Source organism: Monodon monoceros, unplaced genomic scaffold (assembly GCF_005190385.1).
Source record: "Monodon monoceros isolate NGI ecotype Baffin Bay Population unplaced genomic scaffold, NGI_Narwhal_1 Super_Scaffold_18, whole genome shotgun sequence".
NCBI classification, from domain to species: domain Eukaryota; kingdom Metazoa; phylum Chordata; class Mammalia; order Artiodactyla; family Monodontidae; genus Monodon; species Monodon monoceros.
This window is the reverse complement of record NW_021703774.1, coordinates 18,321,206-18,393,294: the sequence shown is the minus strand read 5'-3', so window position 1 is coordinate 18,393,294 and position 72,089 is coordinate 18,321,206.

Here is a 72,089-nt window from a genome sequence, read left to right as displayed (position 1 = left end):
GTTTTGGAAAATTCCTGTCAGTCCTATAAAAATTAAGCCCCCATTACTCACTTTAATGTGTACTCCATTTTTCCTATGTAGCTCTTACAATAATGACAAGTAGGGAGGCACTGTGAGTATTCTTTCCAGTACTGTATCTCCAGTGCCTAGAACAGTGCCTAGAATATGGGGGTTACATGGCTCTCAATTAACATTGACTGAAGGAATGAATCATAGGTTTGAAAATCTCTCTGAATTTGAACATATGTTTTCAGATCCTAGATTTCTTTCAGACAGCCTTAGCATACTGCCATCCATAACTGAAAGACCCAGTTTAGGTCTCCCTTAATCTTTCCAAACTGTCTCTTCGTAGTCACCCCTTGGGGCCTTGCCATCCATTGCTTAATAGCTCAATTGCCAAGGCTCCCAGAGTAACTTTTCTACTATTTGCCAGTATCTTCTTTTTCTAGTTCTAAAACAAGTATCCAAGTTCCTAAAGTTAGAAATGCCTCTTTTTAAAAGCACTGGAATCATGGAGTATGCATCTTAGAAGACTACCATGGCTAGAATCCAAATTTACTTATACGTGGAAAAAAATGTATTTCCTTTGAAATATTTTTAGCCATTCTTTTTGCTGTCTACTTATCTCATATTAAACCTTAATTCCACCTTACCACTAAGCCACAAGTCAATTCCATACCATTGAGCACCTACTATGTACTATATGCATATGTATGCTACACTATGCTATGTATGTTAAGAAGAGCTATGCCCAAGGTCTGACGCTGACATGCTGCAATTAATTTTTACATAAGTACAGCAAGACTTACATAGCACAAGTTGAGCTGAACCTTCCAAATGGTCACTCTGAGGAAGTATGTAATGATGTGATGTCACACCTTAGGACCTCCTCTTTTGTAATTGCCTCTGGAGCCTGTGACATAGACTATTGTGTATTCTCAGTGGTGGTAAGTCATCGTCTTTTGAGGATTTACTTTAATGAAGAGTCATTCAGAACAAACTCTGCTGCGTAGTATGGATGATTAAATTGGATAATCTCACATTTGATCAAACATTAGAAATGTAGTAGTTGCAAAATATTTTCTTGTATTCTTCAAGCTGAATCATGTTTTAAAGAAGCATTTAAAACATTGAAAGATGACAGCCTCTTTGGAAGAAGCATAGAACCTTAAAAAGACTATTTTAAAGATGTTCTCACTGTTTTATAATTGTTTTAGAATCACTTCTACGTGTGGTTACATGGCTCACACAGTTAAGGAACATGAAATCTTGATAGAATGATGTGAGAAGTTAAATAACAAAATACAGTGTTAATTGCTAAGTGTCCAAAGGGTAGAAGAGGCAATGTTTACAGATGGCCAACAGGTATATGAAAAGGTACTCAACACCACTAATCATCAGGGAACTGCAAATCAAAACCATAATGAGACACCACCTCACACCTGTTAGGATGACTATTGTCAAAAGATAAGAAATAACAAGTGTTGGTAAGGATATGGAGAAGAGGAAACCCTTGTGCACTGTTGGTGAGAATGTAAATTCGTACAGCCACTATGGAGAACAGTATGGAGAGTCCCCCCAAAATTAAAAATAGAACTACCACACGATACAACGATTCCACTTCTGGATATATATCAGAAGAAAATGAAAACACTAATTCAAAAAGATATATGCACTCCCATGTTCACTGCAGGGGTATTTACAATAGCCAAGACATGAAAACAACCTTTATATACAAAGTGGAATATTATTCAGCCACTAAAAAGAATGGAAACTTGCCATTTGCAATAACATGGATGGACCTTGAGGGCATTATGCTAAGTGAAATAAGTCAGACAGAGAAAGACAAATACCGTATGATCTTACTTATATGTGGAATCTTAAAAAAATAAAAAGCGTTCATAGATATGGAGAACAGATTGATTGTTGCCAGAGGCGGGAGGTGACAGAGGGCAAAGTAGATAAAGGGGGTCAAAAGTTACAAACTTCCAGTTAAAAAATGAGTCATGGGGAAGTAATGTACAGCATGGTGACTTTAGTTAATAATACTATGTTAATAATATGATATTCACATATTTAAAAGTTGCTGAAATAGTATATCTTAAAAAACATTTGTAACTCTGTATGGTGACAGATGTTAACTAGATTTATTGTGATGATCATTTCTCAATGTATACAAATATCATATCATTATGGTATATACCTGAAACTAATATTATATGTCAATTATACCTCAATAAAAATAAAATAAAATAAGCCAATGTCTTTATGTATTTTCTAAACTCATTTGTTTGCATTATATCTTGTAATCCACACTAAAAGTCTGATAAGCAGACAAAAATTCTTAGTTCATTCCCCAAAGAAGAAACCAAGTCTACAAAGGTGAAATGACTGCCCAGAAGCATACATTTCACAGCAAACTGATCTGGAAATGTGGGTCCTCCAGCCCCAAACCCAGGCTCCCTTTCATTCATTTCTAGGTCTCTTGCATGTACACCTGAGCATCTATCTAAGGATCGCTGACTTCCACATCTGTCTCCCTCATTTCTCTTCCATTCTACTCACCCTAAAAACCATTGTCAGCTTTCTGAATAGGAGAACATCAGTGCAACTGAGACTTGGAGGTGAGTGTTAGGAACAGAAATATATATGAATAGCTGAACTTACCTTCTTAAATGTAAAGAAAAATCAAGACTAGCCCTAGAGGCAGGATCCAGGCCAAACTGTATTTTGTAGCTTGTTCTTATATGGATGGAATCAGATTAGAATTAAAACCAAGAGCAAACTAGAATTAGGAAAGAAATAATGAAAAGATGTAACTTACAGCCTGGAGAGTATGTGTTTTTGTGTGAGGGGGTGGGAAAGGTGCAGAGGACACCTATGTGTAGAAATAGAGAGAGGAGTTGCCTGGGTGGTGGTTGGGAGAGAGCTTGTGGATGAATTATATTGTTAAAGAGTATTAAATCTGTTTTCTTTAAATTTGTGTTTTGTATTGGAGTATAGCTGATTTACAAGGTTGTGTGAGTTTCAGGTATACAGCGAAGTGACTCAGTTATACATATACATATATCCATTCTTTTTCAGATTCTTTTCCCATATAGGTTATTACAGGATATTAAGCAGAGTTCCCTGTGCTATACAGTAGGTCCTTGTTGATTATCTTGTTGATTTATCTATTTTATATACAGTAATGTGTAGATGTTAATCCCAAACTTGTAATTTATCCCTCCCCCACCTTTCCCCTGTGGTAACCATAAGTTTGTTTTTTGTTTGTTTGTTTTTTTCATAAGTTTGTTTTTGAAGTCTGTGAGATCTTTACTTTTAGTGGGAGGAGGTCAAATTGCTTAAGCAACTATCATACTAGAAATGACTCTAAGTGTATTCAGTTGGTGCACGCTTAAGAATAGACAGGCTCCCACACGGTAAAGGTATTGGATATGAAATCCCACCGAGATGCGCTCAGCAGTTAAAGGGGGTGGATGTTTGAGAAAATGTCTGAAGCTGGTGCCCTGAGGAAAAGATGGGCAGGATGAGCCAACCCTCAGAAGATTTAGGAACCATCCAGTCCTATCTGTCAATCGGACAAAAAGACATAAACTGCCCGAAATGGGAATAACAATAGCTTTCCTACAGGCAGGGCTGGCTTCGTGGGCATACAACCCGTGCAATCACACGGGACCCTACTCATAAGGACCTGGGCTTGAGTTAATGTTTTGCTTCCACTGCCTTGAAATTCTGAATAAATTGTAAATGAGGGGACCTGCCCTGGGGCCGCGATTTATGCAGCCAGTCCTTCTTGCAAAGTTGTTCTGAGGATTAAGTGAATTAATGTACATAAGGTGCATAAAATAGTTGTAAACTCCATAATTACCTCTCAGTAATGTTATTTACTGTTTCTTCTTCTTCTATTTTAATTGAATGAAAGATTCTTTAAATTTTACAGTGCTTTACATTACTATTATTATTATTATTATTATTAGCTATGGTCCCAGAATACTGGGAAAGGAGACAATGACCTCAGTCCAGCAAGCTTCACTAAACTTATAACCACCTGCCCAAGAGGCTAAGCAGTTAGTGAAAGACTAGGTGTGTCCTAAATGCCAGTGTCAGACTTAACGACCATCTATCTAGCTCAGGAGAGTAAATGTGGGCCACTTCTATTAAGCAACTACAACAGCTGCAAAAATAACCAGCCACCGGGAAGTGAGAGCTCCCATAGTGTGCCTTGTACTAGAATCACAAAAAAATAGATGGCTTCTATTATTTAACAGCCTACTGAGCATCCTACAGTTCCCATTTATCATTTTGTTTTAATCTCCACAGCAGCCCTATGGGACTTGCCCAGAGTCGCACACACAGTTATGGAATATGTCAGATCCACTGTATCTTGATGCCACCAGGGGGAATTGTCCCTACTCTCAAGGAACTCACAGTCGAGTCAGTTAGACCAGGGCCCCTACTCACCACATCTCCACTCACCCTGATCTGCCACCAGGATCTAAACACACACACACACACACACACACACACACACACACACACACACACACCACAAAATCAAAAGCATCTATAAAGGAAAATAACTGCCTAGAAAGATAGTATAAAAGGCATCTATTAGGGCCATGAGGGAAAAACTAAGTGGGTCAGAGTTACATGGGGTTAATTAGAAAAGTCTTTCTGGGGAGCAGAGCTTTAAGCAGCATTTAAAGAACAAAAAGTTCCAATGTACGTGAAGAGGAGTGAATCAGGCATTCTCTGAAGAGAAGGTAATGGGCAAAAGCATGGAGGCAAGAATGAGCACGCTGTGGACAGGAGATGACACACAGATTTGTTTGACTGCCACAGACTTTCCAGCAGTCCAGAAAAATCATTCATGTGCAAAAACATTTAAAGACTCTACTCTGGGTGCTTATATGTGAAAGTCGATCTTTCCCTGAATAGAGCCGTGAGCTTCTACCAAGATGGCTTTAAAATAATGCTGGGAAACATCACTTGCTCTTTTTAATTCCTTAACAGTTTTCTCCCAGTGGGACCGTTCAATTCTCTTTGTCTTTGGGCTGCTCTGAATTCTAACGGCACTCACTCCCTTAGGTCTATTAGACCCAAAAAAAGAAAAATCACAAAACTCTTTCCTTCCCTGAGTGTGGAATACAATTTCCATTTAAAGTTGAAATGTATTGTTGTGGGTTTTCTGACATTCTTTCCCCAAATAAGACCACAACTATTTGTACTAAAAGAATATTTTGCAGTTCGACATGTGGAAACTCATTTTGCTAAGATGCTTTAATGCATTACTGAAGAAATGTTTGCTTTGCTCTGCCGCCTGTTATTTTTATAGACCATTTCTTTGCGATAGCAAGAGCTTTAAACAATAAACAATACATGAACACAATCCTGACCCCCCAGAATCTCCTCTGGGGAGAAAATGGGGTCTGGATGTTAAACTGTACCAGATGGATGGAACAATTGGAACTTCAGGTCCGATTCCTGATTTCAGCATGCCTCACTTATGTTTGTTCTCTGGGCCTCAGTTTCTCTACCTATTAAGTGGAGATAGCCATTTTCACTTCACAATGCATGCTTATAAAATATGTTCAAAGCCCTAGTGAGGTACAAATATAAATAATTACATATATATATATAAACATAGGCTTGAAAGTACTCACTCCCTCCTATTTATGGTAAAAATACAAAATCTCCATGACGTCATGTTCCCAGAATAGAGCACTGATTATCCACTTCAGCCATCTCAGATGGCGACCAAAGTGCCACTGAAAATCATATTCACGTAGATGTGGCCCAGTTCTGAGGGAGGCATTCATAGCTCTGGTCTTTGCGTCACTCGCCTAGGTTTCTGAACACGTGTCTATTGCTCTAGAACAGTGCTTATCAAACTAACTATGCTGAAGGGCCAGGTTCCCCCATCCCCAATTTCAAATCTGTCCCCAACTGACACTTTTGTAAAAATACAACATTTCATTCACAGAAATACTAAAATTTTAAAATTAGACACACAAAATCAAAGCTTAAATTTATTATTAGATTCCACAGACATAAAGTTACTCCGTCAAATTCTACATGTTTCTAAACACACTCAACGTGTATTTAACCTGCTGCTGAGAGTCGATGAACAATTCTGGGTGTGGCATTGGTGTAGGGAACAGCCCTGCTTTGAGTAGTGTTGCTCTGAAGCACCCATCTGAGAACTAAAATACTGCCTGCCATGTCAGGAAACAAAGGATGTTGCAGCCATCAAGCCATCACATTACAGCTGCCCAGACAGTGAGCCCTGAGGGAACTCAGGATGAGAAAACACAGGATCCTGGTCCCAGATAGCTGAGGTGCATATCAAAGGAATGAATTTAGTGAGCCCAGACTCTTGCATCTTCCCATGCATAGAAAAGCACTAAATTCCTTCATCTGAAACATCTGATTTTCTTTTATTAACAATAATCCTTTGATGCTCCGACTACCTGTCTTTTGCTGCCAAAACTTCTGTATATCCTGGCATCCCCCCCCCCTTGCCTCTTCAGAACAGTTTTCTCAGCGTTATCTGAGATGCTGTGTCCTGGGTTTGAAGTCCTCAGAGAGTCTACCAAATGAAACATAACTCTCAACTTTTAGGCTGTTCATTTTTTTCAGATGACACTCCCCAAAGTCTCCTTCCATCAATCCTTCCTGTGCCGTCCCAGAAACTTCTTAACACTGAAGCATGACTATGCATGGAGGAGTTTGCAGTTAGTGCTGGAGGTATAGCATCTTCTCAGCATTTTTCTCCATTTCAAGTCCAGAGATGCATCTGAGTCGTTTCTTAACCCCTGGGAAAAGGCATCACCTTCTTGGAAAGAAAGTGAAGTAGTCCAAGCTTGCCCAAACAACTCCAAAGTTGTACACCACTCCTGAGCTCTCTCGGGGATTCCTGAGACGTGCTGTGACGGAACTACATCCTCCATATCCCAGTTCCCCACCCAGAGCCAGTGGGGCCCAAGTGAGTCAGGCACTACAGGAGTCCTTCTCCTTCCCACCCTTTGTTTTAGCGACTTCTGCCACCTTTGTTAATAACCTCTGTCTCCTCAGGAAAAAAAAAAAAGTTTCCAGTCAGCCATCCTTATTCTTTGGCAACATTTTTCTCTAATGACTGCATTCCTATGATATCAGATAACTAGAAAAGAAAGAACAGCCAATGGGTATCAGTCGTTATGACTGTAAGACAAAAAGGAAGTAAATTCCTGGACTTTCAAGTCCTCCCTGCCATGACATCACGGTGGGAGGTTGCCCACTCTTTACTATTGCTTCTGAGAGAGCTGCAATTAAATTAAGGATTGTTTATCTGGAGTCTGAGAAAGAGGGAGCTCCAAAAACTCCCTGAAAAGATACGAGAAAGTATGTACGTGAATTTTTCTGTAAAATGGGGTCTTCGCGGTAATCCGATTTTCAAGAGTTGCATTTAAAACGTTAAAAGCTGTAACGTAAGATCCTAAATGGTTTTCTACAGTATTAGACTCGAGCCTTATGTACTCTTTCTTCTTCATCTAGGCGCTGTATTTTTCGAATTACAAGCTGTGATCTGTACCATGAATCATTGTGGGCATTAAAAAAAAGAATTAGAATAGAATGAAATAATCACCCATAGTAATCATCACCAGACTCACACGTAGTCCGGGTCTGCACTATTTCATGACACTTTTATCATGTGCGCGTACAGGGTCTTGTAAAATATATTTCTTACACGCTGGGGCCAAAAAGGGTTGAAAGCCACTGATGTAGAGATTTAGTTCTCAGACTTGAGTGTATACGAGGATCACCTGGGCAGTGAATTAAAATGCGTATTCCCAGGGCCTTTCCACACAGAACCTTCTTATTAAAAATCTGTCGGTGGGCAAGCACCTCAGGTGACTTTGACGGAGGTAGGTTATGAGCTTATGGTAACTATTACAATGCTGATATGAGTTGATTGGGACTTCTTAATTAGGATGCTTCCTTAATTAGGATGCTTTGTTCTTCTGTTTGAAAGAAGAACCATTCTGCATATAGAACCTCTGGATCATTTCAGGCCTATCCTAGACGTCCACCTCCATCAGTGCCCTCCAGCGGGGGTCACAGTTAGACAAGCCTCCGCCTCCTTTCTGTTGCTGCACCTGGGGGTGTGAGGGGAAAGCAACCCCTTCCCGCCTCCCCTGTATCAAAGCTTCCCAGGAACTTCTCAGCAGCAAGATGAAAGCCCACTCCCTTGATCAGTCAGTACAAGTTAAGTAAAGCACTTTCAAGATCTAAGAATAATCCTCAGAACTTCACATGAAGTGGAAATCAAGTATGGTTAACACGAGTTTAGAGATGAAAAAGCAACATGTAGGAAAACTCACTCACAACCTCAGGGTGACTTATCTATCAATACACACTTCAGTCATTACCTCTATGCTCCCGACTCCCCAAATGACATTCCCACCAAGGCCACTCATTTCTGATCTACCTCCAAGGAAATTTAAGTACATTTCTACTTACGTGTCTTAATTTCAAATGGGCTCAAAACCAAATTTTGCATCTTTGTTCCTCAGAATGGCTTCTCTTTCTGACTTTCCATTTTGTTTCAGTATCCCACACCAAGACCTCGGATTGCTCTGTAGCTTATCCCTACACACACGTCACACATAATACACACCGTTTGTATTATAATTATGCATGTGCGCCTCTACTGCCCATACTGAATTCAGAGGGCAGGAACTGTGATTCATTTTTTTACAAATGTCCCATCAGCATAAAATAAGTCCATCTTCCATTTCCTTAGAGATAGAGGGTGGAGGCCACTTGCAGTAAACCCCGACTCCACTTGAGCATTTCCACCTCCTTGCGCATGCCGCTTGTCGGGGTTGCCAGGTAAAGCCCCAGTTCCCTGGTGACTGCAATGTTAAATGCTCCGTAGTACGTGAGACTTATTTCAAATGTCACAATTTGCAATTCTTTTGTTCATGCTAAGAAATATTTGCCTGGGGGCGATAAATTAGGAGTTTGGGATTAACATATACACATTACTATGCATAAAATAGATAAACAATAAGGACCTACCGTATAGCACGGGGGAACGATACTCAATATCTTGTGATAACCTATACTGGAAAAGAATCTGAAAAAGAATAGATATATATGTATAACTGAATCACTTTGCTGTACACTTGAAACTAGCACAACGTCATAAATTAACTACACTTCAATTAAAAAAAAAAAAGAATGGGCTGAACGACATAGAAAAAGAAAAAAGAAATATTTGCCTGGGATGGAGTTGAGGTATGTAGGACTTCTACATATGTCATTGGGTAACAAGGTAACACAATTTGAAAGTACTTAAGTTTAAGTACCTTAAATCTTTCGGACATGACTTTTTTGGATGTCTTAATACCTGAGATTACTTCTCTGGTATATCAATCAGTCAACGGGCTGGAGAATAGTATGTCCATCAATCACATGCTAGGTCGGTTCTAGTACACTATTTCAAGGCATAATTTTTTTTTTTTTTTCGGTACGCGGGCCTCTCACTGTTGTGGCCTCTCCCGTTGTGGAGCACAGGCTCCGGACGCGCAGGCTCAGCGGCCATGGCTCACGGGCCCAGCCGCTCCGCGGCATGTGGGATCTTCCGGGACCGGGGCACGAACCCGCGTCCCCTGCATCGGCAGGCGGACTCTCAACCACTGCTCCACCAGGGAAGCCCTCAAGGCATAATTCTTGACTTCAAGTATCTTAAAATCAAGTTGAAAGAATTGTCTATGAAATTAGAAACAAATTAGAGGGTACTAATATTGTATAACTGGCTATAAATTTGTAAGATTAATATGTACATCAATGGCTGAAAGACAGTTGTATGAAGGTGGGCCTGGGCTTGAGCTTTGAAGAATGAAAAGGGTTTAGAAAGATAGAAAGGAGACAAGAGGGGACAGTTGCGGGAAACCACAAGGAGTAAACAAGGTAAGCCTGATTTCAGCATGCATGGAAGATGAATAAGAAAATCAGACTGTCTGGAGATAGGAGTTTATATCTGGGAACAGAAGGTACCCTAGTTTGTATATATTATGTCAGCCTGGAATATTGAAGTCTTGGAATGATGAAAGGACTTTGAACTTAATCGAATAGGCAATAGAGAACACACTCTTTTCAAGGAAGTGATCAGAAGAATATGGGCATAAGTATCTGTCATTGTGCATGTGATGATTGGGAAGGATGAGAATTATGGAATGGTGAGGGGATGGAAGATTTGCCATAATCTATAGGTGAGATGGTGAGAGGCTGGACCACAGCAGAGGCAGATGAGTGGAGGAAAAAATAAGGCAGGAATCTGAGTTGTTGAAAAGACTTCATTCAATCCACAGGTATCCACTGAATGCCTGCTGAATGCAAGAGCTTCTGCTAGCCCTGAGAAATTAACGGCAAACAAGACACGCACGGCCCTGCCCTCCCAGATTCTGCCTCTTACGGAGGGCGGCAAACAATTCAAGAAGCAGGCAATCACAGTACAGCATCGTAGGGATTCTCATGGGAAAAGCGGGGGATAATCTCCACGGGCATAAACAGAATGACTCCCAACTCTAATGGGCTAAGGGCAGGGGCAGAAAGTCAGGGGAGACATCTAAATAAAATAACATCTGATATAGGAGAATAGAGTTAAAGAAACAAAAGTATTCCAGGCGCAGGAAATCATATGCAATAAAGTGGAAAATAATGTCACACACAATACACACAGGAAACAAACACACATTAGAGACCCCTCTCAATCATCAAATCATTTCTCCTTGATAAATGACAGAATCCTGGATTTAAGTCTTCTTTTTGGACTTGAAGATAATGGGGATCGACAAGGTTTGTACCCCTATCTTTTTCTCCAGAAATATATCTTCTCGAAATATAGCAGAAAAGAGTCAAGATCCTTGTTCTAGGCAGCTGTTGACTGAAACAAGAGTAGGATATGCTTCAAAATATGTTTAGAGGCAAACAAGGCTTTGGAGAGCAATCATGCCTAGATTTTATACCTACAGCGATACTGCATTATACGCTAAAGGCTAGATACCAAAATCATTTGTTACAAAGACCCACTTGCAAAAGCAAAGAGGAACATGGAGACACCAGCCTATGCATCCATGATGTGAATGGTGGGGCAGGTAAAGCATATGAAAGAAGCTTAGGGACCACTCGAATTGATGATTGCCTCATTCTTTAATAAAGGGAATATACAGGAAGAGAAGCAGATTGTAGAGGGAAGGTAACAAGTTCGGCTGTTAACACAATAAGTCGGAGGTGTTATGGGACATCCAGTTGGAGATAGCCAATTTTCAGGTGAACCCAGAGCTCAGAGGATAGGTCAAGACACCCTATATAATGAATACTTTCTTTAAAAAGAAAAAACTGAAGTGAATATTGGAAAATGTTGACCTCTGTTAAGTTTTATTAGCAGAGATATAGGAATTTGAATCACCCACAGATCTATTTTCTTGTGCTAATATTTTTACAGAATTATCTTTTTATTAAGTAAAATATTCCAAATATAAAGAAACGTTAGGGAATCATTTAGCAAACACACCTGGCAATCCTCTACCACCCTGAGCCTTTAAATCTATTTATCCAGAAACCACAAAGGCCAGCAGACAAAAAAGCCACTCATCCTCTTCTCTCCCATCTCTCGTCCCATCTTCTCTTCCTCACGCCCTTTCTTCGTCTTCCCATTCCTGTTTTGTCATGCCCTTCTCTCTATCTTACCTTTCCTTTTCTCTTGGTCACTATTCATCATCTCTGTCTGACAGACCTTGCAAGATGCTCCCTTCCCCTTCAACAGGATTAAGTTCACCACAGCTTCCTCTGTATCACCCCTGCTTTCTACAGCCCAGGATGAGACCTGGGAAAAGGATGGTGACTGATCTCTGCAGAACTCCAGATGCATCCTCCTTTCCACCCTAAAGAGGCTCCAGCCTCTAAAAACAACTTGTGAATACCAGCCATCCTCCCAAAAGAAAACATTGTACTCAGGCCAACCAAGTATCATCCTGTAGCTCTCCTGCGTGTTCTTCACACTGAGCTTGCTCCTACACCTCTGCTCACCTCCTAATTTCCTTAGCTTCAAACCCATGTCAAAGTCATTCACTGTGGTCATAAGAGATCAAACATTATTGTCAATGTCAAATCCCTCAACATGCAAAACTCTGGGATATATGTTTTAGCCCCCTTTGGCCAGGAACAGTGTGACCTAGCAACTCAATTTAGATGTCTACATTTTTTTAAAAATCATTTTTTTTAGCTGAAGTATAGTTAATTTACAGTGTTGTGCTAGTTTTAGGTGTATAGCAAGGTGATTCAGTTATGCATATAAATGTATATATATTCTTTTTCAAATTCTTTTTTCCATTATAGGTTATTACCTATATATATTATAGGTAATAACCTATATCTTATATATAGGTTATTATCTATATATAAGATATTGCATATAGTTCCCTGTACTATACAGTAGGTCCTTGTTGATTATCTTGTTGATTATCTATTTTATATATAGCAGTGTGTATATGTTAATCCCAAGCTTCTAATTTATCTCCCCCCCCCCACCCCACTGCATCCCCTTTGGTAACCGTAAGTTTGTTTTCTATGTCTGTGAGTCTTTTTCTGTTTTGTAAATAAGTTCATTTATTTCATTTTTTTAGATTCCACATATAAGTGATATCATATGATATTTGTCATTCTCTGACTTACTTCACTTAATATGATAATCTCTAGGTCCATCCATGTCGCTGCAAATGGCATTATTGTATTCTTTTTTTTTACAGCTGAGTAATATTCCATTGTGTGTGTGTGCGCATATATGTATATCACAGGCCCTCATCCACGTCCATTTGATGCATGCTTTTGTCATAGGATTGATTACACTGTCCTGTAATTGTGGATTTTCTTATTAGTCTCTCCTTCTGAACTGCATGTGTCTTAGGGGTTGTGACTGTGTCATCTTTGTATAGAAGTTTCTAGCCTAGTGCATGGCACAAAGAAGACACTTAGTGCATATGAATAATAAATTAATAAATAAGCCGTAACAAGATAGAGCCCAGAAGTCTGAGAAAACGACCCTGATTTTGCTGTAGAGAGGTACTGGCTGAAGCAAGCTCACATGTGTCCAAAGTGTGAACGGCAGTGGCCCATGCAAGAGCCCAGTGCAATCAGAGAAATCCCCAGTTTGCAAACCCTTATGGTTTTCCGGGTGGAAGAGCTCAGAGAGCAATTGTTCTCACTTGTCACTTCAAACACACACACAAAGTGTCACCAGATTCCCAGGGCCCACTGCTGTTGACAAGCACCATGAGGAACACCTGCACTCTGAGTCATCTCACCTACCTAAGAGGTCCAAAGACAGAAAGGTTCAAGAAAGGAACCTGGCCTTGCTTTTCTCTGTGCTCTTACATTAGGGTTTCTAGCCACTTGTATTTTCTATCACGAGATTTCAGTCAAAGGTCACAGGAGGGACATTGCTGGAGGCAGAGCTCAGGTTTCCTACCCCGGACAGCTCTCCTCCCACCAGCTGATTCTAACATCCTTCAAAATGAGCTCCAGCTTTACTTCCTGCAAGAAGCAGCTGATGGCCTGCTGCACAATCACATTAAAATGCCCTCTTCTGTGCTGTCAGTGCAAAGTGCAGGCTTCTATAGTAGCACTTATTACCCTGAGCAGAGGAGGGACTGATTGGTCTGTTTTCCTCTCCCAGGCTGGGAGCTGTGAAAGGTCAGAACCCTGTCTCATATCTGATGCTAAGCACCGTGCAGCACAAACAGATCTTGCATCACTTCTCTCCCTGTTACTTCCCGGGGGGGCATGGAGGGAGTAAATATCCTTTGAGGTTCCTCCTTGTTCCAATGGTGTGTGCTTTTGGTGAGGTCCATGTTTGCCTGTTCCACTGCTGCAGGCAGGAGGAAGACTTTCGTATTATGTTCCCATGTTAAGATAAAAACTAATGAGGAGGGGCTTCCCTGGTGGCGCAGTGGTTGAGAATCTGCCTGCCAATGCAGGGAACACGGGTTCGAGCCCTGGTCTGGGAAGATCCCACATGCCGCGGAGCAACTGGGCCCGTGAGCCACAACTACTGAGCCTGCGCTTCTGGAGCCTGTGCTCTGCAACAAGAGAGGCCGCGATAGTGAGAGGCCCGCGCACCGCGATGAAGAGTGGCCCCCGCTCGCCGCAACTAGAGAAAGCCCTCGCACAGAAACAAAGACCCAACACAGCCAAAAATAAATAAATAGATAAATAAATTTTTTAAAAAAAGAATCCTTCCTTTAAAAAAAAAAAAAAAGACTAATGAGGAAGATAGCCTAAATAAACTCCAACAGCCCTTCCAGTTCCAAAAATCTAAAATGTCATTTGATGCCACCTTCCTTTCTCTCTCCTGCGCCAAGACCTTGTTCCTCGCCCAACCCACACGGGAGAACGCAGTACTGCCCTCAGCTGCGTGTACATTGGAAGGCTGATGTTATAAACGCTCTCTGGGACTTCCTAACAGCTGGGAGGGCTGCACTGCTGTCGATTCAAAGACGGGGACAGCTGCTAACCTGGGATGAAGGATCACAGGCCGAAGATGCTGAAACAACTGTTATAGATTTTACCGGCAGTGGCTTTCGACAGACTGGAATCGAGATGATAATTGGTGAAGGCGTCTTAGAGGTCGCCATCGAATAGGAGAAAGCTCTCTGGCTTTCTATAATAGCAGTCTCTGCCCGAGCCGGATAATAACCTTGAGGACGGTGGCTTGAAAGATGAATTCATGTGGGGAGAAAGTCTGGGAACACCTCTAAATAGCAGCTTATAGCTTTTCAGAAACAGTGCTGTAATGAGAGTGAAGTATTTCTCTTTAAAAGGCTCTTTGCTACCCATTAAGGTAGCCAAGTAGCAGCACCCCTGTTTTATCAGAAATAAACCTCCTAAATTAATAAATAAGCCCAAGTCATTAGCGGGTATTTTCAGCAATGAACATATGTTTCTTAGCGGAGTAGAGAGGCTAGAGAAGGTAGTTTCTCCTTCCTGGCTGCAAGTGAACTTAAAGGCACTGTTAAATAATAAAGGTCCATTAACTAGTCTTAAAATAATTGCATTTAAACCAATTTTATGATCCTCTACAACCACATTTTACATCACAGTGCAGCAAGATAAAAGTGCTCTATATTGCAGATATTAGCCAATAACAGAGGCAGTATTGTGAGAAGGATTAAACTTCAGGGCATCGCAAGACCCCCAAGTGTCCCCCAGATATGGTGTCACCAGCCTGTGGCATCAATCTCCTCTTTTCCCATCAAGAGGACTAGAAACCAGATCATAAACATGAGAAAGTTGTTCAAAATGTCACACTTAAAAGGCAGTTATGTGACTCGACAGAGACTTTATCTAGCCTCCACCACAAATGTTTTTTCCAATTAGCTATTTATCCCCTTAGAAGGTGGAGGAAATCTGCTAATATTTATTGACACCCTAGAGTATTGAGGAAGTGAGCTGTAGAAATACGGGATATCATTTTATCATTGGTAGGTCTGTTAGCAATTTCTCTTTACACATTACTTATGTTTATCATCATTATGACCCGAGTTTTTATGTACATACCCAAGTGTTCTAATGCAGTTGATGGTGCTTGGGGAAAAAACTAGATGGAGAAGCAGCCCACTTTTCTCCTTCATGTCTAGACTCCAAGTCAAGACTGACAGAGAAAGAGAGAGAGGGAGAGAGAGAGAGAGATTTTCCTCAAAATAAAAATTTCTAATTTACATCCTTGGTATTCACTAAGAGAGTTTTTATGCTTCTTAGGAAAAACAGGGAAAAAAATCTTTAGGGAGAAGCCTAGTATGCCATGACACTACAGATAGTCCTGCAAAGAGTTCAAAGTGAAGAACCTATTGCAAGTATAACCAAACAAGAACACAACTGTAAATACATCAGTTGCCTTGGTGATAGCCTAGATGGGTATGGAGTATGTGATGCTAGGTGATGTTCTACCTTAATGGATTAGCAGTAGGGCAAATGTGTCCTGTGTGCTCCTGTTATGCCATGTGAGATAAAGGTACACTATATGCAAAGAGTACCTGTGCTTTGAAAGAAACTCTGCTCCTTGCTTTCATGAAGACGGCCTTCCCACTTTGGTCAGTAACTCTGAATATTCTGATACAGTTAGGGAAGGTGGGATGACCAGCCAGGGGTCAAACCAAGAAAAGCTGTCAGTAGCTTTTCCTTTCATATTTTCAACCTTCCTCCACCCCAGCCCTACACCCTTACAGGAGTCCAGAACACATTGTGGACCTGTATTTCTTAATATTGACTCTACTTTCAAGACAGGGGCTCCCAAGAATGACAGTGAAACACTGATAAATGAATAGTTTGCCCAGCGTTACTTGAAGGCAGCATGAATGAGTGGGATTTAGACTGTGTCAGAGCCTGAGTTGATGAAGGAAAAGAATGTGAATGTCCCCCTCATCCAATCCCCAGGGATGTGCCTCTACCATCTCCCCACTGTGCTGAATGTAAAGGGAAAGGAGGGAGCAGGGTGCACCTGTCCAGAAGCACTGCTCCTCCCAAATGGGTGGAAGTTCCCCGTGATGGTGTTAGCCTATGTTGGAAGTAGCTTAAACGACTGTGGGCACTCAACAGATCAGCAGGCTCTTTTTATACAGTAGCATTATTTGAGAGGTCTGCGAGGTACCCTCACTTTTCTTCCTACGAATTACAGCTGATGGTTTGGTTGAAATCCACATGGTCGTGGTCGCCAGGCATGGAGACAGCCTCAGGCTACTATCTCCTAGTCTATTTCCCACATCTATGGGACAGCAAGCTCTAAGGATGATTATTCAATTTAACTGGGGAGATTTTTCACAATACCTTTTTCACTGCATAGTTTCTGATTCAGTGTAGTTTGAAAATCTAGGGGACTGTGATTTCCACCCCAAGTTAGATATCATCTATCACCCAGGAAAACATCCTCAGTCTCGAGTAAGAAGTGACCCAGGACAGAGCCAACCAGGACAGGAAAGAAGACTAGCAGTTACTTAACTTCATATATCCAGTCTTCGTATCTGTAGAATAGAGATGGTTATGGTATCTGTCTCAGGGTGTGGCTATGAATATTAAATGAATAAATCAAGGTAAGGCATATAATACAGTGCCTGGCACCAGTATATTCTTGATAAATATTAGTTAGTGTTGCCTTTGTTTGGCTTTGAAGCTGCCTAATTAGAAATTGGAGAATGCAGCAAGGCTGTTTGAATGGGATCTGCCTGAAAAGGGGCTGGGGAAAGTACAAAAAAAAAAAAATTCCAGCCCCTTTAAAAGTCCAGAGAAGAGGGCTTCCCTGGTGGCGCAGTCGTTGAGAGTCCGCCTGCCGATGCAGGGGACACGGGTTCGTGCCCCGGTCAGGGAAGATCCCACGTGCCGCAGAGCGGCTGGGCCTGTGAGCCATGGCCGCTGAGCCTGCGCGTCCGGAGCCTGTGCTCTGCAGCGGGAGAGGCCACAACAGTGAGAGGCCTGCGTACCGCAAAAAAAAAAAAAAAAAAGTCCAGAGAAGAGCTGAATATTCTCCTATGGTCAATCTTTGAGGATTAGTATTTTATTAATTCACTTAAAAGGGTCAACTTAAAGCAGGATCATTTAATATCCATAATTTACCAGTTTATGTCATCCAAAAAATTCAGCATTTGCTCAAAGAGAAAAAGCAAAAAGGAAAGTATCTTCCCTGTTAATTCAGATTTTACTTGGAAGCCCCTGGCTTCACAAACATTCTTAATAAAAAGTGAAAACTTCTCAGCCCTAATATTTAAATTCTAACTTAGATCTCAGGTCAGGGCAGTGTATTTGTTATCTATTACTGTATAACAAGTAATCACAACCCTAGAGGCTTAAAACAACACACATCTTTTATCTCATGGTTGAATTCTCATGGGCTGTCAATTCAGGCACAGCTTGTCCGGGTCCTCTGCTTCTGAATCTCGCACTCTGAGATTGATTGATATGCCTGCCAGAGTGGAGGCTTATTTGAAGGCTCTACTGGGAAAAGATCTGCTTCCAAGATCATGGGGTTGTTGATAGGATTCAGTTCCTTGTGAGCTCAGGCCAAGGCCACTCTCCCCATAACTTGCTTATTTGGGTCTCTTTAATATGGCAGCTTTCTTCATTAAAGCCAGGAAGGGAGAGATTCTGCCAGAAAGACAGAAGTCATTGCTATAGGTAACCTAGTCACTGAAGTAATATCCTTTCACCTTTGCTGTGCTCTGCTGGTTAAAAGTAAGTCACAAGTCTCACCCACACTCAAGGGGAGGGGATTACACAAGAATATGAATACCAGGAAGCAGGGGTCCTTGAGGTCTCTCTTATAGAGTTGACCTGCCGTGGAAGCATTCCCCAAACTAAATTCCCCAAAACATTATTGTGTCTGAAGACATTAGCTAATGTTCTAGAAAACAAAGTAAATTGAACCAATGCTAATGATTGTTTTTCATCTAGATGTTCTTAGGAAGAGAAATGCAAAATATACTTTTATATAATGACCCCACATATTATCTGCTGTACTCAAGAAGACTTTCCTTGAAATATTAATACGTGATGTAAGAATGTAAATTGTTCACCCTCTATGTTGATGCAGAGCTGAAACCCCACTGACTTCAGGTTGATCCATGTAATTTATTCAATGCTCTTATATGTTATGTATCTTGTTTTACACTTTCAACATTAATTAATATTTAATGTTTCTTATATATTAAATATTTATATTACACAAACTCATTCTCCACAGATCCATGCTGAATGGAAGGTTGCTTTCAAACAAAAAGCAGAGTCTTGAGATTCTCAAACTGTGCCACAAATAATCAAAAGTTAGAATACATCAAAATGAGGGTTACGCCTTTGCTTTCTAAAAATACCTGGAAGCAAGCTGTCTAAAGTAAAACAATGAATTATTCTGGAATAATCTAAGTCAAGAATACCAAGATTTTGTAAAACATGCAAATACTTTCTTTCTCTGTAACACATGTGAACAATATGGAATTTTTGCAATAAAAGGAAAATATCGATGTAATGCTGCACTTCATAGTTGGATTTTGATTCAACAATATCATTCTTACAATTAAGGCGGTCTATGAAAAAAACATTAAAGACACAAAAACACTATTTTCATTGGAAAAGTTTGTAGTTTTAATGTCACATTTTATATTGGCATGTAAAATAAGATTTTATGTTTCCTCTTAATGTATTCCATTTTTCTAATTTTGTTGTGACAATGTTATGAAAGTGACAAAAATATTTAAACCTTAAATATTCTCTCCCTTGCCATACCTTCTAAAGAGTATTCTATGTTTTATGTTTAGTTCCTTGTACCTTTGTTGTATTGATGGCATAAAAAGGTGGGAGAAACTATGAGAAGGTCAATGAATTCACAGAGAAAGATCACCAAAAAAAATATGACACAGAAATTTAGAGACAGAGAGAGGTCATCAGAACTTTCGAAAGACAGGGAAGAGAGCTGGAGGCAGCATCTGTAAATAATGTAGCTTTTGTATCGAAAAGGATGAGCAGAAACTTCTTAGTTTTTCTCTGTGCTCTGCAGTATAATGCCCTATTTTGCTATCCCCTCAAGAAAACCTTCAATAGTAATAATTATTAGTCTTTAAGACTTTTGAAGCCAGGTGTGTGTTCCTTTTAGCTGTGTCACTGGGCTGCGGTGGCCTTCCAGTGGGCACACAGAAAGTGGCCCGTCTTCACAGCATCCTCTGTGTTTGTCCTGTGCCATTATGGACAATTCTTCTCCCAATTTCCATGATTGAAAATCCACTCAACTGTGCATTACTGTGCAAGGTAGACTTTACCGAAGATTTCGTGGTGGAGACCAAGGAGATGCTTCCTTCCCATCACGGATGACTTCATTACAAGTTGTCCCCTGGGACATCTCTCCCTAAGGCTGTCATCTTGTCTCTGTTTCTCCATCTGCTTTTTCCTCCTTCCCCAGCTGATATACCCCTTTAGTTCTTTAGCTCCTACAGACCTGCCTAACTATACCCTACGTGGCAAACAAAATACCCTCCTTAGAAGTCCATGTAGGATGTTTTTCATAGCCACATAAAGTTAAAAAAATAAACACTGATCAAATTTTAATCATTTATTATAGCAACTGTTTTAACAGTCATTTTTATGATATGAATATAAACCAAGTCCCCATTACATCTCTTGACCTATCGATACATTCTAATTTAAAAGAGGTTTTGATGTCTCAATGGCATCCTGAAATCCAAGTTAGACAGGTGAATCTGAGCAAAACCTGGGCAAGATTGTGTGTTCAAAAGGATAAGTCACCTGTAGAGGGAGAGGCTGAAAGTTCATTCATTCACCAAGCATTAGGTGTGCACTGACCATGAGTCAAATATGGAGCTGGGGCTACCACAGGAACCAAGGTGGACGTGGTCCCTGCCTTCGAGAAGTCTGTGGTCTAGTGAGAGAGATGAGTAATTAAACAAGTGACTCGAATATAATGTGCTAAGTGGCAGGGAAAGTACAGCATGAAATGGGACAGTATGTCAAAATCCCCTAGCCATTTATCCACGACAAATAGGAAAGGAGTGGGACAGAGCGAGGGGAGGTCTGTTGAGCAGAGGCAACAGCAAGTGCAGAGGTGAAGAAGTAGAGGAAGATTGGGCAGCTTGAGGAGTGTCAAGGTAAGGCCTCATTTTGGCTGTGACATGGGCTATGAATGTGGCAGGATAGGTAGAGTCCAAAAGAGGCCTGAGATGAAAGTTCCCTGTTTGTCTCCTGTATCCTGAGGTTTCTAACCCTCTGCAGTGAATTCCATTTCCTTCCTTTTCCCTGTGCTCAGCTGAAACCTAAGCTGTGAGCTATGCTTGTACTTTGACTGCATCCCTTTCTCCCTGGAGGAACCCAGTGTTTCGGCGTCAGAGGTATGCATCTTAAAGGCACCCCTCACATCTGACACCAATTCTCTAAAGCCGGGCCAGGCAATCAAGCTATGGTTTAACCTTATGTTCCTCACCTTAATCACCTGCCTGTCAGAAAAAAAAGGAGAGTTTAACAAAATACATGTATTTTCTTGATACAAAAGAAATTAAATTCACTTTAAGAATTTTTTCTGAGAATGTCTTCACCAAACTTCAGAATGATAGCAAAATTTTGGTATATTACAAATTGGGGTTGAAATTCTTTTTCTTAATCTGAATAGTATGCATTTTGGAGATGAAAACGATTAAACACAGAATTGGTTGAATAACCAGTAATAGCCATATCCTGGGTTACATAGGAAAATCTCTCTCCAGAGTGCCCACTATCTAGGAAATGTACAAAAAAACCCACTATAGATTCCTGTGATAAGGGAAGATGTAAAAGGCATTATTATAACCTAGACCCGAGGCATCGGGTTAAATGGTAAGCGGCTGGGCAAGGCTCACTGAGGAGGTTATGGTTCACATCAGGGAGTTGCTTCTCTTTGCCCTTGCTCCCTTTTCCCCTATTGCCTGATTATTACCATTCGCCCAGGATGTCTGGGACCATGTGCTCAATTACCACACCAATGTAGTAATTAGGTAAAAAGACTCTGAAATAAAAGCATTCTGGACATAAGAGCCTGAAGTTCAAAGGAAAGGAGCTTGTTCTTTTTGTCTTTGTAAGTTTTTTAAAAAATTATTTTATTGAAATTTAGTTGATTTACAGCATTGTATTAGTTTCAGAGGTACAGTAAAGTGACTCAGTTATATATATATATATATATATATATTTTAAATATTCTTTTCCATTATGGTTTATCACAGGATATTGAATATAGTTCCCTGTGCTATACAGTAGGACCTTGTTGTTTATCCATTCTATACATAATAGTTTGTATCTGCTAATCCCAAACTTCCGATTCATCCCTCCTCACCCCCGCCTCCCCCTTGGCAAGCATAAGTCTGTTCTCTATGTCTGTGAGTCTGTTTCTGTTTCGTAGATAAGTTCATTTGTGTCATATTTTAGATTGCACATATAAGTGATATCATATGGTATTTGTCTTTCTCTTTCTGACTTACCTCACTTAGTGTGATCATCTCTAGTTGCATCCATGTTGCTGCAAATGGCATTATTTCATTCCTTTTTTATGGCTGAGTAATATTCCATTGTGTGTGTGCGTGTATGACATCTTTATATATATATATATATATATATATATATATATATGAGAGACATCTTTATCCATTCCTCTGTCAATGGACATGTAGGTTGCTTCCATGTCTCAGCTATTGAAACAGTGCTGCTGTGAACACAGGGGTGCATGTATCTTTTCAAATCATAGTTTTAAAGGAGCTTGTTCTTGGTCACTCTAGTCTTCTCTGTCTCAAGCCCCTTCTCATTATCATGTCTTCCCCCCTCACTTATTGGCCCATTTGGCCAGGGAGGTCTCCCCCAATGAACAGGCAGCTAGATGGTAACCTAGATGCTTCCTAAATACTCCAGCATTCCCCACCCCAACCCAGGAATTAATGTCCAGAGCAGGCAAAGAGAAGCTAATCAGAAAGACAGGGAGGGGCTTTCCTGGTGGCGCAGTGGTTGAGAGTCCGCCTGCCGATGCAGGGGACATGGGTTCGTGCCCTGGTGTGGGAAGATCCCACATGCTGCAGAGCGGCTGGGCCCGTGAGCCATGGCCGCTGAGCCTGCACGTCCAGAGCCTGTGCTCCGCAATGGGAGAGGCCACAACAGTGAGAGGTCCACGTAATGCAAAAAAGAAAAAAAAAAAAGAAAGACAGGGAGGCAGAGACCAAAAGATACAAACTTAGCGGACATGAACAGTATGCCCACATGAATATATGAGGGTAAATGTACTGTCTTGGACAGAATTTGTCCTAAATTTCTCTACAGATTTTTTAACACTTAGTTTCTAAGTGGAGAATGACAATAAACATTTGGGGTAGTGAAGTCAAATCAAATGATACTTTTTTTCTTCTCATGCATCTTGCAGTCACACTGAGAACAGATGACCCTTTGAGTATTGAATAGGAAAATTTGGATATTGTAGGTAGGCTTAGTTATCTGCAGTAGTTATCTTTTTCATCCATTTGTTCATTTGTACAACAAAAATATATAGAACCCCTACTACATGCTATACACTTTGGAACCAAAATATAAATAAGATGAGGTCAGCCTAATGAGAGAGTCAGCAAGTACAGTACAATGATTTGAGCACAATATAAGCTTCACAAAGGGCGGGGCCATATTTGTCATTCAGAATTCCATCCCTAATACTTAGTGCAATACCTGACATATAATAGGTGTGTGTTGAATGATGTGTATATGTGTCAAATGCACAGCGTAGCATGGAAGCAGGACACATAATCAGACAGGGTTGGGGGGTGAGGAATGTCTAGCTGAGCTTGGAGACCATATCTAGAGTGGCACTATTCTGCTTGATGGTGTGAGTTTCTGCAGCAGTGCTCAGCTGCTTGATTATGAATGGAATCCTTCGATAATTCAGATGATAAAAAATAAGTTCCAGCAGGCAAAATATACCGGAGCAGAAAGGCAAAGGGCCCTCCTGGAGGGCAGTTGAAGCAACGAAGCATAAAGTCTAGAACGGATAGGGAAGGAATGAAGGTCAAAGAGAATGAAGATAGAGTGGTCAAAGACCCAGAAGCCTCATGAGGTTTAAAGATTGGAGAATGGGGTTTAAAGTGAGGAAACAGGACAAAGAGGGGGATAGGTATGTATCGTATAAGGGTGGGAAATGGAGCTGTGAAGGATAATGTCAGTTTCCGGTGGGGATGCTGAAGTAGACTGGTGGCCATTTAAGTAGAGAAGATCAAAGCAATATGTAACCCTTGGGCGGTAGTTGGGTCCCCTTTGTTGTGAAGGACAACGGCAGTGGTGACAGTGGAGGGGAAGAGCCTGAGGCCAAAGACGTCATGGGAGCACTGACAGGAAAGTCAGTAAGTGACAGGCATCAGAGAGGAAGAGCCCAGATGGAATGAGCCTTGGGGTGAATCTTAGTCACGGTTTTCCCAGAAAGCAGAGCCTGAGTTGAGCTTGCAGGTAGTTAGTTGATTTTGGAAGCAAGTCTAGGAAACAAGAGTGGAAGTATGAGGAGGGTGAAAAACAGAGGAAGGGAACCCAATGCCAGGGTACAGATTTGAGTGAGCACCTCTGTGGGTGAAGGGGGCTCAATCCTGCCTTCTGAGAAGCCATATAGAATGAACCTCAGAATTTATCCATTGGTGTCTTCTCCCCTTTGTCAAGGGTTACCATGTGGGGCTTAAATTTCCCATGGGTGAGGCGGCACTAGTGTGAGTGTCAAGCAGGTTTTTGCAGGTGTCCCACACGCTAAAGCCTCTGAGAAACCCCAGGTAGAAATCAAAAGATAACTAAGTGCAGCTGAGACAATATGCGGACAGGTTTACACCTGCCTGAAGCCAATTGGCACCGCTGTGCTGGAGTAAAAGGTGGGCAGAGAGAATGTGAGGTGGAGAACAAGAGGTGCCTATTACAATGGGTAAAAGAGGCACTGTCTGTGAGCAGTAGGTGGGAACAAGTAGAAAGCCAGTGCAGGCCTAGGCACCAGGGGTGCCACAGATGGATGGCATTAGTGGCCATAGTTTGGTAGCTCTGGCTCTGGATGCCAAAGGAATGTGAATGAAAAGTCATCTTTTGCCTGAGAAAGACTCAGCCCTGAGGAAGGGACCCAGATGGGAAGAACCATGCTCATCTGGGCTTCCAGATGTACCCTAGGACCAAGCTGGTTTAACCAGGTCTAGAAATCTAACCAAGGCATGGCTGACTGTGAAAGCAAGCTGTAACCTAATCAGTGGTATCATGATTGGTATCAGAAGTCTGCTCTGAAGGTAGAAATGTGTGAGATTGTCTATCTATCTAATTCTATCTAGCTAGCTAGCTAGCTAGCTATGCATATATATGTATATATGTGTGTGTGTTTGCAGTTTTTCTGGGGAGAGACTAGAATGGGAAAAGAAGGAGGCATTAAACTGAGCCTTGAAAAGTTCGAATTTATAATGATACAATTTATCTGATCCACTTGGCAGTTTTCTTCCTCCAAGGTAAATTAACAAATTAGCGTTCTGATTTAGATAGAACTCTCTTGGGAATTTGTTTGGTCAGTTAAGCTCTCCTGAGCCTGAACATCTCTGGACTTACTAATAAAGCAAGTCTATAGACGTCCAAAGCAGAGGGTCACACCTGAGAACTTAGTGACCTGAGCTGATGCCCTGTGAGTGTCTAGCTCACCTCCTTCTCTGGTATTTTATTTATTTATTTATTTATTTATTTTTTATTATTTTTTTTTTTTTGCGGTACACGGGCCTCTCACAGTTGTGGCCTCTCCCGTTGCGGAGCACAGGCTCCGGACGCGCAGGCTCAGCGGCCATGGCTCACGGGCCCAGCCGCTCCGCGGCATGTGGGGTCCTCCCAGACCGGGCCACAAACCCGTGTCCCCTGCATCGGCAGGCGGACTCTCAACCACTGCGCCACCAGGGAAGCCCCTTCTCTGGTATTTTAAAATTAATATTCTGGTGTCAACACATGATCTCTGTGACATATTGTACGGAAGTAAAATTATGTCTGTGTGGCATTAGTTTACTATTACTGCATAACAAATTGACACAAAACTTAATACACACTATCTCAGAGTCCCTGTGGGCATGGCTCACCTAGTTCCGATACTGCAGACTCTTTCACAGACTATAATCAAGGTGTCATCTGGGAGCTAGTTGTCTTAGGCTGTTAAGGATCTGTTTTTCAGCTACCAGCGTTGTTGGCAGAATCAAGGCCATTGTGGGCTGTTGGACTGAGGGTCTCAGTTTCTTGCTGGCTGTTCTTTCAGTTCCATGCCACACGGGCCTCTTCAATATGGCAGCTTGCGTCATCATAACCAGCAAAGAATCTGCTAGGGAAGTTACCCTCTTTTGAAACTTAATCATGGAAGTGACATCCTTCATCTTTGCCATATTCTGTTGGTTAGAAGAGAGTCACTAGGCAAGCCCACATTCAGCGAAGGGGACTTGCACAAACATGTGTATACCAGGAGGCAGGGATCATTGGGGACCATCTTAGCAGCTACCTAGCATGCCATGTATTATCATAATGGGGACTGTGGCTCATTAGGGTACAAGGTAGGCTGCGTGTAACAAAGAGGTTCATATACAATGGCTTAAAGGATAGAAATTTAGCTCTTTCTCTCTCATAAAAGACCAGAGGTCAGCAACCAGTCCAAGGTTGAGAGGTGGCTGTGCCTCTCCAGGGACCAAGGACCCAGGTTCCTTTTATCCTGTTGCTCAGCCCTCCCTTAGGATGCTGTTATAGGCCAACGGTCAAAACTGGGTTACACTTCATCTTCATTCTAATTCCTGGGAATGAAGAAGAGGGGATAAGCACTGAATCAAATTTATTTTAAGGATGGGATGCAGCAGAGAAGTTGCATAGATCACTCCCACTCACGTCTCATTGGTGGGAACTGGGGTACTTGGTCCTATATAGCTACGAGGAGGCTGAGAGATGTAGTTTTCCATTGGTCAGCCATGCGTCTGTCAAAACTGGAGAAGGAAGCTCTTGTTAAAGAAAGAGAAGGGAAGGAATAAGCAGTCTCCACCAAAGTGGCCAAGAATGAACAGAGGGCTGAACCTTTATTTTGTTACTTTCAGGTCATGCACCAGATGTTCATGTGTCCCAACTCTGACATTCTCTTTCAAGCTGTGATGGTTACCTAGAAAATTCTGTACGTGGGCAGGCATAGCTACCAAGCTCAGATGAGCAATTTCCTGCTTCACTAAAATACTAATTCCAGTCCAAACGAGGGTCAGTTCAAACGTGGTGTTTTCCCAAAGTAGAAAGAAAAATTAAGTGCATTACAGATTACCTCAATGTTCTACGGCTGTATTTTGTTATTAAAATATCTAAATGCTAAAATACAAACATATAAAATATTCAAATTATTGTGCAATTATTGACAAAGACAAGGATTCTTAACTGTTTTTTATACATTTCATCATCATAGTTCTTTAGATCAAGAGGGCTCCTAGTACATTTCATTTATTGTAAAAGATTAATTGATTTGAAAAGAAAAACTCTGTATTCCCCTGTTGACATAAAAAAACTGGTGCCCGGTAAGTTCTGTTAGAAATACAAGCACTGATTCGTTTTGATTGCCATGTTGTCTGTGTCATTTCCAGACACTGGTAGTGGAAGATTTCCAGCTGACAGGAGGAGACCCGGAATCATGCCTAGTGTTTCTGAATTTTCATTAATTTTAAAACTTACATAAAACTTTAAAACTTTACATAAAATATATCATTTCATCCTCACAACAACCCTGTGAAGGATGGCATAATATCCCCATTTAATAGAAAGAGAGAGAAAGCCTGGGAAGTTTTGGTAGCATCACATGAATAAGGAGTTGGACTGCACAGTTGGATGGGAGAGGAGTAAGATTATAATGCTGTGCTTAAGTTAGTAGAAAACGGAAGCTCATGTAGCTTGACCGTCCCATGGCTCATAAATGGGAGAAGCCAGATTTGAACTCAAGGTGGTCCCACTCCAAAGCCTGTGCCTCCAATTTCCATGTCTTATCCTCCTGTTGTGATAACAGGTCCTGGCAGAACCTGCCTTATGCTGATGTATGATATCTACACCAAGAGGACAGTTTAAAGACAGGACAAAGGTTTGGCTTTATTTGTTTAGGTTTAGGGTTGGGGGTCTATTTGTCACTTGTTTATCCATCCATTGACTCATCTATATCTTGGATATTTACTGAGAACCTCATGGGTGCTAATCACAGTACTAAATGCTAGGACCTCGAGATCAAAAGTCATGTCCCTCTTCTCAAGGGGGCTTACAAGTTAGTGGGGCTATGGGCTTGCTAACCTTCCATAACAGTAGAATGTGAAGGAGCTCAAATGAATTCACGAACAAGCTACAATAAGAACATAGGAGAAGAGATACTTAAATCTCCCTGGAGAAGCCAGAGATGATTTAAAAGGTGAGAAACCCTTGAAATGAACATTGAAAAGAGAGTCGTTTTTAGGAAGATAAGCAGAGGAAAGTGCAAATGAGAGAGAAGGAGGGGGAAAAAGAGAAAATATGACATGTTTGGGGAGCTTTGCATGGTTTGACATTACAAAAGCATGACGGGTAAGGAGGAGGCAGAGGTGGGTTGAGGCACAATTATAAGGCTGACAATAAGGTCTGACTATGAAGACCCTTGGATGCCAGGCTACATAGAGGATGAGGTACCACGGACATCATTTGGGCAGCAGAGTGACATGGCTCCATCTTTGTGTTAGAAGGTTCACTCCAACAGCATAGGGGAGGAAGGAGGCAGGGTTGAGACCAGAGCCTGTATACCTTCTAGGAAGCTATGGAACCATACAGGTAACCAGATGATGTCATCCGAAACCAGAACAGCGGCAGTGGGGATGGACTCAAGAGACAACTGGAGTGTCGATTCAGTAGGTCTTGGTGGTTGATGGGATATGGAGGGCGAGGGTGAGGGAAAAGACTAAGATGACTCCCAGGGGTGTGACTTATACAACTGGTAGGTGATGGTGGTGACAGTCACAGATTGGGAACACAGCAAGAGGAATGGATTTGGTAAGAGTTCACTTTGGGACTTATCGAGCGTGAGGGACGTCCAAAAGGCAGTTCCCTCCTGTGCCACAGAAAGCCTGAACCTCAGGCTGCCTCACCTTCACAGTGGTGTGTGGTGGACTCAGGGAGAAAGGGTGCCCGCTGTATTCTGTGTCCTTCTTTGCCAGCTAGGCCACCAGAGCAAGGCTGTTTTTGCTCTGAGTCCCAGGCTCTCCTGAGAATTACCTCCTTCAGGATCTGATTACAGCTAACCCTCTTTGTTCACAGTGGCTCAAAACCACTCTTTAGAACCCAGGAGAACCTCATCTCTTGCCCCTAATTGACATGTATAATCCCTTCCCTCTTCCTTCACCCAGAATGCTAAGATCCCTATGCATATGGGCAAGAAGCACACACACATGTATATCAGGTTTAAGGTGAGGAGATATCCACATCCCCAGTCTCCATTCAGGGACTCCCATCCCTGCTACCCACACGTATGGAATAAAGTCTAGGGTGAGAGTGAAAATGTTGACAATGATTAGCTCTATGTGGTGGGATGATAGATGGTTTTTATGTCTTTTTATTCACCTTGATTTTAAAAGTTTGCTATTGATGCCATAACAAAACTTTTAAAAGATGTAGAATTTGTAATCTTCCATCCGTTCATTTTACTGCCCGTGCCCAAGGCTGTCTCTGTGATAATGCACGGAGCCTGTCCCAGCTTTCATTTCTGCTCAGCCCCTGCCCTGCGATCAGCTGGAAATCACACGTCCCGTGAAAGGCAGAACCCATGTAAAAGAGAACTGATTGCTGTGAGCATTAACCGTATTGTAGGGAGTGTGAAAAGGGAACTGTAGCAGGCTGTAATCAGAGGAGAAAGGGAGCTCTATCCCTCATCTGCCGTGACATCATCGCCCATCACATGGAAACCATGGCAATGAGTTAATAATGGGAAACAATCGCCTGAATTCTGAAACTAAGAGGAAGGTAGAACAATGGAAAGGTAGCTGGAAGGAACATGTTATCCAGGACAAGTGTGAAACACTGGATCCCGGTGTAATTTAAACTGGGCCCTGTGGGGATGTGACGGAGGGTACAGTGGTGCCACTCCCTAGGGCATTACTCACCTTGTGCCTGTCAGGTGACACCCTGGCCTGAATAGGAATATTGCCTGACACTACAGAAACGCGGTCCTCTGATTCAGTACTCATCCATGGGGAAGGTAAAAATTAACAGTGACATTTACGCCGCTCCCACGCACACCTTCAGACTCCAGAAACGTCTTCTTGCAGAGGCCTCTTTGGCCTGCTGGCACCACACCCTTCACGTAATTCTTTTTTGTTGTTTTACAGCAAATAGCAACACTATTTCTGAACTGTGAGTACTTCTGCAGAAAGGCCTCCTAGGAGGGCCAGGGCTCTCTTTAGCCCAGTGTCACAGGGCTCTGGAGGGTTGTGACCGCCCTGGGAAGTAAGCAGCTCTTTAGTGACCTGACTCCTGGAATTCGCCTGGGCTGTCTCCAGCTTCCCAGAGCCTCTCTGACTGGGGTTTGCGTCCTCAGGGCCATTATTTTAAAATGTTATTGAAGTATCGATTTACAATGTTGTGCTAATTTCTGCTGTACAGCAAATTGACTCAGTTATACATATGTATACATTCTTTTTCATATTCTTTCCATTATGGTTTACCACAGGATATTGAATATAGTTCCCTGTGCCGTACAGTAGGACCTTGTTGTTTATCCATCCTGTATATACTAGTTTGCATCTGCTAATCCCAAACTCACAATCCACCCCTCCCCCGACTTGGCAACCACAAGTCTGTTCTCTATGTCTGTGAGTCTGTTTCGTAGATAAGTTCATTTGTGTCATATTTTAGATTCCACATATAAGTGATAGCATATGGTATTTGTCTTTGTCTGACTTACTTCACTTAATACAATAGTCCCTAGGTCCATCCATGTTGCTGCCAATGGAACGATTTCATTATTTTTTATGGCTGAGTAGTATTCCTCAGGGACATTTTGACTTCTAGGTGAGTGCCTGGATTTGGGAAGCACCAGGAAAGTCTCTCCAGTTCTTCCAACACCTTGGCCATGTATTAACTCAGGCCTAAAATTTCATAATTAGAGTCATTCTTGTCCTTTGATCATAGTTAAAATTCAAATCACTCTACAAATGGAGGACAGATGGGTGAGTGAAGTCATTAATGCCCTTCTAGTCTTAATCCAGGTCCTGCAGGTTCTGCCTCTTTATATGAAGTTCTCCAGATTCCTTAGTCATCATGGTCTTCCCACTTCTCAGTTCCTACAGGGTCTACCTTTGTGCATGAAGCACCCTAGTGCCTACCGCTATACCATTTGGGACTGTTTCCTGGTCTGGTGATTCTTAAGTCAGGGCAAGTTTGTCCTCCAGGGGATATTTGGCAATGTCAGGAGACATTTCTGATTGTTATAACCCAGGAGAGTGATAATAACATCTAGTGGGTAAATGATGCTAGGGATGCTGCTAAACATCGTACAATACCCAGGATGGCCCCTACAGCTATGAGTTACCCAGCCCAGTATGTCAACAGTACCGAGGTCCAGAGGCCCTGCTGCAGTCAACGGATGTAAGTATGTAAGTATTAAGCCTTATCAGGTATCTACAGTGCAGTGTGAACAACTTTAAGAGATTCTCCTCGACAGCTGTTTGAGTGGGTGGAACCTGGGCTATCTGCATGCCGGTGGAGGTGGAGGGTGGTGAGAGTGGGTGGAGAGAATTCAAAATTGAAAGTCCAGAGGAAATTTCACCTTCTCTGGGGTTGTTGCTGAAGAATTTGATAATTTAGTTTTTTCTTCCAGTGCACTTAGTTAGCTAATCAGAGTATATATCAAAATCCCCTGGGGAGCTTTTTCAAAATAAAGATGCTTAGGCCTCATCCTTGAATTATGTTTAGAGTTGGATCTGGATATGTGTTTTTAAGGACTCCTAGGGATATGCACTCCTTGTTTCAAGCCAGTGTGCTAAAGGCCATTAGCCAGTATGGCCACTGTTCTAGACTTTCTTTCCCAAACATGGAGGTTCCACTTTGAAAGAACTAACAATTTTAAAGAAGAATTTGAGGGGTTTTTTTGTTTTTTGTTTTTGCCGCCCATCAACACTGGAATTGACTCCTTCTTTTAAATTGAGGTATAATTGACATAAAATTGCTTTAGTTTCTGGTGTACAACAGAATGATTTGATATTTGTACACATTGTGAAATGATTACCACAATAAGTCTAGTTACCATCCATCACCATAAATAGTTACAAAAAATTTTTTTTCTTGTGATGAGGACTTTTATTATTTATTCTCTTAGCAACTTTCAAATGTAATACTGTATTATTAACTGTAATCACCATGTTGTACATTATATCCCTGTGACTTATTTATTTTATAAATGGAGGTTTGTAGCTTTTGTCCCCTTTAGCCCTTCTCACCCACCCCCAAGCCCCCTCTCCTGTGGCAACCGCCAATCTATTCTCTGCATCTATGAGCTTGGTGTTTGTTTTGTTTTTTAGATTCCAAATGACCTAATAATTCCTAATGTATTTTAATGTACTATTAATGAAATGTAAAAAGCTAACTTATAAAATAAGTTTGTTATCATAAAATAACAAAATTTGATAGGGATGAAGTTGTCATTTACAAAATATCAATTTTCATTTATGCATAATGAATGTATGGCTGAAAAGAATATTGAGGGCACGCACAAATTTTTTTGAGTTGTATACTAACTTTCAAAGCTGAATTACTAAAATCACAAAATTTTACATCAACAAAAAAATAACTGTGACTTTTTCTGGTTTATGGCTCCTGAAAATTCAGATAGAAAAGGTCTTTTATGCCTGGGTTTAATCTACTGTCTTGAGAGGTAATAAACCCCCAGGACCACCTCCACTGTTTCTATTACCAGACCCTGGAGCAGAGGTGGTGTTACCTTCTGAATCCCGAAGACTGCACATGTATGGGAGGAAAAGCAGCTACATTGAACTCTTAGTAGATTTTTCATTATGCAGAGAATCAGAATTTCAAACAACTCACTTACCTTTTAAAAAATGTATTTTAAAAAAAATTTCCTCACTCATTCTGTCAGTCAACAGCTGTATTTGAGACTACTTGTCCATAATTTTTTACACCATGTGTACTTGAGATGGTGATATTATAAAAACAGCTTCCTTGGGGAGCTTACAGTCTATTAGGGGCACAGAACAAAACACAAACCGTATAAGTATGAAAAACAGAATAAAAGAGAAAATACTTTGGACTCTGTTCAACAAGTCATTAATTTCCTTTTAGTCCCAATTTCCTTGTCTGTATAATAAGGAGGTTGGATTAAACAGCCTTTAAAACCCCTACCAGCCTTCCAATTGTCTAAATCTGTCCTGCTGTAAGTGTGTAATCTGAGTGCCTGTGTCCTCAATGATGGAGCCATAGTCACAAAAGGATGTCATATAAGGGAATATAACCTGCTTCAGGAAGATCAGCTCCAAGGTTCACCTGTAGACGTCAACCTCTGTCAGCCCTCTAACCAAATGCCTTGCCCCTGGTGGTTCCTGAGTCAGTCACATCGTGGACAGGATATAGTCTTACAACCTTAGCCCGCCCACTAGTGGGGTTTGGACTTAATTGGCTCTGCTGCTTTGGACCTATGGGCTATTGTTTATCCTAAGTACCTGCATACCTACCTAATCCTGGCCTGCCTGCCCAGCCCAGTATTAGCTCAGTCTGCATGTCTTGGCTTGGCTTTTGCTCTGTTTTCTTCCATTTGTTCACTCAGCAAGTATTTATTAGGTATGTGTTCATATCAGGCACTGTCCTTGGCAACTGGATGCAGATGAAAAACAAAAGAAACACAGACCCAGCCTCCAAGAGCCCACAGTCCAGCTCTACCTGGCCCTGGGCTTTGAGCCCTGTCCAAAGCCATCGTGCTGACTGGGGTCCTGATACCATTTTAGTCTCTGTCACTCCCTGCTGCTCAGACCCCCAGCTGTCAGCCGGAGTCCTACAATGAGAATGAAAGTCTAGAAACTGATGGCCTGGGCGCTGGCTACCTCGCCTCGCCTGTGAGTTGGCCCTCTGCTGATATGAATACCTGTCCACATCTCATACTTGTCTGCCCTTCTCTTTCTTAGATCCTCTGCACAGCCTCTCCATCTCCACCTGGCTGTCTGACCTGTCTCCTGTCTGGGCTCCGTCTGGTCTTAACTTCCCCCACCAGCTCCCCATGCTCTTCTTGGGGTGCCAACTTCGGTCAGTTCCACCTGAGGAATGACGGGATGGAAGAATCAAGTCACCCTCATTGTCCTGGTCATAATCGGGAACATTTCTATTCTACATGTTCTTAAAGCATCTTGCTTGAGATGTGTCACACAAAAAAAACAGGAGCCTCTTAAACACATGGCTGTACGGTTAGTATAGCAGTGGAGCGTTCATGGCATTGAAGTGATTAGCTAAGAGAGTTTCCCACCAAACCCTCACATCTAGAGCCATATTTTGCAAAAACTGAGTCATGGAAAGTGTTCTGCCAAGACTCCTCAGTTTTCTCCTTCTCTGCAGTCGTGCCACCAGTGCAAAGGGGGATGCTGGTGACGGCCAAAGCCAGCTTTCCTTGGAAACGTCACTCCCAAGCTTCCTGTTCTGTCTCTGCATTCCTCTCCCCCGCGCTACCTCATTCCGGTAAGAGTTTCACATGCAGCACATCAGTGCTTCTCTTTGGCTGGGGATGGGACTTCGCTCTGGAACCTGTAAGACTATCTTGCAAGCATATGAGCAAATCCTCCCTCTCCAGCCTCCTCTGAGTCCATCATCCCCTACAGCAAGGAGCAGGAAGGCGATGTAAGCCAGGCCACGAGGTGGACATGTTTACTTGGAGTCAGCCGCCCAGCCACCACCCTAACCCACCAAACACACTGTCAGCAAAAGGTCAGGCTCAGTTTTCTCTGCGAAAGGAGACTTCGAAACTGCTGCTTCCCCAGCCCGAGGAATTCCCAAGGAAAGTTGCAATGGAAGTTGTTGAGATCGATGCAGTGGGCTATCAGTAACATTTTAAAGACATTGAGCGTGTTGTCACCTACTCTCTCGTGTCTGGCAACCCCCAATGGTCCTACCCTCTCTCAGATGGGTAGAAGCCCAAGTCATGGGCTGATAACCCATGTTTCCTTCTTCACGGCTGAACGTTACTCCAAAGACACAAGGAGCTTTTAGAGTCTTTACATAACCACCTCCCTCAAACTCCCAAGGTACATTCTAAATTCCAAATCATCCCTAGGCATCCCAGAGAGTGAGGAAAGCAAGCTGTAACTGTAGCCAAATAGCCCTTAGCTAATCATGCCTCTTTCTCCCTCATAGACAAATGAGATAAACTTCACTTGCCTATTACACATCAATTAGAAGTGCTTTGAGATCACAGATCGGTGGGAACTAACACTTCCTGAGCCCTCCCAGGGGCTGGGGCTTCAGTTGGCACTTGACACAGGCCAGGCACTTTGCCTACATGACCCGCTAATCCTCACACCTGCCTTGTGAATTAGATATCACCCCCAATTTTCAAATGAGGAAACTGCATTTCAAAAAGCCAGAGAATTTACTCTGGCTTCCTCAACCGGTAAACTGAGCTGCAGTTCTAACCCAGAATCTTGTGACTTCAAAGGCTAATAGCTAAAATAGTTTAATTCCCTCTAAAATCTGGGTATGTACATGTGTAGATTCATTTATTCAATACGTAATTCTTGAGCACCTACTATGTGTCAGATGTTTGTGATAAATTAATGACCAAATTAAACAAAATTTCTGAGCCTCATAGAGTTTACACTCCAGTGAGGGGACTACAGAGAGAAGATATTTCATAGTTCTTTTTGCCTGAAATTCCAAAATGGGTATTGCTATAGAAAACACAAATAGACACTATGAAAAATGCTGCATGAAGGATTCCATATCCCTAAATGGAGCTGAATCGATTACAAGGATCAAAGCCAGGAAATAGTACTGTTAAGAAACCGTATAAGTAATGAATTTTCATTTCTGAAAGCATTTGTTGAAATTCACATCACTCAGCTTTGGAAAGCTGTGCATACCTAAAAACTGATTAAAAGGATTAGGTGTCTGTCTGTTGATTTTTTTTTTTTTTGCAATAACATTCAAAGTTGTACATTTCTATACCCATTTCACAGATAAGGAAACTAGCTCTCCAGGGGATGAATTGCTCACAGCCATTCAAAGGTAATTCCTATAACGGCAAAATGCTGTCCTGAGTGGAAAATAAAACAACCGATTTAATAGCAAAAGTGTGAGGAATGTAATAAATGGGACAGGACATACTTTTAACCTTCTAGGCTTCAAGCAATAGGGGTCAGCATCAGTGGCGTCTATGTGAAGATCCTATAAAAGTCAGACTTGCCCTCTGAAAGCTTGACTGCCCCAGTAGAAAGGACACTTCTTTTTTTTGTTAAATTGAAGTACAGTTGATTCACAATATCGTATTAACTTCAGGTGTACAGCATAGTGATTCAATGTTTTTATAGATTATACTCTATTTAGGACCCTTCTGATGATAGGATTCCTAGAAGATGGGTCACCTAGTGTTTCTCCACCGCTCAGCATAGAAAAGACAGATGACTCAGCACGCTGATTACGAAGTTGTGGTTACACGTGTGGGTGAGAGGAAGAACTGATCCCGTTACCTGGACCACGTAGCTTTACTTTAGCAGGGTTCCAGAAGTGTTAGGTGAATGTTTTGATGATCACTTTACTTTGAGATGTTGAGATGAGTGTTTATAGACAAGTGGTACCAAGAGAGATTCAAATCCTGACTCTGCCACTTACGAGCTGTGTGATTTTGGATAAATGACTTAATATCTGTGTGTCTCAGCTTCCCCATCTGTAAAGGAGGAATAACAATGGTACCTATTTCACAGGGTCATTTCAGCGTTGACTGAGTTAATACATGAAAAGCATTGAGTTGATTCATGTCTGGCTCTTGGGTCAACACTCCATCATGAGACATGTTATTATTATTTAGGATGGTGTGTCTACATAGACTGATGGCCTAACATTCTGAAACAGCCCATTTGCTTTAACAGCATTTGAGATTTCTTTTCTTCAATGATGGTTAAAGCCAGGTTGAAACAACTTCCTGCCATGTGTGAAAGATCATGACATGGCTGACAAAGCTTCTTGGTGTCTCAACAAAAAAATCTGAAGCAAACGACCACAGAGTCCATCAGGCTGCCAAGCACACCGTCATCCACTTAAATGATTGAATATTGAATTTACCTTGGCCAGTTTGGTTGCCCTGTCTAGACTTGATCTAAGAGTGGCTGGAGACCAACATGGTGCAGACCCACAAGTGATGATGCTTCAAATGGAGCAAAAGAACTAAATATTAATGAGAGGAACTCAATACCAACATGAAAACAACTGGTAAAAAACCCTTTTCTATTAATATGTGCGGCTAAGCTTAACGTCAGAATTTGAGTTAAGAAAGAACATTACACCAGATGGTAATGATCCAGAGTTTCCGTTTGGGAGGAAATCAATGATACAAAATATTTAATTCCTCAAGGGAGATGGTTATCTCTGGCAGCCTTCTGAGTGACTTGTCAAAATGGAACACAAACCAAAAGATGAATCCAGTGAGACTTCATAATTGTTACAAATGGGGAAAGTTACAAATTGTGAGGCTGGCTGGTGCTTCTTACATGTACTTGGGCAGGAGTGTGGGTTTCTTCAGGGTAAAGAAGGAAATTGATTGCTGTTGTTGAAGGAGTATCTATTTCTTTCATGTCATGGTCTGGGTTCCAATTACTGACCTCGATGTTCCCCTGCCACAAAGAGGAAAAAAATATCTCTTGAGCACCTTCACCCTGGGCATTTAGCTGTTGAACAAAATCTTTACTTGGCCCTGAGAAAGAGCTGCTCTTTCCAGATAGAAATCCATGTGGGCAGTCAGTTGACCAAGATGTTTTCTTGTAGCCTTAAAATAAAATATGTACATGTGGCTGTCCCGCTGCCTCCAAGGGGGAAAGGAAAGCAAATTTTCCCTCCTCAGACCACCAATGAAGGAGTCTCTCCAAGAGGTTTTGCTACTCAGTATCTTACTGGAAGACTGCTGAAGTGGACTAAATGTCCAGGGGTAGAATGGAATAGACAATAAAAGGTTATGTACCTTCTACTGTGTAAATTCAAAAATTCAAAAATTAACCTCTTAATTTCAGCAGAACAAATACTTTTCTTATGCATCAGAATATTTCAAATCAAACTATTTTGGGGCCTGCATTGTCTGTAAAATATCCTCAGCTAGCATCTCTAATTTACTAAGAGAAAGCCTAGTTTTAAAATGTGTGTAGGGCTTCCCTGGTGGCGCAGTGGTTGAGAGTCCGCCTGCCGATGCAGGGGACACGGGTTCTGTGCCCCGGTCCGGGAAGATCTCACATGCTGCAGAACGGCTGGGCCCGTGAGCCATGGCCGCTGAGCCTGAAAAAGAAAAATGTGTGTAAAACTTCTTAGATTTCTTTCTTTTCCCTTTTTTTTTTTTTGCTCTATGTTTACCCACAGTTTACTTGAAGTCTAAAGAAATTTAAACATTCCTTGTGGGCTTTGGATCCATTTAATCAACAGACATCTACAGATTTTATTACTTTCCTGATGATACTATTTGACTATAGTTTTTTTTTTAAATAATGGGAGCCTGGGTATAAAAATTACTATGTTTACTACTATTACTAATACTACTAGTAGGAAAAGCTTCTTTTTTTCAGCCAAATATATTTTCCAGGACTAAAATTTTCACCCTAAAAATCAACTGCATATTGTCTTGAGTGGTATGATCCTATCATAAGACATGAATGGAGTTTATTGCTATCAGCAGTAAATGGAACTGGGAGAAGAATGGCAGAACTAGGGCTGGGAAAACCACCTAAGATAGCAGGAGTATAAAAACGGATCGTGGAGCAAAAGGACACAAAGAGTAGGAGTAAAGGAAGTTGCAAGATGCACAGGTGTTGGAGAGCTCCTAATACAAGGTCTGCCCCTGCTCCAAGTACTTCCTACAATGCAGAGATGGGGAAATGTACCAGCATAGATACATATTCTGAATCTGACTCTGAAGACCCAGGGGCTGAGCATGGCTGAAGTAAGGCATAGAGTGATCAGCACGATCTCAAGCTGATTCCCTTTGTTATACAGCAGAAACGAACACACCATTGTAAACCAATTATACTCCAATAAAGATGCTAAAAAAAAGAGATATCGAAAAAAAATTAATTAAAGAAAAATCCAATTAGTCGTTATTTTTGGCATTGAGTTTAAAAAGCATAACTACATGTTTCTTTTTTTAAACTTTTGTTCTTTTAAATAAATTATTTTAAAGTATGCTAAAAAAAAAAAAAGAAGTATCTGCTTGTCACCAGGACAGCAGGTCAAGTCCGTTGGTTTGGCCAAATAACCAGTTAATTTAGTATAAAAATGTCAAATTTGTTGTTTGAAATTCATAAATCAGTCCATTCATAACACACCATTGTAAAGCAATTATACTCCAATAAAGATGTTAAAAAATAAATTAATTATTTAAAAAAATCAATCCATTCAAAGTGAAGGAAATTATAGTCTGTATAAACTGTTATAAACAGGTTTTAAGTCCAGTAATCTCGATAAAAGAACTGTAAAATTTATTTGAAAAGCAATAAAGCATATACAAATGTCAGATATTATTACGATGCCATAATTTTCCTGTACTTCCATTATTGGACTAATTTATGTTAGTATCACATTTCCAGTTTGGGCATGAAAGCCTAAATTACTATATTCTAGAAAATGCACATTTTGGTACCCACACTGATATATTTATTTTGGCATACAAATAAAAATATATTAATTGCCCTTGTTGATAGTCATGGATTTCTTAGGACCTTTTATCTGTAACTAAATTCATTGGCCTTGAATTCATTCTGACATTTTAATTATTCACTAGTTAATTTCTTAAAAGCAACTTCAACTTTAAAATGTCACTAAGAGCATGCACTGAGTTATTCAATCCCATATAATAATTTCATACAATATTCATATCAACCTAAATTTTCTCTGAGATCTTATCAATGTGTCTAACATATTTTTATATTCAGAAAATAACGTTAGAATTCTGACAACTGTGAGTAACATCCTTTGCTTGATAAATATGCACATTTTCCAAACACCTTATTTTTTCATATAGTCTAAGACTACCTGAAACCAGTTTTTAAGAATCAACTGAGAAATCAGTAAAGAAGTCTAGTTCCTATTGTGCATAGTACTATACCGTGGGAAGTATAAAGACGTGGTAAAACTACACTCTGGGGCTTTTCTGGTGGTGCAGTGGTTGAGAGTCCGCCTGCCGATGCAGGGGACGCAGGTTCGTGCACCGGTCCGGGAAGATCCCACATGCCGCGGAGCGGCTGGGCCTCATGAGCCATGGCCGCTGAGCCTGCGCGTCTGGAGCCTGTGCTCCGCAACGGGAGAGGCCACAGCAGTGAGAGGCCCGCATACCGCAAAAAAAAAGAAAAAAAAAAAAAAAACCTACACTCTGTTGGTGCTCTGTTCATATCCCCATGGAACACTTTACTGCAACCACTGAACATAGGGAAACAATTGAAAACAAACAAACAAGCAAAAAATACTAACTGGCACTAGACCATATGATAGGATACGTATCTGTCTTGGTTTGGGCTTCGCAGGATATGAGGATATGTATGAAAGTGAAAGTGATTTGGGGAGTGGGGAGGTAGGACCTGAAGGGAAGTCCCATAGAGGGTAACTTTGGCTCAGCCTTATAGGGAGCTTTGAAGAGTGTACAGGTCAGGGGCAGGGGAGCTGGGGTGTTTATACCTCCCACTCATCAGCCTTAGATTATGGGGCACCCTTGCTGGGAGGTGATAGGAAGAGGGGACTAATAAGTTCCCAGTCCTTTCTTGCTCTCTTTCTGGCAGGCAAAGCACGTTATAGCTGCTTGGGAGCAGCCTTCCAACAGAGCAGGTGTTGGCTTTTGGAAGTGGAAGCATATCAGTGTGCCATCACTGTGAAGAGTATGCCTGGCAATGGCCAAGTGTGCTAATGGGCTATGAGTGGAGCACTGACAGCATCTTACCCCCTCTACTGTGGTAAAACTGAGCTGCATGGGATTAATGACCAAATTAATTGTGTGGGCAATGATTGCTGTAATAGATCAGAGAAAAAAGAGATCCTCTGGTCACAGAAGCATTGGTTTGGTTCCCTTTATATAAATTTTATAGGGACAGGCCTGCCCCAGTTCCTTGTCACCTGTGACTGGGTAAGCTCCTCTACTGGGATTCTGTATTAGGAAATCACTTGCCCAGAGATAGAAAGCATGCTCTACAATAATACATTATCAGTAAAAAGATGATATTTTGATCTCCATCTATGTTACTCCTTGCATATATCTTAATTAGTTCAGGACTCAGGTGGGGAAATGAGGTGTTATTTATTGGCCCTCCTCAAACCTCAAAAAATAATAATAATTAACCTTTACCAGATACTAACTATGTGCCAGGAACAATTCTAAGCACTTTGCAGAAATGGTCTTATTGCATCTGTTCAACAGTCTAATGACATAGGCCCTGTTCACACTTTTCAGTTATGAAAGCTGAGGTACAGAGAGGTTCATTAGCTTGCCCAAGGACCCACAGCTGTAAGGAATGAGTCCAGGATTTGAACACAAAGACAATCTAGTTACATAGACTTTGTAAGTCTATGCCCTTAACTACTAGGTTAAAAACAACTGAACTGAGAGCTAGAGGAATTGTCAAGGGATATTTGTAGCAAGAGGATGGTAACCCTATCAAAGAAGCCACAGGATAGACTTAGCGAGCGATGTTACGGAGAATCAGAAGGTACAGGCTCAGTGAGAGTTGAGGTGGGCTGAGACAGCGATTGAGAGCCACTGGGTCTTAACCCAGCCAAAAGAGCAAACCAGAAGTTTGTCAGCCACAGCTCAGTAGACACTAGTATAAAGAGACCCATAGACCTTACCAGATCAGAAACCCTTCACTTGGGAAATCTGAGAGGTGAGTTACAAAGACAATCAAAAGAGGCCAGCTTCCCATCTTCCAGTGCCATAAGATCACATAAGGACTCACCAACCCCAATAAACTCAGATTTCACTTTGGTTATTTTACCATACATTTTAGGTGTAATCATTTAGCTTATGTTGGATTTGCAGGGCTTTTTAAATCTGTGGATTAACGTCTTCCGTCAGTTTTGCAAAATTCTCAGCCATTCTCTCTTCAAATAATGATTTTTTTTTTTTTTTTTTTTTTTTTACTCCCATCCTCTCTCTCTTCCTTTGGGACTCCAGTTAAGTGTTCTAAGCTTTCCTTCACATAAATATTACTGTTTCTTGGTAAGCTCATTACTAATTATTTTTGTTATTATAATATTGGAAAGGTTTTTCTTCCATGATAGCTTCTAGAGGGTTTTGCTGGTGTATCTGAAAGTTGTTGGTCATTATGTTAATTTTGTACCCTGCCAGCTTACTGAATTCTCTCATTGTTTGCCGTAGTTTTTCATCTGATTCTCCTAGGTCTACATATGATCTGGAAAAGGTAATAATTATACCTCTTCCTTTCCAATTTCATACTTCTGATTTCCCCCCCTTTTTCTAATTGAATTGGCCAGTACCTATGTACAATATTAAATAATAATAATGATAATGGACATCCTTGTCTTGTTTCTGATTTTAATGGAAATAATCTCAGCTTTTGAACTGAGATATCTTTTTAAATTATTTTAAGGAAGTATCTATCTTGTCCTAGTGAGTTTTTTTTTTTTTAATCAAGAATAGTTGTTGAATTTGTCAGAGGCTTTTTTTGGCACCTATGGAGAGGATCAATAATTTCTCTTCCTAACAACTATTAATTTGATGAATTATATTAATAGATTTCCTAATCCTGAACCATTCTTGCCTTCCTGAACTAAACCTTACTTGGCCATGATATTAGTAATTTTTTTTTTTTTTTTTTTTTTTTTTTGCGGTAAGTGGGCCTCTCACTGTTGTGGCCTCTCCCATTGCGGAGCACAGGCTCCGGACGCGCAGGCTCAGCGGCCATGGCTCACGGGCCCAGCTGCTCCGCGGCATGTGGGATCTTCCTGGACCGGGGCACGAACCCATGTCCCCTGCATCGGCAGGCGGACTCTCAACCACTGCGCCACCAGGGAAGCCCTATATTAGTAATTGAATATTCTTCCAGATTCTATTCTCAAACATTTTATTTAAGATTACTGCATTGAAATTTATAGATGGGATTCATCTTTAGTTATACTTGTTTCGTAGAGAGAACGTGGAGGTTTCATTTTTTTCCAAGGCTATAGATCTGTTAAAAGCCATTGGAATTATCTGCTCTTTAATGGTTTTATCAAATTCACCTGTAACACTATCTGGTCCTGTTGCTTTTGTGAGGGAGTAGCTCTTTGACAATTTTCTCCATTTCTTCTACAAAAATCAGATTGTTTAGATTTTCTAACTCTTCTGGAATCATTTATGGTAAATTTGGAAAATTTCTAGAAAGTTATTCATTTTTATCTAGGTTTCCAAATTCATTTGCATATACCTCAGTCATCTTTAATGGTTTTTTTAATGTGGTTATTTCTCCTTTATCATTTTAAATTTTGTGTATCTGTGCTATCTCCACATGTTTCTTAAAAGTTCCTTGGAAGTTTTTTTTTGGTGGGGGCAGAGTTAACTTTTCAATGTTGAATGTTATGTGCTAAATTTTCTTGGAATATGGAACTCTTAACCAATGCCCAAGTACAAAGCCAGGTATAAATAACAACTTAGTTTATAATAAAAGTGACATTTAAATCACTGGGAAAATTTTGTCAAATTACGTTGGGTAAAATAACTACTGATATATTTGAAAAAAGTCTTCATGTCTAACACCACACACTGGAATAAACTCCAGATGAATTTAAAGTTATTCTTAAAATGCATGTCAGAAGAAAACATTGTAGAATATTTCTCCAACTTTGGGATGAGGAAATAATTTCTAAACAAGGCCAAAAAAGCCGCAAAGGAAAACAATGGTAGATTGGTCCAATTAAAAATTTTAATACAGCAAAAGATACCACATGTAAAATTGTTACATGACAGGGAGAAAACGTTGCTATACATTTAAAGGACTAATAATATCTAATGTATATTGAATCCTACAAATTAATAAGGAAGTGCCAAATAGTCTATTTAAAAAGAGGCAAAAGATATTTTTAAAAGTTACAGAAGAGAAATTATAAATAATAAAATATATTGAAGTTTGCTGTCATCTGAAACATACAAATTAAAATAATAGTGTGACAATTTTTGCCTATCAGATTATTAAAAATTATTGTAAAATAATTGAAAGTATCAAATGTTTGACCAGGAACTGATGCATAAGCAGTTAAAATAAACTATAAAATAGTTATAGGTTATAATAAATAAACTATAAGCTATAGTTTATAATAATAAACTATAAAATATAGGGTGGAGTGAATCTGAAAGAACAATTTTAAAAAATGCATATACCCTTTGATTCAGCAATTTCCCCATCCTAAAAATATACTTAGATGTATTCACAAAGATGTTCACTGTTGGTTAAGGATGTTGTGATACAATATATATTGTATCTATAATATGAAATACCAGCAGTCATTAGAAGGAGGTAGAGAGAACTACGTGCAGTGAAGCACAAAGCTCTACAAGACCTACTCTTAGGTGAAAAAGCAAGTTGAAGAATGGTCTGTCTATATATTATGATTACATGTGTGTAAAACAAACAACAAGCAAGACCATGTTTCTGTAGTGTGTAATATGTGTGTGTGTGTGTGTGTGTGTATATACATATATATATGCATTTTTTTAAAAGACCAGAAAGATGTTCACCAAAATGTTGACATTTTCCCCTCTAGGTAAATGAATCAGATTGGGAAGAATGAAGATATTCACATTTCCATCCATTTATTTTTTGTATTTTATATTATTTGAATCATTTACCATAAGAATGTATTTAAATATTAGTAGTATCATTTTTAAAGGCAGTAAATATTGTTTTCAAAATAGGTGGTATGGAGTATGGACCTGCCTATTTGTATATAGGGGCAAATATAGAGGGCGGGTGTGATGAAGAACAATTACCTATGACCTATTTGCAGTCAGTCAGGAGACACTTCCACATTTCGATGAAATACTTTGTAGTACAGAACAGATCATTCAGTAAGAAACAAATATTTAAATCCTTTCTCTCTGTCTCTTTTTCACACACATATACACGCAAATTCACATATTAATTTATTCCCTAGGTGTTTGTTGAGTACGGACCTACTTCTAATTCTGTTTTAAGTGTGATGACACTTTCTCATCACCCTGTACAGGTAAAAATATGCATTTTTCTCATACTTTCTGGGTCACTATGCCAGCTTGTAGGACAGCATTGGTCTGCTGCTGTCAGTAAGGATGGATGACTTCAGGCAATTTCAGGCAAGCAGTTATTCCCCACCCCACACCCACCTCAGGCTCCAACTGCTTAGATGGAGCTGAAGGAAGCAGGGTTAGGGCAAGGGAAAGGTTAGGGGGTATCTATTCAGAGGTGCGTGTAGTTGTAATATTGTGATTTATAATAAGAAATGTATCTTTGGTCTTTGTCTCCAATTTTGGCACAGAGCTCCTAAAACCCTTGGAATATCCTAAGTGATGGGAGTGCAACGATGTCTTTTATTATGTTAATGAGGTGACGCTGGGACTGTACCTAAGGATGGGAGCTGATTGCCAGCAGAACAAACCACATGATTAGAGGGTTCGAACTTTCAGTCCCATCCCCTAACCTCCAGGGAGGTGGTGGAGCTGGAAGTTAAATCAATCACCAATTACCAATGATTTAATCTATCATGCCTATGTAATGAAGGTACCATAAAACCCCAAAAGGACAGGTTTGGAGAGCTTCTGGGTTAGTGAACATGTGGAAATTTGGGGACAGTGGCAAAGGGAAGGGCACGGAAGCTCCACATCCTTTCCCCATGCCTTGCCCTATGCATCTCTTCCATCTAGCTGTACCTGAGTTATATCCTTTTATAATAAATTGGTGATCCAGTAAGTAAAATGTTTCTCTGAGTTCTGTGCCACTGTAGCAAATTAATGGAACCCAAGGAGGGGTGTCATAGAACCTCCAGTCTATAGCCCATGGATCTGAACACAGGTGATACCCAGGACTTAACGACTAGCGTCTGAACTGGGGGTTGGGAGGAAGTCTTGTAGGACTGAGCCCTTAAACTGTGGGATCTGACACTATCTCCAGAATTGAGTTGAACTCTAGGACAACCAGCTGGTGTCTGAGCATTGCTTGGTGGAAACGCCTTCACACACTGGAATAGGGGGTGCAGTATGCCACCCCATTTTAGCTGTAGAAAAGAACTAGACAGATAAATGTTTATGCATTTCTTTTTTTGTAGATGGTAGGTAGTAGATTATCACAAGAAGGAAATGGGACATGGGACCAACAGAATCATCCCAAAGTGTTGTCCACAGGTGTGTTTGTAGCCTCTATAGAGAGGGCAGTGGAGCTGACACTAAAAAATGAGGCAAAGATAGAGTGACTCAAGAAAAGCAGGATCTGGGAAAACACCAGAGAAGGTGGGTCAGTTGTCCCTACTCAAAGGAAAGAGACTAGTTTAAGGAAAATCTGGGCATGGGATCCAGAGAAAAGAATAAAGTAACTTAAGGTTCAGGGGTCAGAGTGAGACAAAGGTTTCTCAAGTCTTACACACTGAAAAATATGATAATGTGCTCTAGTATCTTTCTCATTTGTAACTGCAAATAAAAGCAGTAATAATGCATAAACTCTGTAAAATATAGGAATTATCCAAGTTTTTAAAAAATATTTTGTCTCATTTTTGCTAGTCCACCAAGCATGTTGGTAGGTGGCCTACTGGGTCATCTGTATGAATGAGCTTCAACTCTGAGGCTTGAACCGGGTACCAGCCTAAGAAAATTCCTATCCTCAGGAACAAGAGGACTGAGAGTCGACCTAAGTGGCCTGAGCTCAAAACAAGAGAACTTATTCTCAGAGGGCAACAAAACAACATGGGACACCTAAAGTGGGGCTGGGATGGGTATGGGGGTGAGATGGAAGAATGGTCATGACAAGGTGAGAAGAACGGTTGGTGAGGATTATCTCACAAGTGGAAATACGAGGTGGCAATGGTGCAAGGGAAACTCTCTGGTGCTGTGCGAAAGGTGCATTCGATTGCCTCCTTCTAATTGTGAAAGAGGTTGAATGTCATCTCTAGGGGTGTCACAGGTGTCTTCTGGTTCTAAAATCTGTGCTTCACATCTCCATCACTCACATTTAATTGCTTTTTCTGCAGGTCTTCAGGCTTGGAGAGCAATAATCATATAAGCAAAAGGAAACACAAGCTCAAGAAGCAACTTCCCTGTGTTAATAAGCCCAAGGTCACCCTTTTACCACGCAACTTTCCAACAATTGCTGCCTTACCCTCAGGGCCTCTGCGCAGCATGAATTGGGGTCACTGGACTGGCTGACCCTCACATAATGTAACACATACTGTGGCATTGACTGCCACTTTCTCATGCCTACACATCCCACTGATCAGATGTGGACTCTCAAAATTGTTTCCAATGTACTGGGTTCTCAGTTTTCTGACCCCCAACTTGTCCCTCTTTTTTTTTTCAGAATTTTTTCTTTTTCTTTGTCCCTCTTTTTTGATTAACAGTCCATCTTTTCAGATGACAGCATCCTGGGAAGTAGTAGCCTTTTAGTGCTTATAACTTGACTCTAGGCTTGAAAGCCATTGAAATCAAATTAAAACACACCTTTATGATGGTAAATTCATTAATGTCAGTAATCAAACTCACTCTTCACTTGTATTTGTAACTTCAAAAAATCATTCTCAGGGCTTTTCAATTCATTACTGGCACACGATGTTGTGTGTTTTGATTGGCTCAATCTGAGGGCTTTCAGCTCTGAAGCAAATTCTCTGCATTGAGACAGTCTCATTTGCTAACCACAAAAATATTATTCCATTCATAAGTGGGTTGTATTTCTGCACATGTGCCTTACTTTTGTACAATGGCCATATATTGCTTGAACTCCAGGGAGGGAAACCATTCTACTCTTCATTCAGCTACATTGCATAAGAAAAAGAAGATTCTATTAATACTGTATCTCGAAGGTCAAAATTTCAAGGTAGTCCTTATCAGAGGTGTATTTGCAAAATAACCTGCCACTGGCACTCTGACTAGAGACAGAATAAATTAAACCAATTCTAAGGTAGGGTGGCAAAAACTGTAGTCGGATTAACAGAAGTATCTCCATTCACTGATTGTGTATTCTTTAGAAGAGGTTTGGTATTTTCCTGTGGTATTGCATGTGCAAATGTAACAAGCTGCTCTCTGCCTCCACCTTGACTTGATTTGTTTTTCCATATATGTGCCCGATAGTCTCAAAGAAGTTATAATACATCCATGTGAAAGGAACCATATCATAATGGGCCCAAGTGATGGATGGTAAAGTGAGCCTGACCGGGGAAATCTGGATTAGAAACATAATAAGACATACTATATAGGATAACCTTGACGTTCGAAAGCTATAGATGGGCCCTTCTGTGGACACACAAATAGTGAACATCTTAATTTATATTTTAGTTTATTTAGGGAATGCAGATGATTGAGTTATTTATACCCTTCAGTTCATAGCACATAATCACCAGTGATCTGTGCAAAGCCTTTTCCCTTCATGTTTTATTTCATTCATTCAATAAATATTTATGAAGTACACGCTGTGTGCCAGGTACTATTCTAGGCAGTAGAGCTACAACAATGAACAAATCAAAGACACTTGCTCTTGCGGTATTTACCCTCTAGCAGGGTTAGACAGACAATAAATAATAAAATAAATAAATAAATTATACAGTACGATAGAAAGTGATGCATGCTGTGGAAAGCTTGATAAAATACTTCCCAAATAAGATGCAAACAAATGCAAATTCTGAGATCAGAGTGCTGGAGAGCCAGGAAACCTACCTTCCAGCCAGAACCACAGAATTGGCTACATAAAAAAGTGCTTCATTCCTCAAACTCAGGGCAGAAGTACATAACAGAGAACAAGTGAAGACAAAGGTAGAAACTTGGAAAAACATGTTCTATTTCAGCAATTCTTAGAGTTCCAAAATATTTTAACAGTGTACCCAACCCAGCTCTTGGACAATCTTAGAAGTGTATTGCTTAATCACTGACTACAGTTACTCTTGGATAATCTTAGAAGGGCATTGCTTAATCACTATAATTACTGTCTTTTATACCATAATGCAATTTTTTTCTGCTCAAATGAAAGCCAGACAGCTTTAACCAGATCTTAAGCTTAAATTCTAGACCACTCTTCCAAACATGAAAAAGGCCCATTTCAACTGTTGTTAAAATGACAGAAATGCAGAATGGAAAGCCTTTTTTTTCATGGCCTCTACTCCATAATACGGTGTGCCCCATGTTCCCAGTGTGCCTAGTAACCAACATTCATTCAATGGTCCTGTCTTATCTCTCTCCCCCACTAGCTGTGAAACCCTTGGAAGCAGGAACTGTGTTTTATTTATTTTTGATGAACTGGAATCTAGCTCAGTGCTGGCATATAATAATCAATTTTAAAATATTTAAAGAATGAATAACTGAACGTTCTGTAATGGTGCTGGACTCATATTCATAGTGACGAGTTATGTAAGCGAAGGGGTTGCTTAAGAGTTGGACTTTCTTGTTAAAAATAGAAATATACAAATAATTTATCTGACCTCTGCATATCAGATCTTTAAACCTTTGGTTTTTAAAGGTGATTTTTTTCATAGTATGCTCTCTGGAGTCCATGCCTGTCTTGTCTTTCCTGCTCAACTATAAACAGGAAAGAGCTTCATCCTCAATGTCTAACCCTACCTAGTTACTGACTCAATGCTGGCTAATACTGGCGTCTCATTTTCATCAGTGTGTGTTTGTGTGTTGAGGTGGGATGAAATGGAAGTGAGGTGAGGGCGTAAAGGGAAGATGTGAAATTAGTCTGGCTGTATCGGATGTGACTGGGGTGAACTAAGGCTATCTGTCCACCAAGATATCGTCTGCCCACCAAGATATCGTCTGCCCGGTTCGTATGGCTGAACTTCTGCTCAGAGACTATAGGAGATGCCACGGTATGCCATCCACACCCTCCCTTCAGGAACTGCCCTCAACCAAAAGGAACTGCCTTGCCCAATATTACAACCCTTCTTCGGGGCTGTCCATATCCAAGGGCTGATCAATGTGGGAGCGAAAGATTTAGCCCCTTGCCTCATTTGGGACATCTTTGAATGGTCATTCAAGATTCAGAGCTCCCTGTGAGATTGGATGAGACCTTTATTACAATGGTATTACAACTTCATTTCTCCTTCTGATGAATCCTGCTTCCCTCACATCCTTACAGGTGTTGTTCCCAAGATCATTCCCCAAAACACTTCCTGCATGCAAATATCCACCTCCATTTGTTTTCTTGAAAAGTTGTTCCATGAAAGAGCACTACCTACACTCCAGAATCCCATTGGTGTCAAGAGCTTGCCTCAAAATTTGGCTAGCTCAGCTGATGATCAAAATTCTTGTGAAGACCTTACCTCTCCCCTCCCACAAATACTTACTCACCATATCTTTAGCAGATGGACCAATAGACCATTGGAAAATATAAGATCACCACCTGTAAGGTTTTGAAGATATCATTTGCCTATTAATTCCATCACTGAGCCCCATTTAGTAACAAAACTGGCCAATCAAGCCCTTTGGACACTGTAATTTGATCTGTTGTATACCAGTTAGGGTTTGATTAGCATTCTGGATTAACACAATGTTTTATTCCATCTGACTGCCAGTACTGTCTATTGCTGTTTCTATCAGTCTTTTTAATTTTATTTTTTTCAGATACAATTTCCCATCAGCCTGAAAAGAGCAGTTAGTCCAATTTTATTTATCTATTTTTTTTAAGATTTTTTTTGATGTGGACAATTTTTAAAGCCTTTATTGAATTATTGTTACAATAATGCTTCTGTTTTATGTTTTGGTTTTTTGGCCATGAGGCACGTGGGATCTTAGCTCCCTGACCAGGGATTGAACCTGCACCCCCTGCACTGGAAGGCAAAGTCTTAACCACTGGACCATCAGGGAAGTCCCAGTCCCATTTTAAATAGATTCACATAACCCTTCAGAAGAAGGCCTGCTAAAGCCAGGCACTATTGGAAAGGTCAAAGGTGAAGTTTCTTGTCCTTGTTTGAGGCATATCCCCAGACAAGCAAACAGCAACAACCGTGCCATGCAGGGGACGATAAAGGTCAAAGGCACAGTGGAGAAAGAGATCACAGCCACTGCAGGGACTCCAAAAAGGCTTAAAGCAGGAAGTGACATTGGAACTAAGTCCCCAAGGATGGATAGGATTTCAATGAGCAGAGATGGAAAGAAGGACATTCCAGACTGCAGGGAAGTATAAGCAAAAGAGAAAAGCCTGGGTGTGTACAGGAACAGCTAATGGTTCAGTCCGGTTGGAAGGCAGAATATGTGTTGGAAATCAGTAAGAGAAATGGCAGGAAAGACAAATTAAGGTTGCAGATTACCTATCAACAGGTTATGAAGAGGACTCTCAACTGAAGTGATCTCAGGAAGGGAATATTGAAATAAAATCAGTTGACTGCTTCATACCATGTACACAAAAAATTGGGATAAGAGAAAGATGATTGGCAACTTAGAGTCAGAAATGAGCTCCCATCCAAGCACTGAGCAGAGGAAAGTGGTTCTTTACACAAGTGCAAGGACATCTTGACCTGAGATGTGTGCCTCTATCGTGGGGCAGAGCCCCAGCTACCAATCCCCTATGATCATAAAACTGTTGGTTTTATCTACATGCTCACTGAACAATCTTACCATGTCATTTTTACAATGTTTATTTATTTATTTACTTTTTAAACATCTTTATTGGAGTAAAATGGCTTTACAATGGTGTGTTAGTTTCTGCTTTATAACAAAGTGAATCAGCTATACATATACATATGTTCCCATATCTCTTCCCTCTTGTGTCTCCCTCCGTCCCACCCTCCCTATCCCACCCCTCAGGTGGTCACAAAGCACCAAGCTGATCTCCCTGTGCTATGCAGCTGCTTCCCACTAGCTATCTATTTTACATTTGGTAGTGTATATATGTCCATGGCACTCTCTTACTTCGTCCCAGCTTACCCTTCCCCCTCTCCATGTCCTCAAGTCCATTCTCTAGCAGGTCTGTGTCTTTATTCCCGTTCTGCCCCTGGTTCTTCAGAACCAATTTTTTTTTTTTAAGATTCCACATATATGTGTTAGCATATGGTATTTGTTTTTCTCGTTCTGACTTACTTCACTCTGTATGACAGACTCTAGGTCCATCCAGCTCACTACAAATAACTCAATTTCATTATTCTTATGGCTGAGTAATATTCCATTGTATATATGTGTCATATCTTCTTTATCCATTCATCTGTCAATGGACACTTAGGCTGCTTCCATGCCCTGGCTATTGTAAATAGTGTTGCAATGAACATTGTGGTACATGGCTCTTTCTGAATTATGGTTTTCTCAGGGTATATGCCCAGTAGTGGGATTGCTGGGTCATATGGTGGTTCTATTTTTAGTTTTTTAAGGATCATCCATACTGTTCTCCATAGTGGCTATATCAATTTACATTCCCACCACCAGTGCAAGAGGGTTCCCTTTTCTCCACATCCTCTCCAGCATTTATTGTTTGCAGATTTTTTGATGATGGCCATTCTGACTGGTGTGAGATGATACCTCAGTGTAGTTTTGATTTGTATTTCTCTAATGATTAATGATGTTGAGCATCATTTCATGTGTTTGTTGTCAATCTGTATAACTTCTTTGGAGAAAGGTCGATTTAGGTCTTCTGCCCGTTTTTGGATGGGGTTGGTTTTTTTTTGATATTGAGCTGCATGAGCTGCTTGTAAATTTTGGAGATTAATCCTTTGTCAGTTGCTTCATTTGAAAATATTTTCTCCCATTCTGAGGGTTGTCTTTTCATCTTGTTTATGGTTTCCTTTGCTGTGCAAAAGCTTTTAAATTTCATTAGGTCCCATTTGTTTATTTTTGTTTTTATTTCCATTTCTCTAGGAGGTGGGTCAAAAAGGATCTTGCTGTGATTTATGTCATAGAGTGTTCTGCCTATGTTTTCCTCTACGAGTTTTATAGTGTCTGGCCTTACATTTAGGTCGTTAACCCATTTTGAGTTTATTTTGGTGTATGGTGTTAGGGAGTGTTCTAATTTCATTCTTTTACATGTAACTGTCCAGTTTTCCCAGCACCACTTATTGAAGAGGCTGTCTTTTCTCCATTGTGTATTCTTGCCTCCTTTATCAAAAATAAGGTGACCGGGCTTTCCTGGTGGCGCAGTTGTTGAGAGTCCGCCTGCTGATGCAGGGGACATGGGTTCATGCCCTGGTCCGGGAAGATCCCACATGCCGTGGAGCGGCTGGGCCTGTGAGACATGGCCACTGAGTCTGCACGTCCGGAGCCTGTGCTCCACAACGGGAAAGGCCACAACATTGAGAGGCCCGTGTATCGCATAAAATAATAAATAAATAAAGTGACCATCTGTGCATGGGGTTATCTCTGGGCTTTCTATCCCATTCCATTGATCTATATTTCTGTTTTCGTGCCAGTACCAGACTGTCTTGATTACTGTAGCTTTGTAGTATAGTCTGAAGTCCAGGAGCCTGATTCCTCCAGCTCCTCCAGCTCCGTTTTTCGGTCTCAAGTTTGCTTTCAATTTTGTGTTTCCATACAAATTGTGAAATTTTTTGTTCTAGTTCTGTGAAAAATGCCAGTGGTAGTTTGATAGGGATTGCATTGAATCTGTAGATTGCTTTGGGTAGTATAGTCATTTTCACAATGTTGATTCTTCCAATCCAAGAACATGGTATATCTCTCCATTTCTTTGTATCATCTTTAATTTCTTTTATCAGTGTCTTATAGTTTTCTGCATACAGGTCTTTTGTCTCCTTAGGTAGGTTTATTCCTAGGTATTTTATTCTTTTTGTTGCAATGGTAAATGGGAGTGTTTCCTTAATTTCTCTTTCAGATTTTTCATCATTAGTGTATAGGAATGCCAGAGATTTCTGTGCATTAATTTTGTATCCTGCTACTTTACCAAATTCATTGCTTAGCTCTAGTAGTTTTCTGGTAGCATCTTTAGGATTCTCTATGCATAGTATCATGTCATCTGCAAACAGTGACAGCTTTAATTCTTCTTTTCCCATTTGGATTCCTTTTATTTCTTTTTCTTCTCTGATTGCTGTTGCTAAAACTTCCAGAACAATGTTGAATAATAGTGTTGAGAGTGGGCAACCTTGTTTTGTTCCTGATCTTAGTGGACATGGTTTCAGTTTTTCACCATTGAGAACGATGTTGGCTGTGGGTTTGTCATATATGGCCTTTATTACATTGAGATAAGTTCCCTCTATGCCTACTTTCTGAAGGGTATTTATCATAAATGGTGTTGAATTTTGTCGAAAACTTTTTCTGCATCTATTGAGATGATCATATGGTTTTTATTCTTCAGTTTGTTAATATGGTGTATCACATTGATTGGTTTGCATATATTGAAGAAACCTTGCATTCCTGGGATAAACCCCACTTGATCATGGTGTATGGTCCTTTAAATGTGCTGTTGGATTCCGTTTGCTAATATTTTGTTAAGGATTTTTGCATCTATGTTCATCAATGATGTTGGTCTGTAGTTTTCTTTCTTTGTGACATCTTTGTCTGGTTTTGGTGTCAGGGTGATGGTGGCCTCATAGAATGAGTTTGGGAGTGTTCCTCCCTTGCTATATTTTGGAAGAGTTTGAGAATGATAGGTGTTAGCTCTTCTCTAAATGTTTGATAGTATTCACCTGTGAAGCCATCTGGGTCTGGGCTTTTGTTGGAAGATTTTTCATCACAGTTTCAATTTCAGTGCTTGTGATTGGTCTGGTTTTGTTTGCTTGTTTGTTTGTTTGTTTTTGGTACGCGGGCCTCTCACTGTTGTGGCCTCTCCCGTTGCGGAGCACAGGCTACGGACGCGCAGGCTCAGCGGCCATGGCTCACGGGCCCAGCCGCTCCACGGCATGCGGGATCTTCCCAGATCAGGGCATGAACCCATGTCCCCTGCATGGGAAGGCAGACTCTCAACCACTGCACCACCAGGGAAGCCCAGCCTAATTTTTTTAATGTGATAGGAGGGTTATATGATATAAATCAAAGAAATCTCCCATAAAGTAATCAGAAAAGAGAAAAAGGTGAAAAATAACAGAGAAAAGAAACCTAACGAAGTCACAGGGAGAGAATAAAGTGGTAAAATCTCATGTTTTGTGTATTTTACCACATTTTAAAAAATACAAAAAAAGGAAATGGAAAAACATCTTCAAATGTCTAAAAGCAAATGGCTGTCAAGATGATATTCTATCATTCAAGAATGAGTGTAGAATAAAGACATATTTTAGTCAGACAAAGGTTTAAAAATTTATGTCCCGTGAATTCTGTTTTGTGAAGCTTCTGCAAAGTGTGCTCCAGAAAGACAGGGGAGTATTCTAAGGAACAGAGAGACTAGAAACCATAGAATGAGACTCCAACATATAAAAGTGGAAGGAGGGAAGTCAAAGATGACTTCGAAGGAAATTCTCTGAAGAATACTGCAAAACAAGGCAGATTGGAGCAGGTAAGTAGAGGGTTCCAGGACAGAAGTCTCCAGGAAAAATGTCATTTATAGGCTATCTAATATGTTTGAAAATTTGTAAAGCATTACTGATAGGCCAATAAGAAATAATAAAACATGATGACATTTTGAGCAAATTGGGTCCATCATCTCCTTTAATTCTCACAGTAACTCCACCAATCTAAGAGATTTAACTTCAGAACCTGTCTGCGTCACCACTAACATATACTTTCCTCTAAAGAACCAGGTGGAAAAATCAGGCCAGATACCTGGAAAACTAAGGAAATGAATAGGAAGAGACATTTAAAATCAGGAAGCCAAAAGGTTGTGCAAGGAAAGAAACATAATTATAGTACACAATTTGACTATTGGTAAAATGTTACGTGGTCATAATAACATAAATATAATTGATTTGATAAGAAATGGTTATCAAATATAATTGATTTTGATAAGAAGAAAACCTTCTTCAGAGGATAAGGAGTGGGGAAGGTGAAAGTTTGAAGTATTCAGATAATAGATCTGTATCCTCATATGCCATAAAAGGAAGTTAATGTATAATGTCTAACACTGACCAATCAAGAAATAGTGATAAAAGTCCATTACTTAGAAATATGGAAGTAAATATCAGAAGAACCATGTGAGAGAATCAAAAGCCTCTGGGTGGGGGAAGGCGGTCAAGGAAGGGTGGGGAGGGGACTAAGGTTTCTCATTTTAAATGTTTTACACATACTGGACTTTTCATTGTGTACTTTGATTCAAATAGTGAAATTGTTTGCTCCTAGGCTTTATGTCCCTGAGCATGAAGAAGGGCTCAGGCACAGTCATGATTCTATGCCCCAGGGTGAGGGCAGCTCACAGGGGAATGCAGAGCAGGGCAGGTGAGAGGCTAACTTTTCCTCGGAGAGGCCTATGGACTAAAGGGTACACAATTCTTAGAAGGCCAGACTCTCTGGAAAGTAATAACTCTCTGAAAACCTCTTGTGGCTCCTGTCAAAACTAAAGTCATTTTCCTCTTGTAATTCTCTCCTAGCATCTGTATCTGTTTTGTCATAGCACTTGTCACCTTGTGTTATTGCTGTGAATGTGTCTGTCTCCCTTATCAGAATATAATCTCCTCAGTGTCAGGAACCATACCTATCTCATTCATTGTTGTGAACTCAATGCTTACCACCATGCCTAACATATAGGAAATGCCCAATAATTGTTTGTTGAATAAATTAATGCTAATTAAAACTCTAAGAATTCCTCAGGATAGTCTATCCACCAAGAAACACAATTCCTCTATTAAGAGGAACCTAAATCTTTGAAATCATCATTTTGCTTTCCAGTTCATGATGGCAGACTAGCCACACATATTTATTTCCTAAGAACTCACTGAAATAAAATCCTGGAAGTACAGAAAGGAATAAACTCATAACAGGGGAATGAAAGATGTGAAAAGATGGACAGATGACAAATTCACCTAGTTTCTAGAAGATGTAAAAGAGATGAGAGAGGTGAAGGAGGAGGAAAACAGAACTGAGAATATAATGTGTAAGGGTTTCAGAGAGGTGGGAGCCAATCTCGGTGGTAGACAGACCCCTGGGGAGCATCTGGACACAGGGCCAGCCTGTCTGTAAAAATCAGAGAGAGAGAAGTAAAATTGTATTCAGAGGAATAAATGGACAGCCAATATTTATAACTAGACAAAACACCACACCACAAAGGAAAGTTCTGGAGTGGGAATTGGCATTTGGGACAGCTGTGGGGTCTATGGCTTAAAAGCTAATTTTTTTCCTGTTTATCCTAAAGTAAAGCCTTCCAGTATTTACACCCTGCTCCACTCTACCCAGAGCTCCAAATCAGAATCCCCACAATATCACAGAAACCATATACCCACTAATCGGCTCTGGCCTTTCTTTCTTAAATAGACAGGAACAATGGAGATTTTATCTAGTTTTATCTCAGGTTATAGGCTATGAAGAAGCAGCATGGATGCAGCGAGCCAAAATAAGCACATATAAAAACAGACCCTGGAGAAAGTTCTTTCCTGTCCATGAATTATCTGTGCTAACAACAATAACAGCAGCAACAATCTATATAATATATTCAGAAGGATTTGGAAAGATATTATACAAAATCTATAAAATAGTAAAATGATATGAAAAAGGAAAGAATATGAAAATTTTGTCAATATAAGAACTGCAGGGTTTCCCTGGTGGCGCAGTGGTTGAGGGTCCGCCTGCCGATGCAGGGGACACGGGTTCGTGCCCCGGTCTGGGAAGATCCCACATGCCGCGGAGCGGCTGGGCCCGTGAGCCATGGCCGCTGAGCCTGCGCGTCCGGAGCCTGTGCTCCGCAACGGGAGAGGCCACAGCAGTGAGAGGCCCGCATACCGCAAAAAAAAAAAAAAAAGAACTGCAAATAAGATCAAGAAAATCTCTCAGAACAAATAGCAGGACAGTCTAAAAGACCTGATTCAATGTCAGACTAATATGAATCTTAGGAAAAAGTGGACAGAGAAAATGAAATCCTTAGAGAAGCAATAAATTTAAATTTTCTAAAGTTGAAGGAAAAATGGTTTTTTAGAGGGAAAAGGGTTTTAGAAGAAAGAAGGGTTTTTTAGAGGAGGATTTTAGATGGAAAAGGCCCACTGTCTACCAGGTCAGCTGATGGGAACAATAAAAATACTCATACCTCAACCCATTGATATGAAATTTCAGGACAGCAAAGACGAAAGAGAGATATTAAAGCTTTCAGAGAAAATAAAACAAGTCACCTAGAAAAGAATGAGAATTAGTTAACCATCAAATTTCTCCAGCAACGTTGGACGTTCAAATATGTGCCTTTAAAATAGTTTTTTTAACCTAAAGTCTACACACATCACATTATTAGGCAAGTGTGAGGGCAGAATAAAGTATTTTTGAAGATACAAAACTTCATCCTTTTGTAGGAAATTACTTGACAATAGTCACAGCAAATAGGAAGTAAACAAAGAAAGACATGATGTGGACTCCAGAGGATCCAACTCAGGAAGGCAGATTGGAGACTTCTGAGATGCCAGCTAAGAGTTAGCCTAAATTAGACAAAAAACTCCAGGAGGAGGTAGGTGTCTGGAAACAGATACTACAGAGCAGATAAAATGAGTTAAAGACTGGAAAACTTGAAGCTTTGATAAATTACAAGAAAAAGGAACAGAGATTAGGAACTCCAGGAAAAACAGAAAGCTCTCCAATTAAGACATAGATCAAATATTAAGCAAACAAAACCATCTAGGAGATTTTAAGCAACCAATGAAATGTAAAAAAGAATAACCACTTAACCATGAAGCTAAGAACATTTTATTTTAACTAGTCCATGGATCTTTCCTGGACTCCCAGAAAGGAATGTAATGCTAGCCCTCAACATAGTGCAAAACAGTCAAAATAATGTATCGATTTTTAACTTTTAGAGTCAACTCAGCAGAGAAGACTTGGTGCTTGTTGCAAGAGTGAAAGTAAATGTTAACAATTTTGACACAATGTAAAAGTAGAAACATTTGGCTAGAATGTGGGATGAAATGGGGAGAGAGAAAAAAATAACAGAAAAGATAGAGAAGAAAATATCTTCATGTTATGAATTGGAAAATCCAGCAATCCTGTGCAAAGTGGACATAACAAGGAATAGAAATTTTAGTATGTTAAAGAATCAAGTTTGAAGGTAAGCAGTAGAAGAACTAAAAATAATAAAGCAAACAAATATTGGTATGAAGGCAAGGGAAGAAAATAGAGTAACATTATTAAGGGTTTTGTTTGTTTGTTTGTTTTGTTTTTTATTTTTTTTACTTACTTATATTATGGCTGCACCAGGTCTTAGTTGAAGCATGCGGGATCTTTTATTTGCGGCATGCAGACTTCTTAGTTGTGGCATGCCAACTTCTTAGTTACAGCATGAGGACTTCTTTGTTGTGGCATGTGGACTCTTAGTTGCAGCATGCATGTAGGATCTAGTTCCCTGACCAGGGATTGAACCTGGGTCGCCTGCATTGGGAGTGCAGAGTCTTACCCACTGGACCACCAGGAAGTCCCAATGTTACCAACGTAAATATTCAACTTTCATACTTAGGAGTCAACAGATGTAATATGTAGATAAATCAAGAAAAAGGAGTATAAACACACTATTTAGATGTTTGGATGTATCCAAAGAACCAAAAACAGAAACAATTAAAAGAGCTCGCTTCTGGAAAGTAGGATTGTGGGTGGAGAGGAGTAGAGGAGGAAACTATAGATTTTCACCAGAATCTCCTTCATGTTGTTTTGCAGATGTAAAAGAGTAGTCCTGGTCCAAACGTGATGGCTCCTCTGAGGGCCTTGCCCCCATTATCTAGGACATCTCTGGCTGCTGGTGCTTCCCAAGAATTCCCTGAGCCCTTTAGCACTCCAAATGAACTCACCTGTCAGATGCAGTTGAGAAAGGCTGCCCTTTGCAAATGGCCCACAAAAGGGAGGGGTACAGCAATCCAAAACAAAACACAGACCACCCAATCTCAAGAACCCAATTCTTTTTCTTTCAAACCAACCCACAACCTGGTTCTTCTTTCCATTCAGGCTCTATCTAGCTCCGCTCCTCTTGGTTTGGTGTCTTTAAAAATGATTATTTTCCCAAGCATTTGGCCTTGATCCTGGAACTTGCCCACCCAAATTGCTTGGGTCTGTGACCTTGGCCTCCTTAGTAGTAAACAACCCTCTTCATCTTCAACAAACAGCATATTAGCACCTTCCTTGATACCACAGTTTCTTTACTTCTGCAGAGGATAAAAGAAAATGCCCAATAGTATTTGGGTTCCTTTTTTAGGGTAATCACATCCTCCGTGAATCCCTTCTCCCCATTATCTTACTTGGCAGCTGGGTCACTTATCTGTGAGGCTACCCTATAGCTTTTCTGGTGCCTGCCTTTCCCACACTGTACCATCTGGATGCCATGTGAATTCTCCTTCTCTTCGCTTTATCCCTCCTGCATCTTAAGATGTAGCCTGAGTCCAGCTCTAACTCCACTTTCCTATAGGCAGATCCTCTCTTTAATTATCCTTTTCCTGCTTCCCTCCTCTTTCTCCCACTGGTTGTTCCATTGCTGGCCTCTCTTCCCACCTGGTTCTTAAGCATAAAATCAACAGAAATATGTAAATAGCATTCAGGCAAAGAAAAGAGTTGTCAAAATGCAAGACATGATTAATTACCAGATGTATTGTGCAGACGATAATTGCCATAGGAATTCAGAGGAGACAGGATGTGAGCGTGCTAATGAACCATTTCTTTTCCTCTCCAGCAATTCTCCCACTTGACTGTTGTTTCTTTAATCATTGCCGTGGTTCTCAAAATGTGGTCCCTGGACCAAAAGCGTCAGGCGCCTCCTCGTTAGAATTTGTTAGAAATGCAAATGCTTTGGTCCCTCCCCAGAACTGCTGAGTTAGAAGCTCTGGGAATACAGTCCAACAGCCTGTGTTTTATTGAACACACTCTCCAGGTGATTCCGATAAACACTCAAGTTTGAAAACCACAGGCCAAGCTCTTACGGCAAATAGTAGTTTGAGTTAAAAGAAGTGACAATGATTTTTGTGAGCTAAAATCAGCAATAAATTATACAATACCTCACAGCTTAGAGATCTGTATTTCTTTTTTTTTTTTTTTTTTCGGTACGCGGGCCTCTCACTGCTGTGGCCTCTCCCGTTGCGGAGCACAGGCTCCGGATGCGCAGGCTTAGCGGCCATGGCTCACAGGCCCAGCCGCTCCGCGGCATGGGGGATCTTCCCAGACCGGGGCACGAACCCGTGTCCCCTGCATGGGCAGGTGGACTCTCAACCACTGCGCCACAGAGATCTGTATTTCTTATCTGCCACAAGCGAATCTTGCCACACAAATCCTCCCACTTCCCAGAGGCCTAAAGAGACCCATCCCTTGCTACTTTCTACATGGAATTCCTTTCCCCTAACTCTAAATGTTTGAAGAGAGAAATCAAACCACATGTCAGATCTTTAAAGACAGCAAACATCAAAGGTAGAGCTGGGATTCCACCTCCTCTCACAAACTTTCCATTATTTTATTGCTCACGCAGAAGAACAATGTGACAAGCAATTAGAGGTAGTTTGGCCCCTGTAAGCACTGTGCCGAGGGCTTTACATAGATGCTCACTGACTCCTTGTAACAACCGTGGATGGAAGGTGCTATCACCCTTCACCTTTCAGAAACAAGCTCACTCTTTCTATCTATGCTTAACTCTTTGATGCTCTCTGTGTGCTCATATTAAGGGTTCCCAAGGGAAAATGGAAACAGTTTTTTGGGAGGGGGGCATCTATCCTTCCAGTTAAGCATGTAACTTCTATGGGGAATGTAGAGGAAAACCTCTGGATACATAGTGCATTCAGTGACTAGGTTAGGAAACTGTAATAGTCAGGGTTTGCAGGAAAAAAAACCCACAAGTTATTTATTTATCTATCTATATACCTATCTATCTATTTATTTTAAGGAATTGGCTCATGTGATCATGGAAGCTAGCGAGCACAAAACCTGCAGTGTTTGCTGGCAGGTTGGAGACCCACGAGAGCCAATGTTCTAGTGTGAGTCTGAAGCTAGTCTGCTTTTGAACCTGGAAGAACTGATATTGCAGGTGAAGTCTGAAGGCAGTCTTCAGGAGAATTATTTCTTGCTTGGGGGAGGGTTGTTTTTTTTTTTTTCTCTTTGTATTATTCAGGCCTTCAACTGATTGGATGAGTCCCACCAACATTATGGAGGTTGATCTGATTTAAGTGTTAATGTCATCCAAAACGCCATCACAGAAACACCCCAAAGAATGTTTTTTTAATACATAAATTTATTTATTTATTTTTGGCTGCCTTGGGTCTTCATTGCTGCACAGGCTTTCTCTAGTTGTAGCAAGCAGGGGCTACTCCTCATTGCGGTGCGCGGGCTTCTCATTGTGGTGGCTTCTCTTGTTGCGGAGCATGGGCTCTAGGTGCGCAGGCTTCGGTAGTTGTGGCTCACGGGCTCTAGAGCGCAGGCTCAGTAGTTGTGGTGCATGGGCTGAGTTGTTCCGCGGCATGTGGGATCTTCCTGGACCAGGGCTCGAACCCATGTCCCCTGCATTGGTGGCAGATTCTTAACCACTGTGCCACCAGGGAAGCCCCCCAAAGAATGTCTGACCAAGTAACTCAGTAGCCCGTGGCCCAGATACACTGACACATAAAATTAACCATCACAAGAACATCCAAGTTTAGGCTGGAATAAGAAAGCAAGTCTGACAAGTAGGATCCATAGCTGCCTTATCCTGAAGGGCTGTGTCTGTCTTGTTCACTAATTTTTCCTCATTGACTAGTAGGGTCCACAGCACATAACAATTGAGAATAAATATTAGTTGAATGAATGAAATAAATATTTATTCAAAATGAATGAAAGCTTCCTGACATCCAACAAAGAGAGAGGTGGGAAACATTTTTAATACTTCTCCTCTCGTTTAATTAGACCTTGCCTAAGGAACAATCATCCTCTGGACCTGAAATTTACTCACATCAGCATAAGCTCTAGTGAGACATGAAGACATGGATGGAAAAGTCCAACTGGTTAGTTTCAGATTGCTCTTTGAAGAATGAAGGCGAGAAACATTCCTACCCCCCTTCTACTTTGTGTGCAACCAGTCAGGTGCCCTGATGCACAATTGGTAATTCAGAGAAGATACTTAGTCACGTGATTACCACACACAGCGATACAATGACCTAGTTCTCCTATTGGAGAGCTCTTTCAGCTTCAGAGAGGTATTGAGAGGTTGATAGGTTAACTAATTCCTCCTCCTGGGTCAAATTTCAATAATATTTGATAACCAATTATCCTCCACACAAAGAGACACTGATTCCTAGAGTCCCAGTGTTTAAAGCATTTCATCTCAAAAATGGTGCATAAAAATCATCTGGAAAGCCTTTTAAAACCGTAGACCTTGGGGCCCTACAACCAGAAATTCAGTAAACCTAGGATGAATCTGCTTTTTTACCAAGCAGTCCCAGGAGATACTGATATACGAGGTATATGGGACACTCACACACACACACACAGACACACACATGCACCTGACATATATAAAGGAGAAAGTTCACTTAATTCTTTCATTTAAGGATCAACTTAATTCACAAAGAAAATGTTCATATATCCTGGGAAACTTGTTATTACTTATACTGTACTTTATTTTTTTTTGTTAACATTATTAACGCTAATATTATCTTTAATTTCAGTAAGTTTTACTGTTTATGAAGCACTACTATTTATATATTATGTGGGGGTTTTTTTGGTTTTTTTTTTGCGGTACACAGGCCTCTCACTGTTGTGGCCTCTCCCGTTGCCGAGCACAGGCTCCTGACGCGCAGGCTCAGCGGCCATGGCTCACGGGCCCAGCCGCTCCGTGGAATATGGGATCTTCCCGGACCTGGGCACTAACCCATATCCTCTGCATTGGAAGGCGGACTCTCAACCACTGCGCCACCAGGGAAGCCCTATATTATGTTGTTTGACCCACCCAATCTCCCTTTATAAAGTAGGCAGAGAGAAGTATAATTATCCCCATTAGACTGATGAAAAACTGAGATTTAGAGAGATTAAGGTACTACCAGATCGCTCAGGTAGTAAGTAGGGGAAAGATGACAAAGTTTTAAGAACATCAAAATTATTTTTGGTCCCAAGAGTGAATGTGAGTCAAGCTCCGGTACTTCCTTTTCACACTTCTGTGCATTGTAAGTGCTACCAGCTACTAGAGGCTTCAGAAGGAGAACACAGCTTTCTTCCCGGGAAAATTAGTCAAGATTGCTCCTTTCCCACCCCAGTCTGAATCCTGCCTCTGCACTTTGTCTGTTTCTTAGCTAGAGGTTTCAATCACGATTGTTCTTGCCATTTTCTACTGCTTGTATTCACTCTTTAAGCCTTTGGTGGCTCTTGGGTCTGTGTGAGCAGTTGTGGATACTGTGGTCTCATTTCTCCAACTCCGTAAGACGCTTTAGTTTTCTTCCTCTAAATATCTGGGGCTGCCCTTCAGGACTTCCCTCCAGAATTCAGCTTTGCCCCAAGTTTGAAGTCCACCTTTGTCCTACCCAGATAGCAGATAGCCCTCTCGAGAAAAATTGAAACCTCACTCAGTAGGAAATAACATTTTTATTAGCAGAGAACACAGCTGTCTCATCTTTTGCTTTCACATGTAAAGGCTCTTACATGCCAATTTCCCTGTAAAAATCAGGTTTTATGCCTGGTTTCCCACTGTAGTTATTAGCTCCCCCTTTCACTCTAGAAGTGTCTCAGATTGCACAATAAATTAGATGGCCATCCTACCCAGTTGACAACTCTCCACAGGAATTCAACTTATATGTTTTAGAATAACTGTTAGCATTTGGTGCTTCTCAACGTTGGTTAGGCAACATTACTCAGGGAGTTTATTAAAAATAGACTTAAAGCTCCTCTACTCCCCCTGCACCCAATAACTTCCTAAACAGCGTTTTAGAGTAGAGATAAAGCATCTGTAATTTGAGAAAGTTCCCAAGTGATTCTGATCATGTTCTGCTACAAACCCAAGTTTGGGGCTTTCTCTTCAGTTGTATTTCTGCTCGACCCCTTGGTAGCTGCATGACCTTGGGCAGATTCTTTAACTGCTCTACATCTAATTTCATCTGTGAGGGTGCTATAAAAAGTACCCTGAGAATCTCAGTGGATGAACACAACATAGGTTTATTTCTCATTCGTGTCATGATCCAGCGGAGGTTGGAAGGAGATTCCACCTCACACGCATAGTCAGGTCCAGACTCCTTCCATCAGGCTCTACTGTCCCCTCAGAGTTCCCTGATGGATCCTCTAAGCCAAGCTGACAAATGAGAAAAAAGAGAGTATATGGAGGATTGTGGTCCCTTCTCTGTGGTCCCTGGCTCTGCCCTTTATGGTGTTTTTTTCCCAGTTGATAATCTCTCTGTCCGTCTCTGAAGAGAGCACTGGGGTATATGTCTTGGAGGTTTTATAGGAGTCCACTTCCTACTGAAGCAAGTTTGGAAGCCCAGTGGCTGTTTTACAACTTGGAAAATACTTCCCACCAGTCAGTTCCATGTGCCAGTAGCCATGCCCAAAGTTCTTTCCTAGATATAATCCTTCAGCCTGATTTATTTCTTTCCTTCTTTGCCTCCATTATTCCCCTGCCCCTCTCATTCATGGAGACCACCTTGAAGTCATCTGAAACAGTATGAAGGAAGACTCACACCTAACCTGATTTTGGTCAAATGCCTAAGTCACTTTGTTCAGCTGAGGAATATTACTAGGTCTTTGTCACTCACAACTTTTTAAGAATCTTCACTTTGGGGATCTAGAAGCAGTTAGTTTTCTCAAATCCGATGCCCCAAATTCCTGGACTCGTTCTATCTTCTTCCACTGTAACTTGTAAGTGGGCCAGTTGATTTGATCCCTATGTTGTTTTGTGTTGTTGCTGTTCATTTGTTTGTTTGTTTGTTTGTTTTGTCATACCTTGTCAAAGAGCCAATAATAGTCACACTTCCACTAACACTTTGATATTTTCCAACTATTTTTCCTGGAGCTACAGTTCAAGTACACATGTTAATTGCCTTCCAAATTAAAGGAGGTGACAGTTTTACCAAATATTTCATCACCACATAACATGGTCACTACCTTTGCAGCCTTTGATGTTAGCTTCCTTGCTACCTATTATGCAACTGCTAAGCGAATGTCATCTATTTTGGGGTTGTGTTTAGGCAGAACTCCCACTTCAAGGCACCAGTATAAGTATGTATACTGTCTAATATAACAAAACGACGAGAGTAAACGTTTATTTCTTGCTTATGTCACTAGGGTAAGCTCTGCTCCACAGACCCATTCAGGAACCCACGCTCCTTTTATCTAGTGGTTCCAATGTTTCCTTGGTGCCTTGATGTTCTCTGCAGGATCCTTTGCATCCACTCAGCAGATAAAGGATGAGAGACAGGTTGGAGGATTAGGTCAGAGATTTTAATGGGTCAGTGGTTTATATCACTTATGCCCACATTCTCCTAGCTATACCTGACTGCAAGCGTGCCTGGGATATACAGTCAGGGAGAAAAGAAAAGTGATTTGATAACTAATAACTGGTCAGTCTTTGCATACCTTATCTGTGAAATGGAGTTAGTAATAGTATCTACCTCATAAGATTGTTGTGGGATTACATAAAATAATTCATGGAAAAAACAGTCCAGCATCAGACTCACAGTAAATGATCAACATATATTATTTTTTCCATTATTATTATGATGCATATTTTCAGTGTTGGCCAAAGTTAAACATTCTCTGTGAGATGTTTCTAGCTAACTTGAAATGATTAAGCTCTCAACTGGCCAACCTCTCCATTATGAGAGAAAATCCACCCAAGGTGAATTCCTGCCTCAGAAATCAGGCTTTTCTAGGGAATTCACAGATAACAGACATTAAACTCTTTCAATAAAGAGGGTCATGTTGGTGAGGACACCCCACAGAAAGTCATTGTGTCAAAGGAGCCAGGAAAGCAGGAAATGGACCTCACTGTGGTCAAGAGTAAGGGTATAGATGTCCAGAGGAAAGGTACACACCGCTGAAATTCTGAGCTAGCAATCACCACTTAGAGCACAGGGCAGTCTACAAGTGCGTGAATCTTGAGTTCCTGCTCTTTGCCTGTATGTTGACTGTGGGGCAGGGGAGAAGGGCAGGCCCGCAACTGCACTGCATCCCAAGAGCCTGGGATCCGCAAAATTCATCTGTGATAGTTTGGAATACATTTTTCCAAAATGTTATCAATAATGTCTCGTTTCCCTAGGTTCACTCACAAAAGCCTATTTTGCCATCAGAGTTAATTTAGGAAGTTCTAATAAACGTAGAGAGTCTACAGTCCTGGCTTTCAGTTATAGCTCTTTGGCCTGACAGCTGTGTGGCATTTTGAAAAATCACTCAACCTTCAAATTCTAAGTTTACACCTACTAAATGGAATAAAGCTATGGTGGATTTGTATTGTGTCAGCTTAGCTAAGCTGGAGCTGTGTTTCCCAAAATTGCCTCCTCTACACAGTTTTGGATTGGCATGAGCCCCAAGAAACATTCTACACATGATTTGGAAGGTAGAAGTGAAGCAGACACCATATTCTTAGGCTCAGAATTAGGGGCAAGGCACCAGGTGCCGCTGCAGCTCACGTACTTTGTCGCCGATCTGATGGCTCACCTGATGATCCAGAGTCACAGACAGGCTGCAGCTGCTGCAGCCCCGAGTCCTCCTTTAGTTTCTCCAACTACTGAGTGAGGTGCAGGTTTAGCTTTGTGTTGAAAAGTTCCAGCTTTCCCTGCAGGTCATTTGCATCACCAAAGATGAAGGCTTAGAAAGGATATAAGACCAAGGCAGATCCTAGTCTGTCCTTGGAGTTCCAGTTTGCCTTTGGTCTTCTCTACTTTTATTCCTGTATCAATTATCTATTGCTGTGTAACAAATAACCCCAAATCAGCATATTAAGACAACAGAATTTATCATCTCATGTAGTTTTGGAGGGTCATGAATCTAGGAGCGGTTGACCTGGGTCATTATGGCTCAAGTTCTCCCATGAGTTATTAGTCAAATTGTTGGGCAGGGCTGCAGACTCACCTGGGCCTGAAGAATTCAGTTACACGCCCACCCATGTGTTGGTTGGCTGACCTCTCTTCCTCACTGGCTGTTGGCCAAAGGCTCCATTTCTTTGCCTTGTGGGCCTCCCATGGGGCTATTACAATGAGGCTGGTGGCTTCTCCCAGAATGAGCAATCCAAGACAGAGAGGAACAGTGAGTGATCAAAATAGAAGCCAAGATCTCTTTTATAAACTAACCTCAGAATTGATATTGCTCCTGCTATATTTTACTGGTCATACAGACTACTACCTGTACAATGGAAGGGGGAACTATACAAAGGAGTGAATGCTAGGAGCCAGGAAGCATTGTGGCCTTCTTAGCGGTGGGCTACCACATTTCCCTATGGGTTCCTGAAGTCAGCACCGGACACAAAGACAACAGTCACACATTAGTTGTTTAACCAGCTCCTACAACTGAATGAGGTCAAGTCATATAATAAATCTCTTATTGTAACAGAGAAGAACTTGATTCCATATTGGATCTATTCTTTTATCTCTAACCCTTGTGCTGTTGCCTGTGCTAGGTCAGGCTGGCTCTGCAGCTTTTGTAAAAGAATGTTGCCTATAGCCTGAAATATACAGGATAGCCTATTTTCAGGGCTCTGACCTCTAAAGGTAAAACATTTTTCCATTCACATAGAGATAAAAATTGCAGAACAGAAAATAACAATTGTCCTGTTGGAGTTTTATAGGACCACTGTGACCAGATCTACATGGACAGCTGTAAGAACAAAGTATTCCTGCACCAAGAGGTTTACAACAGCCAGACACATCCCCTCTCCTTTGAGTATAAAAGAACCCTGATTCCTAACTTGCATAAGGTGGTTCTTTGGGACACTAGTCCGCATCTTCTTGGTCTGCTGTCTTTCCAAGTAAAGTCGCTATCCCTTGCCCCAAAAGCTCATCTCTTGATTTATTGGCCTGTTGTGCAGTGAACGGCACGAGGTTGGACTCAGTAATATTATTATATGTGGCTCCAAGTAGTTCTGTCTCTCTGATTTAACCTTGACTGACACAAGTATCTCCCTCACAAGGTTCTTATGAAAATGAGTTGATAATACTTACACTCTTACATTCTACAAATATAAGTTGTTGCTGTTATTAAGCCCTAATCACCAGGTATAACTATATCTGTGGGGACGCGCTAAAAGTTCCAACTTAGGATGCCAGGGACACATGTCCTCCCCTTTCTATTCTAAAGGATCTCAGTTCCTGAAATGCCTCGCTGTGACAGTGGGGGAGATTTAGGGCCAGAACTTCATGTGTTATGAGTTATGACGTCTGTGGTTTCTTCCAACAGACTCCATAGAAATACTTCCTTGCCCAGGCTGATTCCCAAGCACTAGCTTTATTTTCTTTTTACTATTTCCACTGATTGAAAAACAGAACATGAGAAGCTCAGAGCTGGGAGAGACCAGTGATAATCTAGTTCCACCCTGGTTTTGCCCATGAGCCTCCGACAGGCCAGATTGGGTACCACCTCTGATGATGGTACTCAAGAGAGAGGGATCCTGGAACTGGGTCAAACTGGGGATGCTGGTTTAACTCAACAAGTATTTCCTGGGTGATTATCCTAGCCTACCAGCCAAGAGGGAGAGAGACAAGAGCTACTATGAAGGCTGGGAAGATGGCTGGAAGTTTAATCATGGAGAGAGTCTGGAAGAAGTCGATGCGGAGAGAAAGAGAGCACTGGATGACAATGAAGAAAAGCAAGAAGTTGGGTCCTGGTGGCACCAGACAGAGTACTTGAGGCTCTAAGCCCAGAATGCTAGGACTGGGGCAGACAGTTCAATGACACAAAGAAAATGCAGCCACCAAAATGCCATGTTGTGTCAGCATCACATGGTTAATATCCTCTTCTCCACTCTGATCACCTGAAGCCTCCAATCTGATGTTTCATTCTCCCAATTTGAACAAAAATCACACTCACAACTTTTCACATCTCTGGGCTGTGAAGCCACGCATATTAGCCTTTTCAGGGGCTTGTATGTCTAGTAGCTTTAGAAAATAGTCATGAAAGCTCATCTTCTATGCTGGTCTCCCTTATTCAATCTTTTATTTTCCTTACTGAGATGTTGTCTCTTTGGTTTTACAAAGGACAGAAACGAGATTTATTTACAGTTCATAGAAAAACTAGACTGAGACTGAGCTTTTTATCACAGGAGTTAGGATTGGTGGGAGCTCTTTAGTGGAGAAAGAATGCTGTCTGTAGAAAGAAGATGCTGGTGAGACCAGGGACTTGCAGAAGCTAAAGCAGGAGGAAAGCAGGAAGGAGAAAGGGGGAGTGCCTTTGGGAAAATTTTCTTTCTACTTTCCTCTTCCCACACTAGACTCACCACCAAACATTCTGTCCTAAAATGGGTGAGTTGTGGCTGCCATACAAATCACTACAAACTAGTTGGTTTAAAGCAAAAGGTGGTTTAAAGCAAAAGAAATGTGTTCTCTTACAGTTCTGAAGGCCAGAAGTCTGAAATCAAGGGATGGCAGCGTGGACATACTCTCTCTGACGGCTGGAGGGGAGAATCTGTTCTTTGCCTCTTCCAGGTTCTAGTGACTGTCCGCATTCCTCAGCTAGTGGTGGTATCATTCCAATCTCTCTAGGGTCACATTGCTTTCTCCTCCTCTGTCTGTCAAATCTTTCTCTGCCTCATTCTTTTTTTTGTGTGTGTGCGGTACGCGGGCCTCTCACCATTGTGGCCTCTCCAGTTGCGGAGCACAGGCTCCGGACGCGCAGGCTCAGCGGCCATGGCTCACGGGCCCAGCCGCTCCGCGGCATGTGGGATCTTCCCGGACCGGGGCACAACCCCTGTCCCCTGCATCGGCAGGCGGACTCTCACCCACTGCGCCACCAGGGAAGCCCCATTCGTTTTTTTTTTTTTTAATTGAAGTATAGTTAATTTACAATGTTGTGTTAGTTTCAAGTATACAGCAAAGTGATTCAGTTATAAAAAGTTAATATATATATATATATAAAGTTATATATATCTATTCTTTTTCAGAGTCTTTTCCATTATAGGTTATTACAAGATATTGAATATAGTTCCCTGTGCTATACAGTATGTTTTTGTCATTTCCTATTTTATATATAGTAGTGTGTTTATGTTAATCCAAAACTCCTAATTTATCTCTCCCCCCCCACCATCCCCTTTGGTAATTATAAGTTTGTTTTCTATGTCTTTGTGTCTATTTCTGTTTTGTAGATAAGTTAATTTGTATCATTTTTTTAGATTCCACATACAAGTGATATCATATGGTATTTGTATTTCTCTTTCTGACTTACTTCACTTAATATGATAATCTCTAGGTCCATCCATGTTGCTGCAAGTGGCATTATGTTGTTCTTTTTTATGGCTGAATAATATTCCATTGTATATATATATATATATATATATATATATGTCAGACCTTATCTATCCATTCATCTGTCAGTAGACATTTAGGTTGCTTCCATGTCTTAGCTATTGTAAACAGTGCTGCTATGAACATTGGGGTGCATGTATCTTTTTTAATTAGAGTCTTCTCCGAATATATGCCCTCTGCCTCATTCTTATAAGAACAATTGTCCTTGGATTTAGTGCCTACCCAGATAATCCAGGATGATCCGCTTATCTCCAGATCCTTAATTTATTTATACCTGCAAAGACCCTTTTCCCAAATAAGGTAACAGTTACAGGTTCTGGGGAATTGGGTGTGGACATATCTTTGATGGGCACCATTCAACCCACTATAACGGGCTAATGCGAAACATGGGGTAAGGGCATTCCTAGGCAGATGTAGGCAGGGAGGGAATGGAAGGTGTCAGAGTAGAGAAAATATGAGCAGCTGCAGAAAGATATGAAAAAAAATCTATTAAGTAATAAAGGATATAAATAGGGGAATCTATCTTGTTCACCCAAAATAATAAAAGTTGAGTACTTACTAAGTTCTAATCACTAGACTGAATGCTTTATGTATATTATCTAAATCCCTTCATAATAATCCAAATAAGTGGCTACTATCCTTGACCTTATTTTATAGCTGAGGAACCTGATACCTGCCCAAGATCACATAGCCAGTAAACGACAGGCCGGTTCAAACCTGGCTGTCTGTCT